General features: G+C 44.6%; 6 protein-coding genes across 7 annotated transcripts in view; 3 read left to right on the top strand and 3 right to left on the bottom strand.

Moving 5' to 3' along the window:
* Window positions 1-20960: 20960 nt before the first annotated feature.
* cfap221 (cilia and flagella associated protein 221) lies at window positions 20961-34117 on the bottom strand. The gene is given in 22 exon segments (XM_053417362.1): window positions 20961-21501; window positions 21620-21712; window positions 24693-24784; window positions 24901-24979; window positions 25056-25141; window positions 25221-25520; window positions 26043-26123; window positions 26502-26590; window positions 26842-26929; window positions 28103-28198; window positions 28504-28593; window positions 29347-29434; window positions 29664-29775; window positions 29916-30033; window positions 30377-30521; window positions 31844-32003; window positions 32523-32626; window positions 32805-32905; window positions 33049-33144; window positions 33253-33339; window positions 33772-33872; window positions 33988-34117. Coding segments are annotated over 22 exon segments (2463 nt in total). The 3' UTR covers window positions 20961-21374.
* A 1399-nt stretch (window positions 34118-35516) lies between these two features.
* On the top strand, window positions 35517-39000 carry LOC128431070 (secretin receptor). Its single transcript, XM_053417289.1, has 13 exons — window positions 35517-35653; window positions 35726-35825; window positions 36181-36291; window positions 36523-36629; window positions 36719-36828; window positions 37296-37428; window positions 37508-37661; window positions 37754-37814; window positions 37890-37959; window positions 38284-38375; window positions 38467-38605; window positions 38690-38731; window positions 38815-39000. Exons 1-13 carry the CDS (start codon window positions 35612-35614, stop codon window positions 38998-39000), a joined length of 1347 nt encoding a protein of 448 aa, XP_053273264.1. The 5' UTR covers window positions 35517-35611.
* Window positions 39001-39549: 549 nt separating this feature from the next.
* LOC128431034 (acyl-CoA-binding protein) lies at window positions 39550-41214 on the bottom strand. Its single transcript, XM_053417234.1, has 4 exons — window positions 41074-41214; window positions 40706-40823; window positions 40225-40287; window positions 39550-40122 (listed from the first exon to the last, which is right to left on the bottom strand). The coding sequence occupies exons 1-4, from the start codon at window positions 41077-41079 to the stop codon at window positions 40049-40051; spliced, it is 261 nt and encodes an 86-aa protein (XP_053273209.1). The 5' UTR covers window positions 41080-41214; the 3' UTR covers window positions 39550-40048.
* Window positions 41109-46765, bottom strand: steap3 (STEAP family member 3, metalloreductase). 2 transcript variants are annotated; one of them, XM_053417232.1, is made up of 7 exons: window positions 46715-46765; window positions 45759-45992; window positions 44921-45187; window positions 44300-44827; window positions 44045-44209; window positions 42668-42904; window positions 41109-41247 (listed from the first exon to the last, which is right to left on the bottom strand). In XM_053417232.1, exons 2-7 carry the CDS (start codon window positions 45975-45977, stop codon window positions 41182-41184), a joined length of 1482 nt encoding a protein of 493 aa, XP_053273207.1. In that variant the 5' UTR covers window positions 45978-45992; window positions 46715-46765; the 3' UTR covers window positions 41109-41181. The 2 variants fall into 2 exon arrangements, with proteins under 2 accessions (XP_053273207.1, XP_053273208.1); XM_053417233.1 differs by lacking the exon at window positions 41109-41247 and having other exon boundaries at window positions 41644-42904.
* Window positions 46766-52044: 5279 nt separating this feature from the next.
* On the top strand, window positions 52045-53389 carry c1ql2 (complement component 1, q subcomponent-like 2). Its single transcript, XM_053417284.1, has 2 exons — window positions 52045-52644; window positions 53210-53389. Exons 1-2 carry the CDS (start codon window positions 52045-52047, stop codon window positions 53387-53389), a joined length of 780 nt encoding a protein of 259 aa, XP_053273259.1.
* Window positions 53390-67795: 14406 nt separating this feature from the next.
* LOC128431191 (homeobox protein engrailed-1-B-like) overlaps window positions 67796-70684 on the top strand; it is a 3499-nt gene continuing 610 nt past the window's right edge. Inside the window, exon 1 of the mRNA XM_053417426.1 lies at window positions 67796-68330. Within this exon, the coding sequence (XP_053273401.1) occupies window positions 67796-68330 (535 nt within the window). The remainder of the gene's footprint in view (window positions 68331-70684) is intronic.

Below are 70684 nucleotides of genomic sequence, written 5' to 3'. Positions count from 1 at the left end.
AGAGTTGTGAGGGTGATGGTGGAGAGAGAAAAGCCTTAGTGGGAGATAAGGGAGGGGGCAGACAGAGGGGGGGAGGGGGGAGATGGAGAGAGGAAGAAGGACAGAGAGACAGAGATAAGGTGCAGCCTGCTGATGTGGATAGCTCGGGGGGGGGGGGGGGGGTCTCACGTCTCACCATTGCTGCTCCTCCGCTTGGGGGAATTATTCCCCGAGCCCCCCCACCCCTCCCCAAAAAAGAAGAGAAACAACTCATCTATCCTTCAAAAGGAGGTAAAAAAGAAAAGGTGCAAAACATTCCTCCAGCACCGACTCCTTCCTGTTCTGAAAAACAGCTTCTAGCTTTACGCTGCTTTTCAGCGGCAGCCCCCCCCCCCCCCCCCCCCTTCCCCCAATGAGGTTTTTCAAATGGAGTCACAAAGAGATAGAAGATGTTATCCCCTGTTAGCACTTCATCAGAGAAACAGATTAATGTGCTCGAGCCGACGTGCTCACCGTGCACGTGTGAAGCCTCGACCCCAGAAAGTCCTTTTCTATCTGAGTTCATGCTTATTGAGATTTTACATATAAAAGCTACACCACATTGAAATGACAAAAACTTGAAAAATAAACAAATCCTAATAAGATTGAAATAGAGTTTTAAAAGCTGAAATATTAAATGAATCTGAATTAGTGGAGTAAATAAATGTGAGTCTTGGATAAGGGGGAAAAGTTAGAGAAAAAACAAAAGGGTATAAATAACACTAGGCCCCTGAGTGACTCAGAGAGGAGAAGAGGTGCTTCTCCCCTAGATGTTTTATAATTGCTTTTTAAATTCAATTGGACTCGTTGCCAGTGGGACACACAGAGGTAGACCACGACTCCACTGCTTAGTGGAGAACCACTGATTGGTCGACTTCAGCTGTTTGGTACTTTTTTTTTTTAAAGTAGACGTTACAGGCAAACTAAAAAACTGACTCCATTAATATTCTGGAAACATCAACACGTACTGGAACGGAGTCAAGTCATTATGCTTCCCTGCTAACAAGGGATTTCAAATCTGATAGAATGGAGCGGGGAAGCAGAAATTAACTGTGATTACACTGACAGAGTTTTTCTGAGACGGTTGCTGCTGCTGTGGTCATGACACTAAAACTGAAATGTTGGAGGTGAGTGGAAGTTACCAGAAGAACCGGAAGATCCCTCTAGAACACTGAGAACATCTGTAGCAGCTAATTCAGTAAATGTCTTCAAAATAAAACTTTAAAAACTTTCTTAACTAACTTTCTTTCTGTTTTCATGCATTTTTTTTATTTTATTTCACTTTCTTTTTTATATTATCTTTTAATGTCATTTTCACACGTTCTTATGTTACTAAAATCTGTTCTTATATGAATTTAATTTAGTTTAGTTTAATTTAATATACTTTATTGTAGGTAAAGCACTTTGAGCATCTTTCCCTGGATTCTCTATAGAAATAATGTTTATTACTATTATTATGCTAACCTAGCTTCTGTGGTATCGATACAGAAAAGGGGACACCTAGCAGTGAGACACGTTGTGTTGACGTGAGTGTGTGTTTCTGTTTGTGGACACGTCGCAGTGGAGCAGACGGCAGTGCTCTGTCATATTGGTTTTGTTTGAGAAATGAAAATCTCTGGATCTTTATGATTCCTGTCATCTACCTGCTCGTGTGCATAGGAGATGTTAAGAGGAACAATGAGAAAAGATAGACTAGTCCCAGAAAGGACACACACACACCCCCACCCACCCACCCACCCACACACACACCCACACACACACCCACACACACACACACCCCCCACCCACACACCCACACACTCTTTATGTAGCTGCAGTCCTGTGCTCTGGACAATTGAGGCTGACAGTGGAGAAATTGGTTCCTCTGCCGGCTCTGAACACTGACCCCCCCCCCACAGACCGCCTCACGTTCTCTGCAGGTGTTTTCTGCTGCTCTGGAAAGGATTTACACAGCATGAGGACACGAGGACACAAGGACACGAGGACACGAGGACACGAGGGACCGGGCGAACAACATGCAACCCCAACAGGGATCGTCACAGGGCGTCTGCAAGGGACAGAGATCTGCAATTCAGTTTCGTCTCAGGGGACCAAAAGAGAGACGTCTTTTAGAAGAAGAGAATTGGAACAGCTGAAGCAGCGATACCCCGACTTCCAGTCCCTACAGACTGTTGATACAGATGGATGACACGTCTTCTTCCCGCTATCCAGAAAGGAAGCCAAAATATCACGAGAAAGGCGGCCATCTTGGGCAGACACGTGGAATGGAGCCTCGGTAAGAACGTTTTCGACCAATCGCAACTCAGCTATCAATCCTGACGTCAAACCCTGTTTTTTTTTTATCACAAATAACTAACTGAAATCTGTGTCCTAGGAACTACCCTACCTCTCTCTGAGAAAAAAGTATTCAACGTGTACTTTAACCTTTTAGTTTGGACCAAGTCCCATACGCTAACATGGAGGAGACAGTGTCCCCTTCACGTTTGACGACCTGTCATGTCGTCCATCTTTATATAAAGTCTATGGATCCAACAGTTCCCATAATGCAGCTCTGTAACAGCTTTTATGAGGCATTGGATTGCCTGTTAAAGATTCCCCTCTCCGCCCTGACGGCCTCTGTTTGTGATGCAGTTCCTCCGTCTGGATTTCACAGGGTGACGATTGACCTTTATGTGTGAAAGCTGACACCGGAGGAAAGTTTATGAGCAGATGGACGCAGCTCATTTGCCAAGTCTGGGTTTGGCATCTGAGGCTGAACAGAGAAGAGAAAGAAAAATCCACGTTGCAGGATTTGAGCGTTTTCACTTTCAAAGTCAAATGTCTGGATAAATTTCCCCGACAAGCTCTCGATACATGTTTGTTTCATCTTTGTTTGTCTCCCTGTTCAGCTGGCACGGTGGGTTTGAGGTGTTTCTATTCATCGTGCATGTTTTATGTATTTTCTTTTTGTTTTGTTTTCATTCATTGTCTTCCCCCTCCCTGTTTTGGGCCAGGTTGATTCAATCATGCATGACAAGTGAAACAGAACTAATCTTCTGGGGAGCAGAGTGGTGCCTCAGCCTCAGTAGCAGCAGCACAGGACAGAAACAAAATGTGGGACTGACACGGTTTTATTTTTAGCAGAGTTTTTAAGGGAGGTATCCCGACTTTTAAAGAAAGGAATAGGAATTAGACCAGAGGAAATCTGCGTGATGTTGCTCCCTCATGTAAACTGCTTTAAATAAATCATGTCTCCTCTGAAAGGCTCAGTGCTCTTATACCTGCAGCCCGGCCGAGAAAGGACAGGCTGCTCTCTTATTCTCTTCCTCCTCCCCCTCTCTCTCTGTCTTTCCATACACTGACTCCATCAACTGTATTTACATCTAATCATTACTGTCCAATGCTGAACGAGTGCAGACGAAAGTGGAACTCCTCCTCCGTCCTTATCTCTCCGTCTGTCTCCTCTCGTTTTTTTGCCCGTCTCTGTTTATTCTCCCAGAGGAGGAGAAAAGAGGGAAATCCTTCAATGGAGTCTCGGCAAACCATTAAAGAAACAAAACAAACAAAGAGGGCGCCCACTGATAGCTGGGGCCGGCTGGAGGACAGTTTGCAAGTTGCTCCCTTTGAAAGTTTCACCCTCGACTCTGAAGTCGATGTTGTTAAACCGACTGGGACGCAGCGTCTTACAGGACCTGAAAGGACTTTGTCGGATTTGTGGGAATCTGCTAAAAATATGTTTTTAAGTGGAGGTTCTCTTAAAGGTAACAGCAGGGGAATGAAAGTTTAATAAACAGTGACCTAGGGCGTCCTGGTAGCTCGTCTGGTAGGTGAGACCTGGGACCAGCTCACCTCTCTGGTGCTGGACTATTTCTGTCATAGTAAAGACCAATGTCCCACTGTCGGGTTACAGTTACACTATTTTCTTTGTACTGGGCTTTTAACACAACCCTGTTAAATATTGTATTTCTCCAAATTAAAAAAGCCTTGTCTCTGAGCTGATGGACAACAGTTGGAACACTGAGATAATTAGTGCAGGAGGAGAAGGTTGTATCAGTACATTAGAGAACGGACGGGTTGTCTGGTTGTGTTTGTTTCTGTGCACTTTATTATTCAACTGCACTTTGACTTTCCACAAAGTCTGTTCTGCAAACTCAGACACTACATCATCACCGAAGTTCTTCTCCAGACTGAGCCGGCTCGCAGCGCTCTGCCATTAAGTGTAGTGCATCAGCAAATGCACTGAGTTGCTGCTCTGTAATGGAAGGAGCAGGAATAGCTGAGAGGCCTTCACATGCTGTGTGTGTGTTTGTGTGTGTGTTTGTGTTTGTGTTTGTGTGTGTGTGTGTGTGCATGTTGACCTCTGTTGACTTTTCAAAGCATAAATAAAATACAGAACAGAACATACAGCTTTAACACATTCTGTGTTTTGGCCTGTTTCACGGTGTCACAACGCGAATAGAAGTGTGTGCTTTTGCTTATTGTGTATTTATTTGCTAAAAAGCCAGTGACTCAGAGAGACATGCACATACACACTGTTGTGTTTTGGGGGATTTAATGTGGTAGTGAGGGCTTTGCAAATAATTAGCGGGGAGCCAGGGGCGGAGGGCGGAGGTGTTAATTGCGGGTTGAGCCACAGTGTGTGCTTTTTCGCCGAGCGCTGACGTCTTCCTTGAGTGCAACACGCATTAATTGCTCATTCTTGTTGGCAGGAGGAAACATGCAAATCACAAATGCCATTTGGAAACCTTTGGAGAAGGCTGCTGTGACCGGGTGCACTCCATGTTTCTGTCGTAACGCTGCTCTGATGCTTCGGGAAAAACGTAAAAGCAATTAATTTCCACTTCCTGCTTTAAGTCGGCTGAAGCTCGTGTTTGTGCTTTTGCATAATCAACGCAGAATATTTAATAAAGAACAACACAACCTCGGATTTGCTCTATGTGCAATAATCGATCTTTGGTTTCCAATATCTTCCATTAACTTCCCAGACTCATACGAGTTCACCGTGACCTTTGACATTCAACAATTAAATCAAGTCTCTGACTTCTCACTGGTTTTACTGGGCTGAGTTGTAGCATGTTTTACTGCTCCACTAGTAACCAGCTAATCCCAAACCACTGTCGCCTGTGTCCTGGTCACTGGAACCTTCCATGATCACATTGTTTACTCTGATTTGATCCATATCAATATGTAGAACCGTGTTTACAGCTTCTCCATTTGTTCCTCTGCGTCTTTTTCTACCTTCAGATATAAAATAATAATGAAACCAGTGTCCAGGTCGTGAAAGCTTTCACAGTGAGTGTAGAACTCTGCCTCTGTCTGGACTGGTCGACCTCTTCCTGGGAAGAATCCACCGGTTTCCAGGAAGTGATGCATTTTACATCTGCAGTTTGTTCGGAATAAATAAAACATAGAAGAAGATGAACAGCAGCAGACGCTCCTGACTACAAGTAAACAGACAAAGAGGCGCAGCCATCTGTTCCAGGTTTTCACTTCACATCAGCAATTAATTCAAAAGAGGATTTCACTTCTTTTCTCCTGCTGTTTGGAAACACAACTCCACACGACAGGTTTTTAACTTTGTGCAGCGTCTGTGCAGATCACATTTGCACAGCACCCCCCCTCCTCATAGGATCGTGCACATGCGCCCACGGGCCGAGCTGCAGAGTAAATAACAACTCAATGAAAGCAACTGTGGGGCTGCCGATGAAGTGCCCTCCCTCTCTGTGCCGGGGTTGCATCATGGAAACATCAGCTGTTGCGTTCTCACTCGCCCACCAGATTCCACCGGCCGCCACGAGCTGCTGATCTGCAGCCGGCAGACAAACGCAGAGAAGACAGATTGCACGAGTCACGTGCATCGAGAGCTCAGAACTCAGTGTTGTGTGGACGGCGCTGAAATACCTGCTCGGCTCCGACTCGTGCAAACCATGACAGTGGCTGAATGTCCAAAGTAAAAATGAGGGGGGGAAAGCATGGGGTCGATTCACAGTGAGAAAACTATTATATTAGTGCAGATGCCAGGTTTCTCTAAAGGACGTGACCAGTTTATAAAATAAACCACTAAACAGTTTTCACTGGATGTGAAGCAGCTGTAAACAGAGACGCTCTCCTGAATAAATTCCACTGTAATGACAAGTTCAACAAAGTAGCTACCGTCTCTATACCCTTCACACACACAGGCTCAATGTCAAGCTACGTGCTGCAGAACCCCAAACATCATGGCACCGGTGGAAATGCAGCAACAATCAACAGCGGAGGACGGTGGTTATCGTGCCGCCGGGGGACATCTGCGGGGAAAAATAAATAAAATGTTCTGGGGAATGTGGCCTGAGAAAACACGGAGCCGAGCGTCAGGCTTGTCGGGCGACCAGGTGCCAGAGCACACAGTCTGGCCTCTCTCTCTCTCTCTCTCTCTCTCTCTCTCTCTTGCATTGTCAGCTCTCGTCAAAAAAATAGCTGGAGCCGAGGAGCGGCTTCTCAGCTCGTTACAGAGCAACAGTCTGTGGTGGTGTCACAAAACACCTCGGAGAACTTTGCCCTGCAGACATCAGCCTTCTCTCTTTCTGGGAGCGGGCACTCATCTGAACCTGATGTTTCACCAGGAAAAGGCTTTGTCAGGACTTGTGTGCTTCAGCAGCTGGTGACTGACACCTCCTATACCTCCATGCTGAATGTTCTCGGGGACATTGTTCCTAAAAGCCACGGGTCCAGAGTTCTGGATCTTTTTCAACAACCCTCTACGTCAGGTGCAATTATATATTGACGCAAACGGTTTGCACACTAAAACTGATCATGGCAAATTAACAATGGATTAAATGGGGTTGTGCAGTGTGAGGAACTCCAGGAGGATTATTTAGCTATTTCCCTTCGGCTTTGAAGATCGACACAATTAGCTGATGGAGGAAATTCAATATTATACAAGTATTTCCCTCCGGAGTTGGTGGAGATCAAAATGAAGCTAAAAGGTTAAAGGATATATTGGATTTCCTTGTTCCAATTTTGCTTCTAAAGCTGCTAAATAGTTTGCTAACGGAAATATGTGACACTCTTATGTTTACGTGATTCCGCTGCCACACAAGAGGATTAAACATCAGTTACTGTACGTTTAAGATTCTATATTCACCAGCCGATCTTCTTGTGATCAATAGAACGGCGAGAAAGTCCAAGAAATCCCATAACCCCGTTACCCCATATGGTCAAATACTCGTTTTTTTCATAGTTAATGGTTCCTAGCAGAATATAGGGGGTGGGATAAAGAACAGAGCTCCTGGATCAGTCAGACCCCCTGCTGCTTATCAATGCGATACTTCTGCACACGAATCCACAGGAGTACTTTTTCTTTACGTTTCTATAATCCCACACAAACTGGGAGCGGGTTGACGGCAATTAATGTCACAGCCGGCACGTGACATTTTCCACCACGCTGTGACAGGAAGGAGAGAGAATCAGCAGCAAGGTCCCGGTGGAGTCTCCGAGGTGTTGCTCTCTCTGACTAAAAACAAAAAGAGAAGGTCAACAGGTCAGGTGCTAAAATCTGAGAGGAGGTGTGAACCGGAGTAGTAAGAATACATCAGAATGACGGGGGGGGGGAGCTGCACATGGTTAGCAACGTGCTCCAGTTTCCATTTTGACCGTCAACACTGGATCCATTTCACTTATAGATTTCAGCAGCCGACACCGTATGAGTATGAGCTCAATACTCTGTTAGTTCAGGAATTAATCAATATCTGCTCCCTTCAAGAATCATATAGACTCGCTGGATTTATACACGACTCGATACCGGAGTCGATACAAGATGATAAATTCCGATTTTAGCGATATTGTATATTTGTATTCTTCCCAGTGTGAAGAATATATTAAGTGGAGTAAGAGTCAAAAGCACAGGAAAATAAATCTACTCAGGTAAAGTATAGATCCACGAAACAGGTCTTTCTTGAAAACAGAACTAGAACTATTTTACTTTTCTAAAAAGGTGCAGTAATGTGTGGACATGCTGGTGAGGGCACCACCTAAATAACAACCTGGAGCCCTGGAATGGTTGTGTTGTCGTACAGCAAAATAATATGATTTAATATCGTGCTCCCTCTCGGTCAAACCCCCCCGCCTGCCTGTTGAGCCCGGTTCCAGTAATTAGGAGGGTAGCAGAGCAGGCATGTGTCCGTTCCACCGCAGCTTTCTCTAACTCCACCCGGGGGGAATCCCAGGTGCCCCGAGGCCAGCTGGGAGCTCCACCAGCGTGTCCCTGCATCAGACTGTGAAAACAACCACAGAGGGAGCCGGTGATAGGGGGGGGGGGGGGGGGGGGGGGGGGGGGGGAGTCTCCTTCCCAAACACTGAGATAACCCCACCTGTCTCCACCACAGCAGAATAGATCCCTGCAGCTGAGTTTACAGTCACAGGATTCAGCAAGAAACCTCTCCCCCCCATTCTGTCTCCATTTCCACGCTTGTACTGTCGGGTCAATAAAAGCCAAACACCTCAAAACCATTTCAAATAAAAGAACATCTGTGAACCCTGCACTAAAGAGCACGTATTTCTTTTTGTCTCAACCTGTGACGAACCAGTGCAGTAAACTGGTTCCTCAATCTGAGCCTGAAGGGACCTGATGGACTGGGTCAGGTTGGGTTCTAACATTTGACTCATGAATGTTGAACCTCATCCTTTCTCTTATCTATTGATAAGATGCAAAACGATGCATTCGTCTTTTACAAGGCCTCGCCCCCCCCCCCCCCGATATGTAACCAAGATAAATGGGCAAGCTGTGACCATGGCAACAACCACTGTGTGACAGAGAAGAACAAATTTGCGCACACACACACACACACACACACACACACACACACACAAGAATACAGCAGGTTCGGATAGGAACAGAACCAGAATCCTCTCGACTGCACAGAGACTCTGAAAAATAGGCAGAGAGGTTAGATGGGGTGGGGAGGGCACAAGTGTGTGTGTGTGTGTGTGTGTGTGTGTGTGTGTGTCTGTGAGAGAGAGAGAGAGAAATCAATATTCCATCTCATCAGGTGTTTATCTGAAGGGCCATGCAGTAAATATCATGATGGATTATTAGAGGTGAGATGGGAGAAAGCATATTATACTAGATAATGCACGCACACACACACACACACACACACACACACACACACACACACACACACACACACACACACACACACACACACACACACACACACACACACACACACACACACACACACACACAGAGAGAGAGAGAGAGAAAGGAAAGAAAGTGAGCGTGAGAAAGCCAAGAAAAAGAATTAACACTCTCCATTCTGGAGAAGACCGTCAGACAGACACACACTGACACACACTGACACACACTGACACACACACACGTACTGTAACAGCAGTGAGTAACCCTGAGTAATCCCCAGCCTCCTCCATGGCTCCCAAGCAGCTGTGTCACTCATCCCTCGAGCCTCCACATGTGTGTAAGTGTGATCCCGAGGGATTCGACAGCAGCGGCGCTGACTGGTGATGATAGCCGACAGATTATGCACGTGCACTCGAGCACACGTGCACAGGGCGAGGTGACCCCACTGTGTGCATCCAGATCACCTGGGAGGGAGGGGGGGGAGGGGGGGGGGGTCATTTGTGGCAACTCACCGGCGGAGATTTACAATATTTCTGATGCTTCGATGCCTTCGAACTAAAAAAATTCATTTGATGGATTGAAATGAAAATGACTCAGACATTGCAACGAAAAGCAACCTGTGAGTGTGTGTGTGTGTGTGTGTGTGTGTGTGTGTGTGTGTGTGTGTGTGTGTGTGTGTGTGTGTGTGAGAGAGTGAAGGGATGTGGACGGAACAAAACAATAGAATATATTTACATTATTACGTTTCTAGTTTCAGTATTTTTCGGTGTTTCGAGGACGATCTACGAGTTGAGAATCTGAGGCTCGACCCAAATCACAAATACAAGCGCTCGACCAATCACGAGTCAGACTCAGCTGTCAATCCGGACTGTTTTAATAGCATTAGATAATAATTAAAACAAACTTACTGGGGATGTGAACAGTTGAGGACACATCAGTGTAATAAAAGAAACACAAAACCGTAGTTAAGACAGTTTTTGAATGTGTACGGTCACTTTTTAGTTTGGCGTCCCATCCACTAACATGGAGGAGTCTTCCAAACAAAAGAAAGAAACTCTACACAAAAAAAAACAATCTCACTGAACATATGAACACACACACAGCGGAGAGTAAGAGAGTCGGTGCACATCTTCCCGAGCTTTGGCTCAACACACACACACCATTAGTTAAGCTCCCTCCACATGCGACAGCCGCCAGTAGGTCGAGCACCCTTCCATCCAACCAGCAAATCTCTGTAAGCGGTCAGGAAATCGACCATGACTCCGGCAGCCGGGGGGGGGGGGGGGGGGGGGGGGCTTGTGACATGACAATTGCAGGTCTGAAGCCCCTGAGTGGCACTGGGAACGTGGGCAGGTGTGTGTGTGTGTGTGTTGGGGGGGGGGCTGAGAAGGACTCTCCAGGTTTAGCAGGCTGCTGTTGACAGAAGGCAAAGCACCGACTTTCAGGAGAAATTCATTTTATCTGTGTCACATGATGTATTATATATATAAAAACTGTTGATCATAAATGGGCGTCAAAGTGTGAAGTCCCCCCCCCCCCCCCTCCCTGAGGCTCACACTGCAGCAGGAACCTGTTAATTAGGGTTAAACAAGAGCTGAGGTTGATGAGGTCTCATCACGTTCCCTCTTGTCATCGTCACATCTGCTCTCAAGGGGGGGTGGGGGTGGGGGGGGTTCGTTTGGTGCAGGAAATAGAAGCATGGGGGGGGGGGGGGGGGGGGGAACTGCATCGTTGCATGTTAAAAACACGGACGACAAATTAAAGGTGAACATGTCAAATCCCGCCGGCGGCCGGGCTGCTGCTGATGGAGCCTCTCACAGCAGAGAAGCCTTTCGTAGAAACCAGAGTCATAATCTGTATCTGAGATTAAAACTGTGCGATGGGCCTTAATCCCTCCTGGAATACGCACACACACACACACACACACACACAAACAAACACACAACACACACAACACACACACACTGATGAAACCCGGCCTCATAAATCCCACTTAGGCAGCTCTAAAGCTAGCTTTAATTGAAAGCATTCCATATATTTAAAATGTGGCTGTCACGCTGCTGCCTCCGGCGTGGTGGAGACACGATGACGCATGAAGATGGTGAATCTGATCTGGAGTCAGAACAGAGACGGACGCCATGACACCTTCATCACATTCACTCCTCTCCTTTGCCCTTCAGCACGCTGAGCAATCATCTATTTTGACCTCTCTCACGACCTCTGTCTCTCGCCCGGGATCAACCCTGATGTTTGGGCGCCCGCGGGCGAAATGAGCCATCAGGTGTGCGGCGTCCCCCCCCCCCCCCCCCTCAAATCATCACCTGACTCCACAGATTAGACGATAGCGGAAGCGGAGTGCCGGGGTTAAATCCAGTTGTGGACTCGTTTGGGGCGACGTGCCGCCGGAGGCCACGGAGATGGAGCTCGTGAGCAACACCCCCCCCCTCTGTTTGTATCTTTAGGTAGATCAGGAGAGCGCTGAGAGCAGAGGGGGGTTCACAGGAAGTTGACCTGGAACATGGACGTGGAGGCAGCAGGTGTGTGGAATCACACCGGACACCAATTAGCAGCATACAAAGTGTGACAATCAAAATGGCACAACGCTGCAAACACAAGAGTAACTACAGGAGGACACACACACAGTGTCTATTAAACAACACAACCTTCCCAATGTTTGTTATTAGTGCAGAAATGCTTGAGATGATAAAACCTCTTCAGTGATGATCTGGAGAATCTGCAGGATCTGGCTCGAGGCCCCGACTCACCGTGAGAACTCGGGGCTGGCAGAAACAATCTGGCCTTCTAAATCTCCTCTAATCACCCAATAAAGATTTCAACATGGCAGCCGTTACAGATGTTTTATGGTGCTTCTCATTGTATGAGGCAGGGAGAGCAGCTCCACGGCCGTCCAGCTGTTTGCCTGGTGTGACAGCAGGCTGCAGGTGAACTGAGCACAGGAGGGCGAGCGGGTTTCAAATGAGATGAGTCCAGAGCGGACACTGGCCTGTTGATATCTCACTGTGATAATGCACAGGAGTAATTGCCCTTCATGATAGAATCAGCGGAGGGAGCATCATCCCTGGGGCTTCCTGTCATTCTGTCCTAAAAACCACCAGCACCTCCGGGGCAGGAGCAGGAAGGATGTTGATATGATCACAAACTGCACTATTAAATATTTGGAATCTCATTTTCACAACATTTTTAAAACGACATTAATTAAGAGACAATAGCTTTATCAGGTTGTCCACTTCCCAGAAGGCCGGTAGTTCGATCCCCATCTCCTCTGATGCACATGCTGAAGTGACAGCAACGTCTGTGCCGATAATCAGAAAGATTATAACGTATTATAATACGTACTACTCGTTTTCTACTCATTTTCTTTACAGTGTCCGTGCAACACACTGAACGTACGTGGTGTGTGAGCAGATCCACAACATCGGTGGATCTGTTATGTGTAAATTAAAAACGGGAGGATTGATCCTGCGCGTGGCATCATCCTGGGAAATAAGAGACAAGTCCAAAAGCCAGGGAGAGCTAGTGGTGTGTTTACTGAAGGCACTACACTGTTAAAACTCAAATTAAAGTATATCTCTCTGGAAGACAAGGGGGGGGGGGGGGGGGGGGCGGGGTCAAACTCCTTTCAATCTGTCACACACCAGTGTTTACAAAGGAGGGAAATTTCCAACTATTTGAGTTCTCATTATCTCAGATTTTTGGCAGCTTTGAAGGCCGGGACAGTTTTGCATTGTCACTGTCGAAAACTCCATTAATTAAATTGCTTTGCTTTCCTGTACAATTGATTATTAAAAATATAAAAATATGAGTCCCAACATAAAGGGAAAATCATTCTGGAGGTCGTGTTGGATATGACCGAAGAGTGAGAATCTCTAATGATGTTTTCTGACTGAAAGAGAAGCGCTTCCTTCAGAAGGTTGTTCACTGCTCTGTGATCTCTGATCGAGGCCGAAAGAGTGAACCACGGAGCGGTGGCTAAAAAAAATAACTCTCATAATTAACAAAAACCTCAGAAATCATTTCAGCACTAAGCCAAAGACACTCACACTGACGGGAGTTTATTTTTCACTTAATTTGCGATGTCACTCAGTCGGCGCTTCGACCTTGTGCATCGATGACGATCAGTGGCTGCTGCAATAAATTCATTTTGGGGCTAAAACTGTCTGTTGTGCCCGAGCTGAGGGAATACATTAGCATTATATTACTTTAATAAAAAAAAGTATGTGTGATTTTCATTAACATTCCGTGCATTTCCCCGCACCTTGCACGTGCACGGCGGAGCACACCGAGTCTCTCAAATTAGCAGCGAGAGCAGCTGATGCCTTAAATGATTAAGTGATATGAGCAGAATACACAGAGAGAGTTTTTAACCGAAGCTTTTTCTTTTCTACGCAGAGAGAAACAAAAAGGGAGAGAAGCCATGAAGTCGAAGCAGGGTGCTAATTAAATTCTTAATTAGTGTGATAGCTGCCAGCAGACTGCAGGAGTGAGCGTGGCTCTAATGGACTGTCGACCAAAACCATCTTCAACACTGAGGAACCAACCTGGCCCCTGGTCAGCCGCACAAACAAATTCAAACATGTTACCAAAGACTAATGAGCTGTGTATCCTTTTTTAATTTTTTTAATGGATGATTAATTCCTAAGTATCTTCTCTTCCCTTAATGATTTTTTTATTCTCCCAATTTTTCTTTTATTGCTCATCGAAGCCTCGTAGCCCTGGACTCGTTATTGGCATAAATGCATTTTGCAACTGTGATCTAGTCACATACAAACAGCTATTAACACTGGATTTAATAGTCTTTTTCAACGTGTGGCACTAAAGCTCTTGATTATGTTTCACACTTTTTGTGTGTTCACTTCCAACTTTTCTGGACTTGGTCATCAAACAGGCTTTCAGACATTTTCAACCTCAGAGTAAAATGTCCGACTGAGCCAATGTGAGAATCCAGCGAGTGAGAGGACGCAGATAAAAATATCAACCTGGAAAGATGAATTCAAGCATCATGTCTTTATAAGCGGGACCCCCCCCCCCCCACCCCCCTCGCCTGAATGTTCCGGACATTTTCCAGTTGGTGTGAACAAGTCTGACCCAGATCCTCTCCTGCTGCTGCTCTTATGCGAGAGGATTCAAGTCTGACCACATTTTGAGGGATGGCTATGATATGAACTCCTCTACTTTTAAAACAACAGAAAGCCTTGCTGTATTTTCTCCAATCAATAAGAGATGGAGATTCATCTGCGTGTGCTGCGAAAGGCTTAATCAATCTTGTCAACAACATCTGGAAGCAGAGACATCTGGCAAATTCTCTTCCTCTCTAGAAAATCCACATTCCCCATCTGATGATGTGACTTCCAACTCCCTGTCTGGATCGTGCAGCAGCACCAGAAACACAAAGCTGGTTAAAAAGAAGAGGGCACCAGCAGCAGGACTGAAATCCTCTGTCTGCAGCATCAGTGAAGAACAGACGCTCAGGTGAGAAAATGCTGCTCCATGATAAACTCTGACGCAGTTTCCTCAGATCCTGTTCTCTCTGCTCGGCAGTAATAAGTCTGTACACTGACTTTGTTCACTAAGACGTCCATGCAGCATAAAGACACTGACACAGATGATGGATATTCTCTAATTGGAGGGACATCACAAGTTGAGCAGAGAGATGAGCTCACTCCTTTGAGTTTCCTTCTGCTGCTCATCGAAAACAACCGACTATAAATAAGTAGAAACTGGGAAACGGTTTATGTGTTGATGTTAAATCCAGAGAAATCCTGACCTTGGAAAGCAAGCCCCATCTCAGAGGACCTAACATGCATACAACAGAATCAAACGAGAATAAAGAGGGATTATTCTTTAGATAGAGATGTGTTAGTGTTGTAGTACTGCGAACACTCACAGGGAACGCAGTCGGCTACAAAGGGCTTTTCTGGCTCAGTGATTGGACGGATGGCTCGGAGCCTGTGAAGCTCACATCAGTGTTTGTGCTGTGGCTACTAAGCTAATTAGTGGTAAACAACGAGCAGCTAGTAAATCACATTTCTGATTCTCTGCTGCCGTTTTGCATCTTAAATTTCAAAATAAAAGCCTTTTCTTTGTGTTTTTCTACAGCCTTCACGCATTGCTGAAAGCAGCACTGGCTCTGGTGTTATCAGGAGCGTTCCAGTCATACGTGGAGTCGACTGCTGTGGCTCTAACTGAAAGAACTCCACCAATGTAAGGAGCAATTAGGCCTTTTCCTAATTATCTTACATTATAATGGCGCTGAGAGTGGTGCTTTCCCACCGAGCGTGATGGAGGAGCGGCGTTCCTCTCTCCGATCCTCTCGGCCTTCAGAAGGGATTAACACCCCGGTGCTGCGGCTCTGTGCACAGATGAGCAGGTTCAAGGCTCTAATGACCCTCATTAAAAAGAATATCAGAGGAACGAGACAATGATACTGAGAGAGAATCCCCGTGACTCTAACAAGTGTGGTCGCCCTCAGCAAAGTGAACTGTTAAACTCTTATTGTTATTATTATAACGGTGCCGGACATTTCAACTGCTCCGATCTCTTTCCTGCAACTGCTTTTATTTAATATATTTAAAAACATAAATACGCTACTACAGTTTATCCTCCTCCACAGACTCAACCAATCACAAGTGAGTATTTATAGCTTCAGATAACCAATCAATCAAACAAGTGGCTAACATTGGGCTGCAGGTACAGAAACTACACTTGGTACAGTTACACATTTTAAAGTCAACTTCATTGTCTGTGAAAGTAATTTGTCAGATTTGCTGGAAAGTTGCAGGAAAGTTAAGTTATTAAAGTATTTTATGGTTGAATTGTGTTTTGCTGGAGTGAATGTGAGCTGCTGTGTTCCAGCCTCGCCTCTATCTTCCTCCTTCTGTCCCTGTTGCCCTCTTCACAGGCTTGATAATAAAAAAGGAAACCAAAAGGACGACACAAGCCTCTGAATCACAATCTCTTCATTTGCCACAACGGTAAACATCAATATCTCAAATTGGCGGCTAGGTGTGGATGTTTTGACAAACCTGCCATTTGACATGAGGCCGACAGACGAGATGTGGGGGGAGCAGGTATAATAAGGAAATTGTAACAGCCACTCACGCCCCCCTCCAGCAGCAGTGAATTGAGTCTTGACCCTGACATCTTGTAAAGCTCCACCTTAAATAGAAAAATACATTCACAGAAAAACTGCTTAAAATGGCTGCGATTTCCTTCTCTGGGAAATGTCCTTTTCTGGACAGAGATGCACGGCAGAGATCAAGAGGTGCAGGACAGTCTGACCACCAGGAACAGACCAGTGGAGGCTCAGACGGGTTGAATGAGCTGAATAAGCTCCTGAGGAATATTTTTTAACAATGAAATCCACCGCCACAGTGAGAAAGCCAAGATTAGAAAAACCCAATCTGAAGCACGGCCGGCCCAATCTCCTTTTTCTGCTTTGTTTTTTCCCCCCGATCAAAAATAAACATTTGTATTTCCGTCCACAGAAATGTCAGGGGGATTTATGTGGTCCCTGTTTTGTCTCGGTGGCCTATTTAACGCTACAGTGCACACCCGTCACAATGCGAAATGAAAACAGGGTTTCTTTTTTATGTGTTGCCAGCCTTATTCATTGCCAGTCAAACTGACAAGTCCACCAAACTCAGATTCTTGCATAGTTCCTCTTCAAAAATACATTTCCAGATATTGATGGGAAATCTTTTTTCCCAGTCTGTCGTGTCCTGTATTAGAGCCTGGAAAGAAGAAGCATGGGAAGACTAGAAATATCACCTCCACCAACCGACTCATATGAGGTCACCGTGACCTTTGACAGCTGAAATCTGGACAAGTTAAGACATCATGTTCAAGAGGCATAGAACATGTTTCATGAAACTACCGTGCCTTTGACCTTTAACCTACCGACTATAATCAGTTCATCTGTGAGTCTCAGTGAACATTTGCCCCAAATTTGAAAGGATTCTCTCAGGGAGTTCTAAAGAAAACGTGTTCACAAGGCGACCAACCTCCAAAACTGAATCAGTTCATCCTCCAGTCCAACTGAGCATTCGCACCAAATTTGAAGACATTTCCTCAAAGACTTTTTCAAGAAATCATGGACAGATGGAAAACCCAGAAAACACAAAGCCTAAAAAGATTCAGGTTTCCTAACCAGTTGATCAGAGGTGAAGCTACGTGTTTGCAAGAAGCTACAACAGCTTTTAAAAAGAGCTTCTGCAGTAGATTGCACTTTAGACTATTCACTTAGAGACAAACACACAAACAAACACTTGTCGTCATCTTTTTCAAGAGTTGCCAGATCCGGTTTGGTGTCTGTGACATCTGCCTGTTGGTTCTAGACGTGGCGTAATCTCCCGGATTTGAGTTTCGGGTGCTGTGATTAAATCCTCCCTCGTTCTGGAGTCGACAGTAGTTGGGTGAAGGTGGGATTTAGCAGAAACCCTTTGAATTCCAGTGCTGCAGGTAAACTCCCAGTGAACCCACACGTGTGACAACAGGCTGCCGTTCACCTCCCAGTGACTCCGTCCCCCCGTGGCCCTGCTCCGTCCTTCACCACTTATTTTTAGGCTAATCTGAGTTAAATTTAAACTTTTGATGTTGTCTTTTTCATCAGTTTCCCCCCAAAGAGATTTATCTGGGAGCCTGCCTGAGCAAAGAATCTGTTCCATCATCTCTCTGCCTCGCAGGCCAAGAAAACAAGACAACAACTTTAATGCACTGGCAAGAGGGGGAGACATATTCCTTCAATACGAGATGGAGATTTGTAAATGTGCCCGAGCCACTGTGAATACAGGAAGTGGTTAAAGATCAGTCCAATCATCCATTCATACTTAGAAGTCATAATCAGACTTCAAACATCCATTTTCAATCTACTCCCAGTGATTTGTAGCTTTTACGTGTCTGACAGTCAGGCCTGCAGAAAGAGGGAATTATTATATAAAGCTAACAGAGACTGATGGCATTACAAGTGACTGCACTACCCACAGATGGCAATTTAGAATCGCTCGAGGCTGCGTCAGGGGTCGCACAACACTGACATCTCCGAACACAATGGATTAACACAGAGTGTCAGTAATAAAGGTTATTAAAATCAGCGGCTGCAAGATCAAGACGCAGAAGAGCCACAGAAGAAGAAAGGAGGCGTTTACTCCAAAGAAGAAGTCCACTGAAGGTTCGGGTTTGATCTAGAACAAAACCTTTGAAGGGTAAATATGCCCACTTACTGACATTGTCCTTTTCCCCCCCACTCCAAACACAATTACTTGAGCTTAAATGCGTCGCACAAGAAAGCGGCAGCGCCCTCATGAAGCTCTCACTCAATTTTCACGATAATGAGAAGCTGCAGGCAAAGATGACAACTCTGACATTTTCACACCACAATAAGTGTGCAAGGTAAAACTCCCTCAGCATCGCAGGTCCACGTTAGGATGCTGAGATACTCTCGCTTTAGAGAGATTGAGAGACCTTGGCGTGGACGAGTGACTCCGGTAAATGAAAATATAAAAAAATAGATGTTTGAACACAGTAAGAAAAGAGGCCGACCGAGGCTGAGGGCTCAAAAAGAAATGAGGTTTAGCTTATTTATCCTGGATTTTACGAACTTGAAAACACAACAACTTATCAAAGTATGTCAAATTCAAACCGGACTATAATCCCATATTTAAGTTATTGTTTCATAAGTGTGTTAACTTGTTGCTGCTTGTCTAAAGTTGCTTGAACGATCGGCCATCTTGAGAGGCCGAGTCACAGTCCGTGTTGTTGCCATCATGGGTTCGTTTAGATACAACCTTTCATTGGCTAATGGGTCAGGGCCCCTTGCTACCACCATCCTCAGAGACGTGGACATGTCAGGGGCTGTTATTCACAGCTCAGTTGTTTGTACTGGATCAACAGTGGAAGGTTTCCGATCTGTCTTTGGTTTTAAAAACACAGATTCAATCATTTCAATTAAAGACTTTCAGCTCTCGACACAAGTTGATGGTGCTGGCGGTCGGAGGAGTTGCAGGGGAGAGTGTAGCGTAGCATCTCTGAAGGGCCGTTTCCCCCCCCACCACCCACGACACAGTTTCTCACCCGGGAAGCGTTAGAGGCAGTAATTCAGCCAAATGTGTGAAGTTAAAAGCGAGGAGGCAGCGGTAACTGTGAGGATGGATAGAAAGAGAGAGAGAGAGAGAGAGAGAGAGGTTTGCTTTAAGAGCTGTAACCTTATCGGCTGCTGCTGGTGACTGTCGGTTTGTCAGAGTCTGTCTTACATACGACCTCTGTCCTCACGCAAATTGCTCCTGCAGCCACTTAATAATCCTTCTTTGTTCAATCAGGCTGGAGAAAAGAATTAGAGATATATAACAGTATTTGCAGGTACAAGAAATTATATCCGAGGCTGTATTTTCTACTGGATCTGTATGAAACCGAAGCCGACTGCTATAGGTGAATGAATAATACAAACTGAGTTACACCGTCTCTCTCCGACACATGCTTCTGTTTCTATTATTACACTGTCTATAACTTATTAAATGTGTATCACTGCCGGGGCTTCAATTAAACATGTGGCTATAGTATTACTTCCAGTGAAATATACAGTATATACCGTGTGTGTATCGAGTCTCAAGCTGTACGGAGTAAAAAATATATACAATTAAAGTTAATAATTCAGGATGTGATATAGAAAACAAGTGCACCGTCCTTTAAAATCCTCCCTCTGCTGTCACCGGTGGATTGTGACTGGGGGGGGGGGGGGGGGGGGGCTACAGGCTTCCTGTTGAAACCCCCTTTTCTGTGACTGTATAGTAATGTACTGTATTTTTCTAGAGTGCACTGCCACTTAGCCTACACACACACACACACACAGAGTAAAGGGCACATACATGTGGAAAAGCTGCTCTAATTGGAGAGAGACCCATAGAGTCGGAGCGCCCTCTAGGGGCGGGGAGCAGACTTCAGCCTGTCAGCTCCACTGAGGAGTGAAGTCGAGGATGAGCAGGTTTTTGTTTTTTCCCTCCTAGCGACACAACCTCAGTAAATACTAACTAACACTATAGTGCAATGGAAACATGTACCAAGGCCAATGTATTCCACCAGAGGTTAAGTGCTTGCAACACAAGGTTCAATGGTTCTGAGTGTAACAACACTTTGCTTCTATACAACGACTGTATGAAAATGCAGATTTATCATTTTTAATTGATGCACTCTTCAGTGATGTGATGTCGCCCGTTAGAAAACACTGTAGCTGTGCTTTGTGCGTGGATGTGAGTGGGTGGAGGGATAACAAACATCCAGGCTTTGAAAGAGAACAGGAGGGTTGGGTGGGTGGTGGGGGGGTTACTGGTAATTTAGAGTGGGTGGGCGTGAGCGTATCCAGGTTTCATTTGACAGAAGTGAAGGTTTGCGTGTGTCTCTCTCGTGTTGAGTGCTGGTGTTGTGTCTATTTACAGTCGTCTCCCGGTGATGGAGCAGCTCCGCCGGTGACCCGGGGTCGCTGCGGCCGGCTCATCACTCTCTCTCTCCCGTCCGGTGGAACTCACACCTGCGGGTCGCCCGGTCTCCAGCTCCTCCAGTGCTTCGACAGAGCAGCTCAACATCACCGGGGGGAGAGGTGCACACACTCAGCAGTGGAAAGAAAGATCCTAGTTCTACTAAAAACCTTTAAATGTTATAAAGTCCCACAAGAAACATGATTAAAACGAGTCAGTTTAATCTCATCATTTATTAAAATATGATAAAATGTTATTTTAAAAGGTTGAAAAGCACAAACTGCCATTTAGTGAAACAAAGTAAAAAATAATTATTGCATCCATTTACTACAACTTCTCAACAATACAATATCTGGGGATTTTATTATTCTGGAACTGTGCAGCGCTGGAAACAATCTCCATTAATATTTAAAGACAATGAAAATACTTTCACATTTTGTTATTTATTATATCTAATCTATCTATCTATTTGACAGCAGATGATGTTACTGTTCCTGAACAAGGAACTCACTAAGAACATTAATTAATTTCATGTTTGGTTTATCCTGAGTGATTCCCCTCTGAAAACTAAAAGTACAACATGTTTATTGCCCACTCCAACTTTCCACTATCAGCAGTGTGTTGTGTGTGTCTGTGTGTGTGTGTGTGTTGAACAGTATTCATCCTTTTTATTGCACAGTAAGAGCTTCCTTCAGGTAAACAAACGTTCTAGCTAAAAGCTCGATGTATCTTCGGTCTCTTCCCTGCGAGCGTATGAATCATCTTTGTCTTAGTCACGTAGACGTCATGCCAGTGGACTCACTGTACCTGGCTGCTGCTCCCCCCCCCTTGGGGGCCTCTCCGGGTAAGAACTGCGCTCTGATCATCTCTGGTGTCAGCTGGACTCCCGAGTCTTCACACCTAAACGCAAACAAAACAAAACACAGACCATGTGAGCATCACGGCTCTTAACCGAAACCTGAGAGCAGGAGCTCGTCATGTGAACATCAACAGTGTCAGCGGTGTGACGTGTGCTTACGGTTTGTCCATTAGCGATGTCAGATTGTCAGGAAGCGCTGTGAGCAGAGGAGGCGCTTGGAGTGGAAGTATGTCTGTGTTGTAATCCACGAGCCTATAAGAGACACACAAACAGACACACACACTGCTTTATCCCCCTGAAGACCCAGACCACACATCACCAAATGGAGATAATGGTCAGATACGTGCTCCGTCTTACTCAGATGAAAGCTCGGCTTAGGGTTGTTTGAAATCGCAGTTTGAAGAGGAATGATAAAAATACTCCAGAGCATAAGCCGATACCACTTACAGGCAAAAAAGTCTTAAAAACACTTGACGGGCCACAGGTTGGATTTGGAGGCAGCGCCGCTCTGAGCTGTGGCGTCATTAGAGGAGGCTTTAATATCGGCAGAAGCATAGCAGCGCAGACCTGCTTGCAGACAGTTGCTTATCGACACGTCCAGTAATCTAGGAGCAACATTAACATTCATTCAGAGTCATGTTTCTGATCATTTGGCAATTAAAGAGCCAACGTTCAATCTCTTTTTGCTCCTTTTTTGGTCTCCACCGACTCCTAAGAGAAACGTCTGGCTCTTTAGCAGCTAAATGACTCATTTTGTTCTCTATCCAGTTGCTCCCCACGTCTGTGTGTGGGTGTCTGTGCGCGTGTGTGTGTGTGTGTTTTTGGTGCTGAGCAGCTAGAAGGAGCAACAATAACCTGTAACACACTGCAGAGCTCTGTGTAGTCGAGGGAAGCAGCAGATTCAGGAACAGATTCCCAGTGAGAGCATCACTATGAGCCGGGACCTGTCACAACATGGTGGTCACATACATATCTAATATTGAGACCTCAACTCTGCAGAGTTTGAGCTTATGGGATCCAGCTCCCGGGGGGTTGGAGCTACTCGGCTGTAAAAACAGTGCAGTGAGCGTTTTAACCCAACTCAGTTTTTTTCATTTGCAGTTTCACGAGTTTGTGCAGTTCACAGCGGTGCAGCTGTAAAACAACCAGACTCTGCACCTACAGAGTTGCTGTTTGTTGCCGATTGAGACACAGCCGTGCTTTTAAATCATTCACACGCTGTCCAAGGAAATCATCTCTGTTAATCCTGCTGTCCGGTTTGTTCTCATCTGCTATCGTGGTTACCAGACATAAATCATGTTGCTCGGATAAGCAGAGACACTGTGGATGTAACCGGTGAGGAAATGATAGAAAATTAATGAGAGCGAGCAGGGAGGCTGGAGGAGAGTCATCTCTCGCTTGAACAAACAACAGTTACGCTGCAGATCAGTGCTGACAGGCTTAAAGAGAATATGTTGCCACGCCAGGCACCTGATTATGTAAGATAGGGAAGGTGAGGGGAGATGGGGAGTAGACAGGAGGGCGGGGGGGGGGAGACAGGAGGGCGGGGGGAGAAGGTTGGTTGAAAAATCGCGGTCAAATAACTAGGGCCTCATGTCAAAAGAAGACTCATCTTTCTATCTTTAAAGCAGAAATTCTATCGTAGAAAATACAATATACATGAGATCATGTTCTGGAAAAGGGTCACGACCACCTGACTTTGATTTATTGTGACAGGGTGCAGAGGGGAGCATAAAGTGGCCCACAAATGGACCAAGTCAGCTCCATGCTGCGCTCACTAATACACTACAACCAAATATCATAACTTATTCACTGTCCATTTAGGATAAAGGCTGAATAAGTCAGTGTGAGTGTGAGGCTCGTTGCCTTCCTTTGGCCGAGACTCTCAGAGGTGTGAGTAGTACAGGAGAGAAGGAAGAATAACTTTTAAACCAAATAATATACACAACTACTGATCCAGTTGTATTACTGTACAGTTGGGTTAATTGGTTAATTGGTTAGTAAAGTGGTTAATTGGTTGTATTGCACAAAGACTCGTTTGCCATGCAACTTGAAAGAATGGGAAACAGGCCAAGAAAGAACTATTAAGTTCCTCAGTGTTCTCAAACTTTGAAATGATTGTGTGTTCAAGATTACATCCTGGTTTCCCAGAACTTAGTAAAACAAAGTAGAACCAAGTCTGATTTCTGCAGAAACATAAACTCATCACTTCAATCCACAACTGCTGAAATATCATGTGTATCGTGATCAAGAAAGAAACTATAAGAGGAAATATGCTGAATACAGGAAGCACTGTTTGTACAGTATCCTATCTTTACTGTGGTATTTAGGATAAAATAAGTTTATTTCAAACTAAATGGAATCAGAACCATTTAGTGAAATCTAAAAGGAAGACTGATTTAAGCAAAAAATGCACAACTCCATGAATTGTAAATGAGTTCAACTTGATGTTGTACAAGGAGACACTTTGACATCACGCAACATGGCAGGTGCAAGAAGCTGAGCAGGCGTGTGAGACTCGTACCTAGTATGTTTAATTCGAGGAGTCATGTTTCTGTAAAACTGTATCTGAGATGATGAGTGGAGTCCCAAGCTATTAAATACTCATGCTGCCCAGCAGCTGAGTGGTTCCAATCCCAGCAGGTTGGCTCATTCCCTCTGTACCAGTCCCCCTCCACAAACTGTGCACGGGGCTTTAGGGCCAAAGCCAGAGGCCATGATGGCAATTGCATTTTGGCAAATTCCTTCTGTGAAGGATTGAAGTTTGGGGACAGAACTCTCAGGAGGATTTTAACCGTGAATTAGATTCATAATCACGTTTGATATATTTTAACGGTGGAGAAGCAGTTTTTTGCAACTAGAAGGTCGTTAGTTCAAATTCCTCAGAGAGCTGGAAACTATGAGAAGCAAACTGAAGTGAACAACAGACACTTTCCCGTCTGTAAACATGGCTGAGTGTTGTTTGCTCACTCAATGCTCCAGTTGGAGTTTCCCAGGGTCTTAATGCAGGGGGGGGGGGGGGGGGGGGGGGGAATATGGGAACCACTCTGTGCATTAAGTCAGTCTTGTTCAGCAAAACGAAAGGTGTCACAGGTGGTAGGTGGTAGTAAAGTCTGTTTCAGCACTAAAGAGGCAGGCCGGTGAAAGGTGCATTCACATTATCATAAAACCTTTTATAATCTGTCACTTTATGATTCAGGTAAAGCACAAATCTATTTTCGCTCTGACCTACCTGCGGCTGCTGGAGGGGGCGGGGTAATCGGACAGAAACTTCAAGGCCATTGGATCAAAATTCTTCCAGGTCATTATCCCTTTAATCACTTCCTGTGGTTGGTGAAGGAGACAAATTAATGTGAGATCTTCGAGAAATCTTTCCGATAAAAAAAACAGGTTCGAGTAAGTAAAAGCTTTCAGAAGACATTCACAGTCTGTAGATTTACCTTGTGGTTCAGTAAGTCCTTCTGATCCTGCAGAGATTGAGCTCTGGTGCCACTCGTGTTGCTCTCAGGGACGGTGAGCCTGCGTGGGAGAAACACTCTTATCTTCTGAAGCTCAGCAGAAAGATGGACGATGGCCTGGGGATGACTGTTCTTACCTGGGCAGAGGGCAGAGGTGGAACTCCAGATCGCTCTCCAGGTATTTGGGGGTGGGTTTGTAAGCCTGCAGGCCCGGAGCCGGGTTCTAGAACAACATTATAATCACTGTGAGAATGGGTTAGGGGCATGTGGGGGAAAACACGGGAATTAATGAGAAACCTTACGAAGATCCTGAGAGGGTTTGCAGGAAGAGGTCGCAGGAGATGGTCGGGAGCAGTGAAGCTGAGGAAGGCGGCTTCACTTACTTCAATAACCTCAACCTCCTTCTCCTCCTGGGACGACACAACCAGACACATTAACAGTGTGTGGTAAATTAAATGAATTTATATTTGTCTATAATAAAAAGGCACAGTTACCGGAGGTGCGGTGCGAAGTGGTCTAGCCAAAGTCGGGGGTGTATACGAGCTGAAAGCCTCCCAGGATGAGACAGGCCGGTAGCCCATGAGCTTATAGTGCTGAGGAACCTGGCAAATAAATAAAGGATTTAATATGAACATCAGAACAAATGAGACGATGTGATCTTAGTGAATGTGAAACTCCATTAGCACAATATTGCTTTCAAACTTTTTGCGAATACATTACTTGCTTTAACGTTTTAAAGATATTTAAAGTGTTAGTTTAACTGTTTACTCTTTGAATTCATGTATTAATTATGGGATTTTCTACACCAATACCAACAGATTCGTCATAAAATAAATCTGAGGGATCATAGGATGATTGAGAAGAATAAAAGAAATAATGTCTGCTGCACAAATGTTTATTGAAGCAGTATTTTCTAGGCCTTCAAGGCCAAAACAGGTTGAAAACAATCCCATAATTCCATTTGAGATGTACGTGAGTAGAAGTAGAAAGTGCCTCGACTCAGGTAATGTACAAGTGGCGCAGCAATATGTCTTTATGTCCCCCCCCCCCCCGCTGCTGCAGGGAAGATACATGTTGATTGGTAAATGATGCCGAGACGAGCAGGTGCTGCAGCGGATACCCACTTGAAGCTTGAAGAAAGGAATACGTGTTGTCACCGGCACATCAACAGCAGCCGCCGGCAGCGTGACCAAATTACCGTGAGCCTGCGGATATGGAGGAGACAAATGGTGTCATTTGTTGGGTTGAACGCAGAGGCGGCCTCTCCGCAGGGCATCGGGGGAATGGAGAGATCTAATCTAAGCGCAGGAACCGGAGCTTCCTCTTTGATTCCACAGTTAGATCACAAGGACGTCTTTCAGGGGAAATAATGAGGAAAGATTGTTTGTGCGAGCAGGACAACAGACGACACAGATGACAGAAGATGTGGTTGTTGCTCATCTTCTCCACATCAGGATTTATCAAACTGAGTTTTACTTCTAAGTTATTGAGCAGATTTACTTCAAACATAAATAACAAGGTCTGCCTAAGCCTGTATTCTCACAGTTTCCTATAAGAGCACATTAAATATGCAACATCCTCACCAGGGGGTCATCTTCATCACAGAAAGTGGGAAAGGCAAAGGGGAAGACTCGGTCTGGTGAGATCTTCACCTCGCTCGTCTTCTCCTCACCTGAAGCAAACAGATAAAAAAAATTATTTATTCGTTGAGGTCAGTGAAACTTTGTTTAAAGTGAAATTAAATTCCTCCGTAAATAGCCCAGCTCCCGAGGTCATATGCATATATGTTCCCAGAGCCTCATAACAACCGGAGGGGATTTCATTTCAATTTTTACCTCTGGGAATAAATTCAATGAAGCGCGCTTTGCTCATGTGGCATAATGAGATTATTTCTGAATGTGCAGATCATTGGATAATCAAAACCTTTCCGTGCCGCGGGCAGGAGCCTCGTGGCGCTCGCCAGCTTCCTGAAACACGCCAGTCTCCTGTTCATGCGGCAGCGGAACCCGACCTGTGAGAAAGAGAGATTCTATCATTCATGTCCACCTCTCATCCTGGAAGAGAAACATGAGCCCACACTAGATATATAGACAAAAAAGAAGAAACTGAAAGGAAGTGGACAGCAGGAGTTATTAAAAACAAATAATAATAGTTTTGAAAGGCAGTAGAAGAATGTGGAGAGTAATACTAGTTTTCCCTGCATGTGACTGAGGCTGTCAGGAGATATTATAAAGCCATAAAAGCTAAACATGGGATTGTTGTGTCTCTTCAGTCATTCTTAACTATTCTACCTACTCTATCTATTCCAATTCTATAATAAACGTAGGATAAATATGAAATATCTCTGTCTCTGTGTCTGCCGGGCGGTTTATTGTGTCGGTGTTTACTTGAAGCAAACTCTCCACATTTTATCAAATGAATAATTCTGATGAGGTCAAGATTACACTTCATTTCCGTGGGGCAGGATTAATATCATCCGCTGGTCAAACAACTCCCACAGCTCCTGTGGTTATTACTGCAAACACAGCTTCTCCTCAATGACGTGTGTAATAATTGTTTTATCAAATCAAGGCATTAGAATCAGGATTAATGCCCAAATATTTACAGTCAAGAGATGAGCTCCAGTTAAAATGAAATTGTAGTTTTCTAACTTTTAAACATGAAAATAAGCTTAGTTTTATATATGCTCAAGCTCCAGAGGGTTATCTGCTTCAAACTTCATAAGATTTTCTATAAGATAAAAACTCATAACAATTGAGACGTACATTTTCATTTGTACGTGTAAATAAGAAGTGTAAAACGAGTTCTGTCCTTCCTGCTCCCAAACATGAGTCACCTCCCATCAGGTCATCTCACTGGTTTTTATAACACGTTGTTTCCAGTAGGAAAACAGACGCATGCTCTTCCTGTGGCTTTAAGAGGCCTCGTGAGAAAACTCTGCTTTTACTGAAAGGCACTGCCCCCCCGGAAAAAAAAATCGACTGTACTGTAAAAGACTATGATACATCGAGTGTGAGGAGTTTACACATGGCTGGACTAAAGGGACAGGGCCGGGGGGACACTGGTCCCTCTCCGGAGGGAGGACAGGAAGTGTGTCAGGCATCTCACAAGCAAAGCAAATGCTAACGCATGAGTGCAGCAGTACATGCACCTCAGAGGCCTCACAGGACTTGGCCGTGTGTACCTTGCGTGCAGCCTCCTGGAATGGTCGGAGGGCTCTTTGTCTCAGCTCCCACTGGAAACCAGAGGACACCTGGAAGGATGGGGCTCCCACTGGGACCTGGAGGACATTACAGAGACAGTTACTCAGGAGTGTCCAGGGTTCACTCGACAGCGTTACACGAAACGCATGAGAAAAGAGCCAAAGAGTGAAATGTCATATTTAAATACAGGTATCTTTAGGAGGAATTGAACACTGTGCTCAGTCTTTGCAGCAGCAAAGAGGTTTTACACTAAGATTGTGATGTGTAAAAAAATAAAAAACACACAAAGTCCTCTCACAAAATGTATAATTACTGTGGTGATGATGGGAACCTCAGTGAATTGTGCGTGTGTTAAAGTAAACGTACAGACGGAGAGATTTACCTGTCCAGCTTCTTGCAGAATATGAGCCGTGGAAAGTTCAGTTTGTCGAGCTCGGAACTTCTCCTCTCGGCGTCCATCTTTCCATTTCACCTACAACACACACACACACCCATTACACACTGTATTGCATTTCCAGCTGTTACACACCAGCTAAATGCTAATAATCAAAATTCTCTTTGTAACGGGAGTAAATGGGATGGGACGCCCTAAAAATATTTTCAATTCTGATGCAAAAGCCGAGGAAGGAGGTTTATCAGGCGGCTTGTTTAACTTCTGCTCTGCACTCAAGACCCGTATAGAAGAGGACAGTAGCTCTTGCCGTCATAAAAACAACAGAGTTCCCATAAAACACCACAAGTGTGGTGATATGAGGTTGTAAACTGTGTGCGTGTCTGTGTACACAACTTATAAACAAGGCCGGGGGAGAGGAGGTGGGGGAGGAAGTGCTGTAGAGTGTCTGTGAGAGTCCTGTCGACTAGTCAAATAACTTTTCTGAGGACACTCAGGCTCATATTTCAAGGCTGACTATACTTTGGCTGTGTCTGCATCTCAGTCACAGATGCTCAGTGAGTTATTTCACCTGGTGGAGCTCAGCGCGGCGCCAGAGGAGGCAGGTGATGACACTGGAATGCACATTGTACACAAATGTAGGCTTTAAAAAAAAAAACGAGGTTCGGAAAAATAGGCCACAGCTTGGTAACCTCTTCCCCTATGAATCATGAAGTTTCTCCATATCCACCTTACAGCTGCTTTTAGACACGCACGCACGTGTAGAAGACGATGACAAAGGTGGAAACACAACAAGAAGAACAATATCCTGCCTCCTGCTGCGTTCGGTCTTACTGTGTATTCCTGCAGCGCCGCCTCTCTCTCCTCCAGCCTCTGTCTCCTGCTGTGCCCTGACACGGGGTCCCTGCCCAGGTGAACCTGCCTGAGGACAAGAAGAGGACGTATTAAAACACACAACTAAAGAAAGGCAGCTGTCTGTGGCCTCTACATGTCAAACTGCTCCCTCTGTCTCACCTGCAGCAAAGCAGCTGAACTTGATTCCCAATCACAATCACACATTGATTCCCTTGTTTGTTTTGAGCAGTGTGTACAACATGGATCTTTGTCTATCCAAACATCCACGAGCAGTAAAGGTCAAAGGTTATTTCTACCATCTGAAGTGGTTGGCCTGCTCCTCCTTCACGTTTTGCTGAAACCTTTTCACGAAGAGCGCCTCCTTCATCTGCCGGCTCTGCAGAGCGTCCAGGCTGCCACACGACATGGCTGCAGAGAAGAATTGATGTATGAGGCAATCTGAAATGCAGTTTACTTCACTGCAGCTTATGAAAACAAGAGGATATAGCAGGATGGAGGAGGTGACAGGTGTGTGACACACAGATAAGAGAGCGGGGGGCTGCCTCTACCTTCCTTCAGGGCCTTGGAGCTGAGTTTATTGGTGTTTTTGATCAACATCTTAGCGACGCCTGCCGGGGTTGAGGCGTCTACCACCGCTGGTTTCAGTGCAGACAGATCTCTCAGGGACTGGAGGGCAGGAGAGGACGCACCAGTAAGAAATGAAAGATAATGGGAAATGACAGGTAGTGGAAGTACAGGGATTTTCAAAATAAAGCGTTTTATTCAGTTTACAAAGCAAAATGAAGTTTATTATTCTCGTTTCCTTTGTGGAAAAGAAAGTGTAAATCAATAAAATTCACCTTTGTGTTGTTCTTCGGTCAAATCTAACCTAAGGGCTTTTAATATCAGAAATAAGGTTTATTTTATTGCAATTCAAAGAGTAAACAAGAACAGTCCCCTTAACATATTTTACGTTGCACTTATTAAAACCCTGAAACACACCCGCCTCCACTTTGACCGACACACTGACCTTTGACTTGTCGCCCTCCTTGGTCGACCTGCTCTTGGTTTTACTCCGAGGAGGCAGCTGGGCAGGAGGCAGCTGGGCAGGAGGCGACGGGCTTTTGAGTTCTGGAGGCGCTTCGACTCCGTGAGTCAACTTCCTCTCCAGCCGACTGCCATGCAGAGGAATTCATAATTAACGGTTAACAAGATGGAGTAACACAAGATGGGACACGATATGAAAACCCTTGTTTCACCGAACAATCAATAAAAACCGAACTTCCTAGAGATCAGATTAAAATGATTTGTACATATGACAGCCTGTTATTTAACTGGTTAGCTAAAGGTACTGGAAACACAGTGGAAGTAATTATCTATATACTGTGGTTGGAATATTATTTCAACCAGCTTCTATAAGTCAGGGGAGACTCAGCAACAAGTGGCCACTGGTTTGAGCTGGAGAAACATGGCCTGTAGCTTATATTTCATAATCTCTCTCTTCCACCGAGCTCATCTTTTATTTGGTTTCACTGCGGGGAACAACAAACAGAGGGAGAATGTTTTATATGCTAAACATCCATCGGGTGGCTTATCCATCTTGATATCGCTGCAGCAGCTACCCAGCTATTTTCATGAATTATTAACTTCTGGTCGAGATAACGCTGAAGACAGTGGAGTGGCTGGAGCTGCTGCCATGTGATGGATAGCCCCCTGTTTCTCATGGGAACAGGATTAAGCATCGGGTTTTATACCAGCTGGAAAAAAACAAAAACAAATGGGAGCTTCTAATCGGAACACGGGGCAATTTGCTCTGACTCCAGTCGTGTTTTTTTTTAGCTTAAATACGTTCGGTTGTTTGCTCACACAACCTGAGAGGAGGAATTAAGTGAGAGCTGCGGAGGAGGAGAAGGTTTTAACTTCATTACTCCACTTTACTCTCAAGAAAACTCAGAGAAGCAACACAGTACAGAGCTATATTTTATACACACACATACACACACACACACATACACACACACGTATATATATGTATATATATATATATAGGATCTGGTTGGTTACACAACCTAGAATTTTATGATTTAGTCGAGTCAAATACTGGAAAAATTATGTAAAACTCATATAACAGAAAATGAGGATAAGGACAATTATAAAAAAAAGATATGTTTCTGTTCGGTGTATATTTTTAATATATTTGTGAAATATTATGGAAGCTAAAAATAAAGCTGAACCTGAATCGGAATGAGGAACTAAAAACTTGGTGATACAAAACTGAGATGTACTTATCTTTATTATGTTTGTTTTTAGTCAGACCTTATAGATAAGCCGATTAAATGGTAGATATGATTTTAGACAGTACCGTAATAATCCCGGTCAGTTCTCATTATTATAGACGTGATAATGGTTTCTGCTATTTGTTCACCTTCAACCCGCCACAGTGAGGAAATGGAGAAGAGAGTGATTTCCCATCTGAACAGTGAAGTGCTGTGATTACCTGAGGCCTGAGAGGGGGACTGCGCTCCCAGTGATGGTGCAGAGGAACGGCTTGCTGTTGAACTGGGAGACCACCAGCTGGACGGTGACCTGCGAGGTCTCGTAACGGAGCGGACTGAAGGTCACCGTGAGCTTCAGCTCGCCGCTGGCTGGTATCACGCCTGCAGGAACACAGAACCACAGGGATGAACGGGTTGTGGGGATTTGTCTTGTGGATCCTGACTGTGTGCTTCAGTGTTTTTTTGTGCGTATATAAAAAAGGACAAGAGCTAAAAGAAACATAATAATAATCTAAAAGCAGAAACTGGTTTGTGTCTCTTCTGGTCACTGCAGGTTTGTGCTGCAGCAGTAAGTCAGGTCCTGAGAGCCTGTTCCGCTTTGTGTTATGATGCTTCCCAGACCTTGATGTCAGCGGGTGGAAGCTGGACGCATCCTTCAAGCTCCGCGCCGACTTATTTCATACACAACTCATTGCTGTGCGAGGTTTTGAGAAAACACAGCTCCCCCCCACCGCCCCGACTGGGACGTGCTCTTAATCTGCCGGCTTAAAATAGAATTATCCCTGGAAAAATAACTTTGTTTATCCATTTAAAACCCTGAAGCAGAATATCAGTGTGTTAATCTTTAAAGGGAAAAACAAATGTATAATGTTAAAAAGAAGGGTGTCACTCGTCCCTCACCTGCGAGGGGATGGACGGAGAAGGCCTCATGGGGCTGGAGGACAAACGCCTGGAACTCGAAGTCAATGGGACAGCCGCTCCTCAGGGGAATCACACTGGTTACACTGGACATGATGGGAGATGGAGAAAAAAAGTAGATATTAGTTATTTTTATGGTTTGACACCAACGGGCATATGGATGCATGGTTGGTTGTTGGGAAGAATACAAAGAGACAGGAAATCCCTCAGGCAGATGGGAGGTCAGACGCGCACACACACACACACACACATACACACACACACCTTTGACCAAGTGGTACGGCTGGCAGGTCGATATGCGGAGGGATGTGCAGGTCGTCGATGACGGGGTAAGCATGAACTGGAATTAAGAGGTTCTCTTCCCCCTTGGTGAGCGTGCAGGCGGGTTGGATGAACACGATGGAGATGACAAGAAGAGATGGAAGAAGCACAGGAGTTAATAAGTGAATGATACGTGATATAGCTTCAGTTGGTGTTGACGTCCTTTGTGATACAGCCGGCTCCTCACCTCGCAGTGAACCCGGACGCAGTCGTAGAAGTACCGCCACTCGTCGGGACGGAACCCGACCTTCACCGTGTAGGAGAGACCCGGGACGAGCCGACACTTCAGAGGAAAGACACCAGGGACACGGTTGAGTCGTCACAAACAAACATCTCATGACTTAGTCTTATTTTCAGGTCAGTGACTTGGAATGAAAGGAGGGGGAAATACCTTTTTGGTGTAAGTGCTCTGGAAGTGCCTGGTTTGAGTGGAGATGATGTGAATATTCAGAACTTCAGAGGAGACGTTGATTAGTTTCTGAGGAAGAGGAGGAGACGAGAAGGTTTGATTCTCAATCCAAAAATGTTTCCATATTCCTGATGTTTACATCTTTGCATCTTGTACAGGACACAGTGACACAGTGACACCCTGATAAACCCTGACCATGATGCTGATGAAGCTCCAGCACTGAGACTCATCACAGGTTCGGTACAAGGAAAACTTCCCCTCCAACCAGATACTCTACACATTAAAACTATCTTACTGTAACACACTGTGTTTTTGGTATTAATTGTTTGTGTTTATTTGTATTCCACACTTAAGACGAACCCTTAATAAAGTAATGACAAATAAAGCCCACAGGCAGTAAATCAGCGTTCTACTTTACTCTGTGAATTGGAAATTAAAATGACTAATTGGTTAAACAACACAGGAAATGAAAACCTCAGCAGTATTTCCCCCCCCCCTCACCAGAATCTTCACGTAATCTTGCCCGAGCTCGAAGCCACTGAAGTGAAGCTCCGGAGGCTCAGCTTGGACCAGGCTGTTGCTTTTCAGTTTGGCATAGATTTCTATTTGGGAAACAACAAAGAAGAATTACTGACGTTAAATAACTTTTTGTTATAATATAATATTCACAGCTGGAGGTGAAGACACCGGTATCGATGCCCCTCTGTTAGTACGTACTTGATTCCAGGAGAGGATTGGGGACGTGGGCTCTGCTCCGGCTCGACTCCACCAGCTGGCTCAGGGGCAGCGGGGTCCCCCTCCTCAGGGGCTCCGAGAGCGCCTGAGGGCCGGGGAGGGCCACGTCCATCTGGGCAGAAGAAGAAGAGGTCAGCTCCTCGGGAGGGAGACGACCAGGGAGAAGGAGATATACAACCAGGCTCACTTCTTTTGGCAGTAGGTGGCGCTGTCACTATCACTACAGACACACTAATACCTCTGTTCTGGTCACAAACACTTTCTCTTCAGATCGTATAAATCGTTCACTTTTGACATCATGAACCAATGACACTGGGATATCAAAGCAAACTGACAACGAGGAAGTCTTCTCCTTAATGACACTTTGAGCTGTTCTTGTATATAAAGCCTGGGTGGAGTTAAGTAGTAAGTGTTATTCTTTCAGAGTAAAACAACTAAACTCAGCAGTGCAGTAAATCTAATAAAAACCACAATGTCACAGGAGATGAAGGAGCAGCAGCTGTAGTCTCTCTCGTCTTCCTCATTCTGATCTGCCTGCAGCTGTAACACCTGAATTCCCCCCCGCAGTGTGTGGATCAATAAAGTTTTATCCTGTCTTATTTCCACAATCTGTTCACTATCTTAATAAATAATAACAGTGAAAAGAATTAATATTTGAATGGCACTTTTCTTATCAGTTTTACATTCACAAGTTAAGTTCAGTTAAATGGTTTAAATGATAAATGTAATATATATTACGTATATATATATGCTGTTGACATAAAGATGGATAAAGCTAGTGTTTTTAATACACACACACACACATACACACACACACACAGACAAACACCTGAAAGCATTATGTAAACAAACAAGCTAAGCTAACACAAGTAAATATTAGCTACCTTGTGTTAGCTTCATTAAACTGGCGTAATTTTAACCAGAAGAAACATAAACACAATTTAATCATCTTCTAAATAAAATGAAATATGATTCTGAGCGTCTCAACAACTTACTGGTGTTTCCGGTTTGTTTTAGTTTGTTGTTTTAATCTTTTTATTTCGCATCATCAGATTCTTCTTCAGCCACTTCCGCTCCAAACACTGTCGCTGCCATGGTGATGCCTGTGCTCTGAGAACGTGGGGGGGCGGGACTAACTGTCCTGTGAATGAATGCGATTGGTCGGCGGCAAGTTCCGTCAAACTCAATCAGCTTCACCAAAATAATACTTCACGTTTCCTGTTTGACCTTCAAATTAAAACTTGTATGACGCGTGGATTGTGGTTTTTACAGCGTGTTATTATATATTTTTAACAGAAATATATAAATTAACATTTATTTAATATATAGCAGTTATTTCAATGAATGGGTTTTTTGTTCTCACAACAATGCACATTCCCCTGCCACCCCTGAGCACATGTATTATTTTGAAAGGGATGACAGGATGCTCCTCTTTTATCTACCCTGATAAAAGCTTCTCCATCAGATTGTGAAGCAGAAACCAGTGCAGGTGACACCTGTCTGGTCTCCGTGTGTCTGCTCCACGGGAGGATGACTGTTCTCCAGCTCTGCAGCCGGACGTCTGGATGAGGATCTTCATGGACCAGAGAGGAACCTGCTCCACACGATGAACAGAGTGGGACTTATTGGAGTGTTGCTGCTGCCACACGTGAGAAAACACACACACGTTAATGAAATATAATATAATAATAGCAGGTGGATTGAACTTGGTGTTTCACAGGTGAAGTCCTCGTCAGGTTGTCATCCTCACGTGAACCTCGTGAAAGAGGAGGAGAAGTGCCTGAGAGATGCTCTTCTCCACGACTCACACCGAGCAGCAGGTGAGGGTTGAAAATGTGCAACTTAGAATTTAGTATATAAATAAATGGATTTCCTGCTGAGTGGAAAGTTACATTGAGAAAATGGGAAAATCTATGAATGAGCTGTAGAACTGTGATGCAGTGTTTCAGTGGCGCCTAGTGGCCGTGTGATGTAATGCACCTAGACGTACACCTTGTAGAAATAGTTATTTAGAAGTTATTTCATATTAAAGCATCAGGTTTTGGTTTTCCCTGCAAATTAAAAACATGAAATTAAAGCCAAAATGTGCTTTTTATTTTATTTATAATTTGTTTTAATCTATTTATAACTGCAAATAAGACTAACACGAGTGTAATTTCTGTTCCGTCTATGGAGAAAACCACAGCGTGCACTGTGAAGGAATGTGGGATCATCTGAACTGCTGGCCTCCTGCTTCTCTCGGGGAAACCGTCTCTCAACCATGTCCAGAGTTTTTCAATTCAGAAGGTGACACACACACACACACACAGACACACACAGAGACACACACACACACCCATTATGTATACAACATCACACTGGTTAATTATTTCCCAGGGAGCTCATCTGTTTTTCGAGACACCTTCTCACACTCTGGGTGTTTATCCAAACACTGACCCATAAAGTGCAGCTGCTGTGTTTACATTGGGACGAGCACAGTGATTGATTCATGCTTTTTGGTTTATTGCCGCTTCTCAGGGACGGTGCATCGCAACTGCTCTGCCGGCGGCTGGACGGACCCGCTGGTCCCCCACGAGGACGCATGTGGCTACCCCTTCAACGAGACGCTCCCCTTCCTGGGAGAGGTCGGGTTCACTCGTGTGTTTCTACCCAATGTGCCCCTCTGACCTCGGGCCGAACCTCTAAGAGCATCCTTCTGTTTCTGTTTGTTCAGTCCTCAGATTCTCATCTGTACTTCTCCTACGTGAAGACCATGTACACAGCAGGATACACACTGTCCCTCATCTCCCTCACCATCGCCATCACCATATTCTGTCTGTTCAGGTAGCAGACTTTATCGCTGTGTGTCTTCAGGGCTGTTTGTGTGTATATCAGCAGGGCTACGCAAAAACTACTGAACCGATTGTCTTAAAACTGGGGGGGGGGGGAGGGTGGGACACTTTTAGAGCGGATTCAAACAAGGAGGCTATTTCTTTAACACTGTGAGCTCGGGCATTGTTTGATATTTTTGTGAATTTATCATCAAGAAATGAGAGACAAGATCTTCATGAAAAAAAAATTTCAAGATGATTTGGCTTCACTTTTAGGAAGCTGACACGTCGTCCATCTTTAAATAGAATCTACTCTAGGTAGAATTTAATGTGGATTTGTCAATGAAAACGAAATATCTTAGGGAGATGATCTTTATTCAGTTAAACATACATTTTAACTATACCAAAGGATATTTTGCCTGTGATGTAATATACACAAATGCATATTGTGTGTTTATAATAATCTTGTTCACTGTTTAGGAAGCTCCACTGCACCAGGAACTACATCCACATCCAGCTCTTCCTCTCCTTCATCCTGAGGGCCATCTTCATCTTCATCAGAGACTCTCTGCTGTTTACTGACGAAGAGCTCTACCACTGTGACCACTACCCGGTATGAGGAGATGACCAGTGTAGAATAAGATGGTGCTGATGAATGTCCAGGACGCTCGCTCACCTTCTGTCCCCAACAGGTGGCGTGCAAGCTCGTCCTGATGTTCTCCAACTACTCCATCCTGGCCAACTACAGCTGGCTGCTGGTGGAGGGCCACTTCCTGTTCACGCTGGTGAGCCGCTCCTTCTTCTCGCTGAAGAAACACCTGGTCTGGTACATCGTCCTGAGCTGGGGTACGGACACGAGAGAGGAAACACTTTGTCAATCTAGCAAATACAGACTTTATAGGTGTTTGGATTCAACCCAGATGTTTGTGTTCACACAGGTTTACCGGTGATTGTCATCGTCTCCTGGGGATGTGCCAAGTACTTCTATGAAGACGAAGGGTAAAGGGAAAATCTGTCATTCATTTATTTTATTATATGAATATATGTGTTTACAATGGTTTTATTACTTTACAGCTGTTGGGAAACCAGGAGTCATGAGTGGATTTGGTGGATACTTCGAGTTCCTGTGCTTCTGGCCATATCTGTAAAGAGTTCCATCAATATCTCATTTAAAAACCTCACATTTTATAAAACACACTTATTCACCTTCTCATCCATGTCAGCAGGGACATCACAATGATATTAGGACACCAGGGAGTGAATACAAAAATAGTGCAACACATGACACCAGAGCAAGGCTAGCTGTTTCCCTCTGTTTCCAGTCTTTATGCTAAGCTAAGCTAACCATTCAAACTCCTCATCTGACACTTTGCAAGAAAGTGAATAAGTGTATTTAACAGCTGAAGTATTGTGTGGAGGAAACAACCAGCAACAACCATGGTGTTCTCACAGGTTTTCATGGTTTCAGATGAACCTGGTCTTCTTTCTGGGGATCCTGAGGATCCTGGTGAGCAAGCTGAGGATGCCCGACGCTCAGAGGAACGAGTTCAGTCAGTACAAGTCAGTGTGGTGCTCACACTCAAAGGGTTAAAAGGTACAGGAGCAGAAGACATCATCACTGATGAGGAAGTGTTTCCTTGTCTTCCCCCAGGAGACTGATCAAGTCCACCTTCTTCCTGGTGGCTCTGTTCGGTCTGCACTACATCCTGTTTGTCTTCCTGCCCGTGGAGGTCAGCAGCCTGGTGTTTAAGATCTGGACCTTTGCAGAGCTGGCTCTGTCCTCCACACAGGTACACCAGCTCAAACAGTTCACTGAGAATAATGACAGACACAAAAACACTGACTCCACCTGTCTGTGCCTCCACGTCTCTCAGGGGTTTGCGGTCGCTGTGCTTTACTGCTTCATGAACGGAGAGGTAGGAAACTGTGAACAGCTCCTGAGTGAAATGTGGGGTTTGAATAACCTGCAGCGACTTGGGGATGTTGTTTGAATTTCCAGGTGCAGCACGAGATCCAGAGGAGGTGGAGGAGGTGGAGGCTCACTCAGCTCCTGCCCGCCCGGCCCAGGCAGCATCACGGCTCCATCAGCCACAGCGCGTCCCCCCACACCCAGGTCACCCTGCTGCCCTGCTCTCCAGGCAGCCCGGGCCCCGCTGGGCTCCCGGTGGACACGCTGGAGATGTGACAGGAGGCGGGACGAGGACGACTGAACTGTTTAAACCTCGTTATTTATCTATGACAAGAACGAGAATATATATTTTCATTCTCGATGACATGTTTGAAATGACAGCAGATGAAGTTTGAGAGTTATTGGGGTTTTCAACTCTGTTATAATCTGATGTAAGCAACTGCACGCATTAAAGGAAGAACTGGTCAAAGTTACTGCAGTAGAAAACAACATATCCTGTCTGTTGTTCTTATTACGACTGGGATTTCTGCGGCCTTGTGTGGGACAATGTGTTTCTAACGGGTTTAACCAGTGGCAGGAATGGAAATAGTTGAATATTTGGTCTTAGAGATATTTATAAGCCAATTCCAGCATTTTTAGACCTTTCACCAATGCATCAGTAAATTAATTAATTGAAACCGGCAAGATTCAGATTGTCTTTGTGATCGAATCGCCCAGAAATACAATCAGTCCTCGAAATAGGATTCTTTGTTTTTTATGAATTATTTCCAAGGAAAATGTAAACAAAGATAAACCAGCCTATATAGACATTCATCAAGTCTCAGGTAAATTCGAGTGAGGCCCAGAGATCAAGTCTTTATTTTTCAAAGGCTGCATCTCTGTGAACAGCTGCTCGTGAAACGTTTATACATGAAAATCTACAGAAACACTGCATTAGCATTTCAAGGACTCGATTAAACTTTAAGGAAACACAACAGAGAGTGGAGGCTGATGGAAAACAACTAACCCGACCGGATTGTTTGACCTGCTGACTCTTCACTGCTTATTTAAACCCTCACTGCTGCCTGTTGGCTGTATAACTAGCAAACTGACTCACAAATAAACCTGCAGCGAGGAAAGAGGGTTCCTTAAATGTTCAACTATTCCTCAAAAAAAACATGCATCTTCAGTTGTTGTTCTCTTGGTTTTTAAACAAATTAAGTCTCACACATGAATAAACTGCAGCAGTTTGTAAAATCAGTCTTTAAGGGCGGCCTCCAGTTTACTGAGAAAACACAGGAGATATCACAGCAAACATAAAACACGACGAGAGCAGAGAAAAGGGCTAAATTCCATATTTCTCCTTTAGCTTCTCCACGGCAGCAACATAGGCGGCCATGGCTTCTTCTTTGGTCAGCCCTGTTGGTTCAGAAACACACAAACTGTTGGTTGGACTGTTTTAAATGCAAATACTCTTTATTTAATAGTGGATTTTGTAAAACACTTTGTTTTGAATCTGACCTTTATGAATAATCCATGCATCCCACTTTAATTTTCCTACGAAGTCGAGAATCCCGGGACGCTCTGTGAACGTAGAATCAATCATCTGTTATTTGTTTTACATTTTTTAATACCACAACACACACACACCCCACAGATGAGCTATTAGCCTGTAGCAATAACATGATAAATAAATACTGCAATACAAGTACTGCATAAAAAATGATACTGGACTAAAAGTACTATGTATTATTAGCTCAATGTATGTCTGTGGATCACTTATACACAGACAGAAGACAGATTTTGTATCACTCAGAAAAGGACACCAAACTCGTCCGACCTCATTTTTGTCTCGCCCCACCCCGGATCTGCTGCACCTCTCTCTCTCTCTCTCCCTCTCTGTCTCAACCGGCACTGGAACAATCTGTTTTCTAGAGTTTCTCCGTGAATCCTCCGACATTAGAAGCCTTTTTTAAAAACCAGTAAAGCCCCAGTAACTCACCGTGGTCGACGTCACCGACAGTGGCCTGCTTGTATAAACCGTAGAGTTCAGTGAGCTCATCTTTTCCAGGCTTCGTCTTCAGGACCTTCGACTCCTCCACTGCTTTGAGGAATGATTCCTGGTGCGAAGAGAAAAAAGATCCTGAAAAGACCCCGAGGAGATTTCAAAACACATTTCTAAAGTAGAGCGATTGTTCAACAGTCAAAAAAACAAGCCTAGACTCAACACGTGAAGAGGATCAGACACATTCCTGCTCAACAACTCTCCCAGTAACGTCCCTGGGAGTTCACCTCCCTTTAGAGGTCACTCAATAACACCACAGCAGCAGTTTCATTGTGTTAAACTGAAAAGAGAGCACGGGCACTTACAGTCATTCCAGGTGTCGGTTCACACTCGTCCTACTAGTCCTGTGGAGAGCTGGGTTTGTCTGTTGGGAGTCGCAGGGAGGCACAAAGCCGGAGAGGAGGATTCTCCAATCAACGAAAGTGGTGACTCAGCTTAGGGATCTGAGGACTCCACCTCTTTCTCCTGCCCTGCTTCACCTGGGAAGTCGAAATACCTGATAATCACGTGTGACCTGAAGTTAACGCTGCAGGTTACAAGTCACATTCACACAAAATGCAAAACAGAAACTTGTAGAACTTAGTTTTTTACTTCAAAACTTTAGAAGAAACCAGAACTGTTAAAAAGCTCATATTTACTCATGTGCAATATATCCATGTTAAGGAAAACGTTTGGATGAAGAGGGAAATATTATCCTTAGCCACAAGATGGCAGCATCCACATATTTTAAAAAACCGCTTCACTTGTTCAAACACAGACGATCAGATGAGTCAGATCTGGAAATAATAAAACACAGATACGTTTAATCCTCACACAAAACTGACGAAGCCTCAAATGACAAATTACTGTTAAACAAAATATGATGGTGAAAGAAATGTGGGAAAAAACATTTTTATTCTACATTCTAGAAATGTATATTAGTATACATTCATCTCTTTATGTTAATACAGCGACTTCTCTGGCAACATTTTAATTTAGAATCAGGTAACACTGTTGTCTTTGGCAAGAACACTGGACAGATCAGTACAACACAGGAAAATAATCTTAGACACGTTAAATAAAGGAGTTGATGGAGTTTTCTCGTATCAGTGAGAAACTGTAAAAAGTTATTTAAGGGCACTTGTGGTCGGAAAATGTCCAACGATGTCGCTCACAATACAAAAGACATGTAAATATTAATGGAGTTTAAACGGAGATATTACAGATGACTATTTGAAAATCTTTCTTGTACCACTTCAATATCATGGTACAAATATTGTAAGTGACGATTGTGCTTTTTTAAACCAAGTAAATACAATAGTTTGAATGATTGTTACATACTTTTGACATTGTAGATCATAAAGCTCGACAGTGACATCACGCGACACGACTGGTTTCACTTTGGATTTGGACCAAACGGGAGAAAAGGCTGTTTGGTAAATAATCTGAACATCAGATTGAAGTACGAGTCGAACAGAAACTGCATCAAAACCTTTGAATCAGAAGATGAAACACGAACAGAACTAAAACTCAGCTGTTCTGCCTCAGTGATAAATTATCCAGCAGGTTCACTTCAAGTGGAACAGAGAGTGATTTGAATAAATTAGGACAGAAACTAAAACTCTTCTTCAGTCATCGGCTGAAACTCCAGAGGAGTGAAAGAAAACAAGAAACATATCATTTGAAAGCATAGTGCAATGAAGCCGACCGCTCTGGTCCAATGTCTCTACAGCTCTACAGGAGAATTAGTTAGAGAGTAAACTAGAAGCGAGCCTGTGATGATAAATCATTTATCGTCCGTCTCAGAGTGGAGTTGATATTCATGAGTGTGAACAGGGAGCTCCACTCCTCCACCTTCTCGTCTGGAGCCCCTCACACATCACTGACGTCCTCCAGCCCGTTGCAGTCGCCGTCCCTCACCGTGAAGTGGAGGGGCTGGCTCCGCCCCCCGCCGCGGCGGATCTGCCGCAGCCGAAGGGCCACGCAGGGCAGGAAGAGCGCCAGGCGGCCCAGCAGCGCCACGAGAGGGAGGATCAGCACCAGTACGAAGGTGGGGGGCAGGTGGAAGCGGTACTGGTCCGGAGAGAAGGCACGATCCCAGCCGAAGAGCAGCACGTGGAGGGTGGCCGTGAACAAGGCGCAGTAACCTAGACTGGACTGCAGGGGGACAGAAGGGCTTGTATTTGATACAGAAATATAACAAGACAAACCTCCTCAGATTAGTTGTGTTGTTTAAAAGGATCTGATTATATACTATAGTGCTTATCTGTATTTATTATATATATATTTACAGGGACACAACACATCCATTCAATTATTAATTTTCGCAATTTCTAAAGCAGATAAATTGATGATTGTATTAACTTATTTTATTCTGAACTGACCACAAAGCTAAGTTTTTATAAAAAACCTAAACATCCAAGTAAAACTGTATCATCTTTCTAGTAGTTTGACACGACACCTTATTCAAAATACACCTGCAGCCACTTCTCAGGTCAAGTTGACAGTGAGCGCCCTCTGCTGGATCCCGAGGCAAACTACTTCAGAGGGTCTGATGAGCTCATAGACTGTTTATTATGAAATTCACTTTAGTTCAAATCTGAACTTTTCCCCCCACGTTCAAATGAATGTTCAAACTTTGGATAAAAAGTGACAGTATTTATGTGAGGTCAGTTTCCAATATGCATCGTTTTTACGTTTGGGTTTATTCTCATCCCCGTCGGTGGACGTGGTTCCACCTTCAGGGACGTAAGGTTGAGTTCTATGTGTAGTTGGTAAATACTGAATGAGACTTATGCCCAAACACACAAGCACGCACACGCTACACGCACGCACGGCTGGGCAGAAAGCTGCCTTTCATCACGTATGGTCTCGGCACATGACTAATCTGACTGTCAGCGGATTACAGAGAGATGAAAGAAGAAAAAAACCCTCCTCAGATGGACCTCGAGACCGGGAAATATGGAGGGCGAGATGAAGGAAGTCAGGGAGGGGGTGGGTGGGGGGGAGATAGGGGAGGAAGTGAATGAGTCACAGCACTCCTGATGGTTTTGTCACAGCCCAAGTTTAATGTCAATTCTGGGGCAGCTGCAGGAAGACGAGGAGTCATGATGTCTGAATGTGTGTGTGACTGAGGGAGCGTGTGGGAAAACAACTGTCGACACATCAGCCTGACACCTGCCTGTCTACATGTCAAGCTTCATGAGTGTGTCTTACCCTGCGATCCATTTGGCAGCATGTATTAACCTGACATGTCCTTGTGTGTGTGTGTGTGTGTGGGTCTGTGTGTGTGTGTACCTGTATGAAGGTGAACTCCCTCCAGTTGACAGCGTTGGCCACCGAGGGCAGCGAGGTGACGGCGAGCAAAGAGAGCAGCCCGAGAGCCATGATGCCCACGGAGAGGTACAGCTCCATCCTCCACACCTCCTCGTCCACCCACGAGTCCTCCACCCCCGCCTTCACCTGCACGAGGGAACAACCAAGTCAAGAGAGGTTGGTTCACGTGACTCATGACCATGCAAACAACACAAAGATGCAGTTTCTCCCTCTCACCTGTTTGAAAGCGGCGTTGAGCAGTTTGTAGCGAGCCGACTTCCTCATGGGGAGACACAGGCTGTAGACGGCGTGCAGAGCCGCACACAGGAAGCTACACAGTCCAAACTGCTTCCTCCTGGTCAGCCAGCGGTCCAGCCAGGAGGGGAAGCGCTTGTACTTGGTGCACCGCCACAGCTGGAGGTAGGCGGCGCACAGACCCGGCAGGTAGACCAGCGCCAGCATCACCAGGGCCACGGAGGGAAGGGTGACGTTGACGGTGTCGATGGGCATCTTGTAGAAAACACTCTTCCCTTCCTTGATGAAGGGATGCAGGACGTCACGGAGGAAGTTGTACAAGTAGAAAAAGATGAACAGCGACAGAGTGCAGACGACAGGAACGTGCCAGGAAGGAAAAAGGTGGAAGGGGAGGTTCTCGATCTCCAGAGAAGAGGAGAGTTGGCCCATGTCCACGGGGACGAAGCCCAATCTGCGACACAGCTCCATCACTGAGTTCTTGGCAATGGGGTTGTCACTGCAGAGGAAAACCTGAGGAGGAGAGTTGACCAGAGGTTCAGAGGTCCTCACTAGAATTCTTCCTCATTGAATCTGACCCACAAGGAGCTGCTGCTGTGTCCTTACCTGCCTGCTTCCATCCCGAGGGCCCACCTGGAGATTCCAGGCCGATATGGTGTTGAACCCTTTCACCACGAAGCTTTCTGGAAACAGATCGGCCAGCTGGTGGGCATTCGAGGGTCCGTCTCGGTTGATCTGCAAACCGTTGCTCACGTCCACCAGCGTCTTCCCCGCTAACGCCGGCTTCAACTGCAGCAGCGTGGAGTGGTGCTCGGGAAACACGGCTACAAAGACCAGGTCCGCCTGAGTGGCCGCCTCCATCTGAGACGTCAGCTGGAAGACACAGAGGGAAAGGGTCAGGAGAGGAGAACATGCATGTGAGAGGCACATTGTAATAAAGAGTTAATTATCAGTGAAGTATCAATAAATAATCATCCCAAAAATTATTAAACCCATATTTTTGGGCATTTGAGTCTGTCAAACATTTGTTATTCTTATTTGTTTCTTATTTTATGCTGATGTGTCCATTCCCATTGTAGACAACAGCCAGATCTTATTGGGTTCCCGCATTAATCACCTAAAAAAAAAAATATTTTGCAAGACCATGAATTTATCATCACAAACTGCCTCAGGAAACATTGCACAATGACTTATATAGAAAGTGAAACCTTAAAAATGAGGGACTGACTGTTTTTATACTGTTCCCATACAGCAACTGTCTATTAGCTGTTTATACAAGATAAAGACAACAGCTATTATCTCTAGTGGGAAAAGTCTGAGTAAAGACATAATTATCACCCTGAGCAGAGACACAAAAACAGTAATTAAATGGTGAGTGTGTCAATGTCACCGTGTGTGTGTGTGTGTGTGTGTGTGTGTGTGTGTGTGTGTGTGTGTGTGTAACCTCGGCGTCCTCCGGGAACAGAGCCAGAGAGTGTTTGGGGTTTCGACTCCCCACCAGCACGTGGTAGCCGGAGGCCACCAGCCTCCTGGCCAGCGAGCGGGAGAAGTCGCCCGTGCCCAAGATGCCGATCACCGGAGCGCCGGGTTCAGACATGAGGGCTTCGTGATGTCTGGAGGCGCCGCTGCCTCGCACCAAGGGCCTCGCCATGTCATCAGGCATGATGCACTGACAGGGCTGCAGAGAGAGAGGGGGGGGGGTCACGTTATTCACGTTGGTTCCTACAGTTCACAAGCAAGACACAGAACAGAGGAATAAAAGCTCTTAGGTGTTACTGATGTTTATTTGTCATTTACTGAAAGAACTATAACATTTAACGTTAAGTTGTGTATTTTATTATAATTGGCTTGTGTCTGAATCATATTATAAACCAGAACTAAGATTCTCATTATGACTAAAATGGCCTAGATCCATTTCTCTGCATTAATAATGAAATAATTCAACATATTTAACGTGTTCATTTAATTCTGAAGTCATGATCCTCTATAACCTTTAATCCCCTCAATAGCGGTTCTAACGTCAGCACTGGAAATAGTCTACTGGGATTTTTATGAATATGCTGGTTTACTTATCGTTCACTTTCTATGCCGAATTTACCTCAACACCCCCCGGATCCGGAAACAATTTCAGGTCAAGATTTAAAGTTGATTAAAACAGAACGACAAGCGATCAAATGTTAAAAAGTATGAAATCCAGATTGAGTCTGGGCTTCGCGTGGTACGGTTCAAGTGGCGTGTTGTCCTTGTCCTTAACCCGGGTAAAGTTCCCCCGTCACATGCGGCGCGACACCAGCGAACCCACGGCAGCTTTAACACGAAATAAAAACCCTTGGAAGTTATAGTTTAGCTCGAGTTACAATTTAAAGAGTCGAGCCAACTTGTTTACGCTCGTTTACTCACCGCGGGTTTCTCCCTCTGCGCTGCTTCCTGATAAGATGACGCAACGGCCACAGCCCCGCCCCGGAAAACGCCTCCACGTGTGGGTGAAAGATAAAAGAGAGGAGACGCTTTATCTTCTCTTCAGGGAAATGATCTCTAATAGATCATTTCCTAACCCTAACCCTAACCCTAACCAATTAAAGAAATAGATTCTGAATTAACAAAACATGTCCCGTCTGTTTAGTTTAATCTGGTTTGGTGAACTGGTTCCACTCTGCACTGGTTAAACTGGGTTTACATCCATTTGGACAAAAGTGGACCAAGAACTGAGCCCTGAGGCACACCACTAATTATTTTCAGCAAACGTTCATATTCCACAGAAGTATTTGCTGAAAAGAAATTAGGTGATCGCATAACTTTTATTCTCTCGGGTATAAATTTCCCATTTGTATTTAATGCTAATTCGTGTTTGTTCCCATGCTAACACACCTAAGCTAAGATGGCGTTTTAATCGTTGATTCAATTTATTTTGTAACATATTACTGTAGAAGCGATTTATCTGATGAACCGGCCCCGGGATCAGGATAAAAACACAAACATGAAATTGTGTTCAAAAGATCACTGACTGCAGGTTACACGCTGTCAACATGACTTCATCATGTCTGCCTTTGCCACTTGCTAAAGGTTGAACCTCCCCCGGCTCGCGGCGCTGCATCAGTGTCACCACATGCAAACACGTATACACACAATCTCACACACACACAAACACACACACCAAACACATGCACTCTGCTTCACCCTCTCTCTGCAACATTTGTCCTTCACAGCCATATTTGATTTTGCATTTTTGCATTTATACGTATGGATTTCTGATGAGTCCCATTCATCTTACGAGTCAAACCAGAGGATCCACTGGGGACAGATTTCAGCTTATTACTGTTGTTTTTTGTACAGCTGCTTTAAGATCAGCCCCCCCCCACCCCCTAAATCACAGTAAATGACCATATCACTCATCCAACATGCAACAAGTCCAGTTAATGAGGGCAGCGCGTCCTTAATCACGATCCACAGCGTGCAAGAGGGTCCGATGTGAAATATCATGGCAGATGAGAAAAGGCAAGGTCATCAGGAGTTAGCCGGGGGAGGACAGGTGCAGCCATACTCACATGTGACAGGGCTTCACTGTCAGACCGCCGCACGGAGGAAGACGTGGATGTGGACATGGACGAAGACTTCCAAGGGCAGAGGTGTCTCCGGTGCCCTTCATCACGGGATTAGGGTCACATGGTGAGACAGGAGCTGAGGTTGCAGGTTCTCCTTCACGTCTGGTTGTGGTTCAGCGAAGGTCCCGGCACAGATTTACCCTGACATTTTAAATCATTTGATATGGTTTTGATTCCTGCTGGTTTCCAATCAGACTGGTTCTGGTCCTTTCTCTGGCGACCTTGGGCAGATGTTTGTTTGGTCGGAACTCACCACCGGGGGTCCATCCCCCCCCCCCCGATCGCCACTGTGCAGACTTGAAATGGAAATATCGTGTTTTTTACGGCGAGCTACAAAGTCCCTCTTCAACAACAATGATGCATTGTCACAGGTTAATCTTCTCGACAGCTTCAACATTAAAATGCTGCTCAGACATTTTTACATCAATATCATCAACACCAATATTGAGTGGTATGACACTCGATACAGCACATTAGCCCACCAAGGCCAAACAATCCTACAGGGGGTGGGGGTCTTATAACGTATATTAATCATTTCTCATAGTTAAAGAAAGTGAATTTCATCTGAAACCAGTGAACAAACAGCAAACTGTGCAACTGGGAATGGAAAAGTATAAAACTAAATAAAAACTTGCCTTTATCTCCTCTTCTGCAGCATCGGTGTTAATTATTATTTTGTACTTCTGCTGTTTACGATGTAAGGTGACCTTGAGGCACCATTAAATCAAATGCACCATTAGTATTAGTATTATTATCATATATTATTATTTCAAGGTACCAAAGACCGCCTTACAGAGTCAGGAAAAATATTAAATACACATTGAATGACTAAAGCTGATATTTAATAATATATATATTCAGAATTATAGCTGTTAAACTTCTGTTGTGTTCTATCTATTTAATTTAAATGTGTTTTTATGAGGTGTCAGTCCTCTGATCTCTCAGTGCCACTCAGGGCCGGGTCTAGACAGGCATGTATGAGGGGGCAGCCACAAATCTTGAGGGGGCATTGTGCCTAACCCTAACCCTAACCCTATTTAGTTTGAGGGGGCACAACATTTATTTGAGGGGGCCAGGCCCCCTCTTGCCCCTGCCTAGACCCGGCCCTGGTGCCACTTCAGGTTTCATCTGATTACACTCGGAGAAAAGTCGGATATCAGCTAATGATGCTCTCATTTATTTCTCTCACCATTCGGTCGTGAGTCACACGGCGTCTCGCTAACATTACTAGAAACAGAGCAGCGCCTCGGGGCCGCTCCAGTGCCTAATGTGCACAGTGTGTCGTGCATGGCTCATCACAGCCTGGAGAAGCAGTTCACTGTACTAATCCTGAGTAAAGGTCGCCGCTGCAGTCATGAGAGTCGGGAGTGTAATGTGCTCTCCGTGCCTTTCTGCATACTTATTTCTGGGTGTTTTGTTTTGCAGAGGATTGTTGCATTGTTCATCTCACGAGAGCCGTGGATAAATAAAGACGTCCTCTCCATCTCTACGTCCCCCTGTCCTCCATTTCACTCCTGACCCGGCTCTCCTGCCTCCTGGTCTCACCTCCAGACACAAGCTGCAGCCCGGCCGCAGTCGTGTTCTGGGGCGTTAAAGCTGAGCTGAGCACAAGTTGAAATTGCTTGGAGAGGAGGGGGTGTAGGGGGGGGGGAGGGGGGGGGGGGGGTAGGTGGCAGTGGTGGGGGGGCTTCTACCCGCGGGGCTTCGGCTAAGCCTGGTCTCCGGCCTCTGAAGATTTCTCCACGGCGCCTTGAGCCCTAAAGCCGCTGTTGTAGATGTGTTTGCCTCTGCTCCAATTCCAGGTGCTTAGCTCCAGAAGCATAGTTTTGAAGTATTTTAGGCCCTTTGGGGAATTTTTTGGAGCTTGAGGACAAAATCAATTGCTGCTTTTATTTTTCAATGAGCAGAGGCCGTGTTTATTGAGTGTCTCAACAGCTTTGGCAATAACCAACGAAAGGCATTAATATGAGTCGTATTCAGCTGATGTGCTGATATACACTGCACGGCTACAAGTGCACAGGGGCCTCACTGGGGAGAAACAGAGGCTAAAGAGGCATTTAAGACAAATCTGTATGCAATAGAGTAATGATTGCTTGAATGCAGCGAGAATTTTAATTGGCTGGAATCTAAATTCAAGGCCGGCGGCTCCCCCACCTCGTGGAACAAGACATCAAATATGTCCCTGCAGCCAAGGGCTGGAAGTGTCGACAGCCCTGTGACATCTCTGGTCATTTTCCGGTATATATTATCTGCTCCCCCCCCCCCCCCCCCCCCTTACTCTGTGTATGTTTGTGTGCAGTGACCAGAGCAATTGGTCATTTGATGTCAGGGAAAGTGATCCTGCCCTCAGCCGTTTGGGCTCTGACTTTGAAAAGACCCTGCATGGTGCTGTAGTCAAATGCTTTCCTGTAGCTGCTGCTACCACAAGTTCAAACCAGGCTAAATCTGACTTTAAAAGAAAATAAAGGAAGTCGACGTCTCTAACGTCTTTTTTCAGTGATTTAAAATCGGAAGCCCATTGGACGCAGTTCCAGAGATTTATCAGGACATTCGTCTTTGACAAGCTCCTAAATCAAAATCCAGCGTTTATGCAAATCCATGCATGTGGGACGCCCCCAACAGATAAGTGAAGAAAAACCGTCTTTAACACTGATTTATAAAACGTGAAATGGGTGAGAGCTGGACATAAATCCAAAAGTGAGGAATTTATGGATCTGTGTCGGAAACCGTTAACGTCCTAAAGGGGAATGGATGAATAAAATGTGAGGTGGTTCTGACCCTTAATGTATTCAGCCCCTAAGAACATACACACGTCTCTATACCGCTGAGATTCATGGAAATAAATATGCAATCATGTGGGATTATATCTCTATGTATATATGCATGGATTTATATTCCAGCTGTGGGACTGAGGTGTTCAAGTTTATACCGGGAGCTTGTTTTTGTCATTTGCTGAATCATATTAAATCATTTGGTGCCATGTTGAATAAACATTATTGTGCAGAGACGGGCAGGCACATGTGACATCCGCAGACTCGCAACTTTACGCACAGGCTTTCGCAAGGTTTTACTTGTCAAGGTAATGAAAACCAACATGCACACTTCCTGCTAGGTATTTCAAAATAAAGACCCGGCTCCTAAAGATGCTGCAAGTCTGAGTTGTTAGTCTGAGGCAGTGATTTTAAATAAACTCAGATAATAGCAAGCCTGAGTACTACAGTGGGCTCTGGATCAGGAGTGAAGAAACCAACTGGGCCCCAAGAAGTTAGGTGTTACCTTAGAAGAGGGTGTTGAAATCCCCGTTGACATTTAGTTATACAACTGAAAATACGTCCCTAACATCCACTGGTGGTCTAACATATGAGGAAGACTTAGAAGCATACAAGGGATATTCACCATCTTCTTCCACGTTCTAAAACATCTTCCTAAACTACGTCTTATATATCCAGAACTTAAGCTGTGTTCAAATTTATATTTTGATTATTTAATCATCACCTGAGGATCAATGCAACTTTCATGTTGTAGCAGCAGGAGTATTGTGTAGAGTCATATGACAAAGCCTCATAATTTCTAGGTGTAATCGTGTTTTCCTTTGTTCAACCTTACTCTGAAAGAGCTGAACCATCTTAACATAGTCACGTGAATGTGCTGGAGGAAGACACACAACCTATCCCTCTGAAACACACTGGATTAGTATAAAGGTGGACAGCAGTGGAAGGACATCTTCAACTTTAAGTAGCAGTGACACCACAGTGCAGAAACATTCTCCATGTGAGCCCACTCCTCTAATGCTTTTGTTTTAGTTTGGAGGCCAGACCCCGTATCTTCCGGTCTCATCACTTGTAGCTTTCACAGCTGGACGCAGCTGTCCGTGCGCTCGGATCCATCCAGCCCAGACGCGCCCCCGCTCCCCGGTCACAGCCGCTGCCCAGGGGCTTGGAGCAGCCACAGCTGGACGGAGGGATGCGCACTTAATTAACCTCGTACTCTGTTTTTTCTCTCCTGAAAGACCCCCCGTCCTCTGCCACCATTCCCCCCCAGAACGGCTCCACGGATCTCCTGTCATCCATCTGTCCCCGACCCGCGCGGAGGAAGTGGTCGGTGATATTCCTGGTGACAGTCGTAGCGATGGTTCTGCTGGCTCTGGCTGTCGCCGTCCCGCTGCTGCTCCTCCGCACCCCCGAGACCTCCGCCCATTACTACGAGATGATGGGCACCTGTCGGATGGTCTGCGACCCGTACAGCCCAAAACCGGGAGGCGCCACCGCCATGGAGGTGATCCAGAACCTGAACGATGTTGCGCCACAGCCGCCCATGGCGCAGGGGGGTCGCGGGGAGCCAGGGCGAGCGGGGAGACCGGGACCCAGGGGCCCGCCGGGAGAACCGGGACCACCGGGTCCGAGGGGGCCACCGGGACAGCGCGGGGACAGTAAACTCGGCTTCCCTGCGGTAGCCGGATCCGCGGGGGCTGAAAACGGAGTATCAGAGAATGTGAACTCCACCATCAGCAGCTTCAGGATCGCGTTTTACGTGGGACTGAAGAATCCGCACGAGGGATATGAGGTGTTAAAGTTTGACGACGTGATTACAAACTTGGGGAACAACTACGATTCGAGCACCGGGAAGTTCACCTGCCATGTGTCCGGGATCTATTTCTTCACCTACCATGTGCTGATGCGCGGGGGAGACGGGACCAGCATGTGGGCCGACCTGTGCAAAAACGGACAGGTAATAAACACGAATAATATCCGCACTCAACTCCAGAGCAGCTTCACTTGTCTCATCCACACCACGTCAGTCACGAATGTCAAAATGCGCATTTTACGCACAAAAGGCGCACGAACTCACTCCAGGTTTTTATCTATTTTCCGCCTGATCATGACTTATATAAATGCATATTCTCATTATACACAACTATAATGAATTCACAATAGCATCAGGGATATTTCTGGTTCAATCCAACAATGCCTGAAAGCTCCGTTTGACAGTGGCGCTCATGCGTAAATTCCATTTGGAATCGTGTTTTCAGGAGACATGAGGCTCATCAGTCCTCATCACTGGTTATTATAGGTGACACGCAGGGGATAACATTCAAATGCAGGTAATGACAAAGGTCATATATTGTGTTATTCTATTCAAGGGTCCTGTTGTATAATTTCCCTAAGAACCAATATCCTCCTTCCTACTCTTGCACCACTGCTGCTTCCCCTTGCCCCTGAGGCATCCGTGAACTTTCCAGCTCAGCTTCTATTTCTGTAAAACTCATCCCGTGTCCCCTCTCTTTTCCCTCCAGGTCCGGGCCAGTGCCATCGCTCAGGACGCAGACCAGAACTACGACTACGCCAGCAACAGTGCCGTGCTGCACCTGGACTCTGGAGACGAGATCTACGTCAAACTGGACGGAGGCAAAGCCCACGGGGGCAACAACAACAAGTACAGCACCTTCTCCGGCTTTATCCTGTACCCCGACTAAACACACACCACAGTGGCTCTATGGACTGAACATTGTTTCCAGTGAAGTATGTGGTTGAATATGTTTCTCTTCTTTTGAATATAGGTGCCACATATGTTCTGTTTACTGCAGTGGTTCTCCAACTGGCTTCTGAAGTGAGCTGCATGCCAGAAAAAAAATAAACCAGGTTGAGAACCACTGATACAGTGAGATATCTTTTTATTTGTAACTAAAATACCTTGAGTTCAACTGGAGGCTGCTGTCGATGGAGAACACGTGATATCAGTGAAATTGTTACTTAGGTTCCTTTGAATTAAAGAGAAGAGCTACCGGCTGTTTCCGGGCTCAGAGGGCAGTGCCGTCGTCCACGTGATGTTTGGAAATCGAGGCTCTGAATCAAAGTCACACACAGAAGCTTTGATCGCACAAATTCTGCACAAACACTGGATTCACGCACAGATGTGAAGCTAAACCGCGCAAATTCTACACCAAGCTCGATTCTGACCACAGCGCTGAGTTAGCAGGAAATAGACGGAGCCCAAAATGTCTTTTGAATAAACTTAATGTGTCATAAGGACCTAGGCTAACTCTTTAGTCGCTCTGTATTAAACTAAGTGATGTACAAACAAAGTGCTCATGATGAGGGCTCACTGATTAGCATGATAGTGGTTAGCTCGCCATTTATAAACTAGACCATTGCATCACTTCATCTACATCAATACAAAACCATGTTGCTCAGTGTGAGAGGAATGGAACAGTTGAAAAGTAAGACGAGGAGTTTTCTCCTTCATCGCTGGGACGGCCTCATCTTTTCCAAACTCCTCAGTTTTAGACGAGTGGCGTCTCCACAGGGGTTCTGGCAGAAGTAAACAAGCCTGGGTGGAAACAGGGATGTGTTCTAAAGGTAAAACGTGGTCGTGTGGATTTACCCCGAACCTTCAGAAAGACTGGATCTCTTCCATTGTGCCACTTTCTGATGAGATCCGGCCTCAACTGTCGTTACTAAAGTACTGATATGCTCCAGCCCCCTTTGTTTTAGAAGCCTAGTCAATGTAGAAATGAATGGTAAATGGACTGTACTTATATATGGTGTATATCTACTCTTATCAACCACTCACAGCACTTTAAACTACAGCTCACATCCAGACGCAGTTTAGGGTTCAGCTTCTGGGCCAAGGACACTTTCACACTCGGACTGGAGGAGCCAGAGATCAAACCGCCGACTTTCCAATTAGTGCGGAATCCGTTTTACCTCCTGACCCACACAGTCTGCAATTGTATTTTAGATTTTTTTCCCATAAAAGTAAGCACATCCTCAGTATTGGTGTTTTCAATATAAGATGGACTGAGATGTTCTGATGAGATTGTGCCCATGCCGACAGGTGTCACATTAACGGAAGGTTCTGACCTCGTCCTTTGATCCACGGAGCTGTGGTGCCTTCAGTGGTAGTCAGTGTTTCACCAAATAACCCTGATAACAGCAATGGAAACTTACAAATGGATGTGACTGAATGGTTTTTATTTTGCTCTCATATATGCCAATAAATATCGTTTGACAAGAAGTTTGCACTGTGTCGATATCTCTTACGTCTGAGCCTTCATCGGGGCAAAAGGGGGGGAGGGGGGGGATTTATAGATACAGACATGATGTGTGTCTGAGTGTGTAGCAGTGTGTTGTAGCTGCCTCTCCACAGCCAGTTGTTCCGGGTGCCTCCCTGAATGTCCTTTGTGCGACTGTAGCTCGCAGTAATTTTTAGTCAGTGAGCCGTGGACGCCATTCTGCTCCCCGGCTCTAAGTCGGATGGGGCTGGGTTATTTTGGACTGAAAACCACTATGGCTGTTTTTAAATCTACACTGAGGAAGACAATAGTGAATATATGGAACTACTGTATAAGACTAGTTTGTTATAAAAGGAACATTAAGGTGGTTTCAGATGGGAAAAAGATCTAAACAGGAAAATGTCTAAATATTCAGACGAGGGGCGGCACGTGGGTAAAGCGTGCCGAGGGCAGGACATGATTCTGTTGTGGAAATCACGTGTTTTTGTTTACAGGACATCAACACTAGTGTCTGAACTTATCGTCAAAAGCTTTTTAAACATCCACACGCCCACTCTATCGCTGTGAATTCTCCGGACTTTCTCCCGCTGTTTTCACACATCGGCCCAGTCTGACAATTTCCAGGCATTTTCCCGGGAGGAAAAGTTCAAGAACTTGTCCCGAGCAGCACAAACACAGCCCCTCTGGAATATTTAAGGGGAAGTTCAGGTCAGTGCATGTCTTATAAAAACAGCTTCTCCAAACAACAGGCATTTCTGAAATCAGGGTTTTTTCTTTTGAGGAACAGCGACGTCTCTGAGCAGCTGCAGCGCCCCGGGTGAGTCTCCACATGGCTCCTTGTAAACTAAGTGCGGTGACAGTAAACATCAAGCTTCCAGGCTCCGACACGTCATCTCAGATATTCTCAGAGACGAGCGGGTGCAGGCCGGTGGCTGCCGGCTCTTCTGTTTCACTTCTGATTAACTTGTCCTGAGATTCAGAGGCTGCAGCAGACTCAAATATTGCTGTAAGCCTTCATTAAGATGATGGCTGTTTCGTGTGTGTTTGATTTCTCTCTCTCTCTCTCTCTCTCTCTCTCTCTCTCTCTCTCTCTCTCTCTCTCCTGCCCATCCCTGCAGGAACACACAAAAACAGCTGTTTACACACCCCTGCTGTCAATTTAAATGGAAATCATGTAAAACAAATATTAGCATGTCTGGTTAGATAAACCTCTATTAGGGGGCTGGATGATTTGTCCTGCAGCCGACCAGCGGACTCTGTCCTCCCCGGGAGGGACTGTGTTATTCTGCTGCTGCTCAAGGGGACAAATTCACAAAATGGGGGACAGTTGTCGCCAGATTTTTATGACAAAAAAGGTTCATCTTGTGAGCATATATAGAAACTGGACTAGGAGGGGTGTTAGTGAGTGAGTGGGAGATTTCAACTGGTCACAATGTGAAGACATTCCCCCGAGGCAGAGTTGAGACATCGCCCACGAGGATTAATCGGTCTCACGACGTACAGATTATTTAACGACACGACAGCCGAGCTGGATTCACGTGTGTCGCTCGAGGTGATCATCGTTCAGGAGGGACATGTTGGAGCGGAGTGATGATGTCACCAGAGCTACTGTTTAAAGAGCAGAGCAATGAGGAGCTGGTAGAAAGGCTCTCAGCTGCAGACGCATTTAGGATGAAAAGTGGAGCCGCTGACACCGACTGAGACATCAGCAATGGGATGTGTCACTGGCTTCCAGACAGATACACACACACAGAGCGACACACACACACACACACACACACACACACAGTCACATACAAATAACAACACAATAGATGATCAGGCTGCTCCATCCCCCTGGTCTAGGTGACAGTGAGGGATCGCTGACTGACAGACGGGGTAGCACATTTTTCTGATGGATGAGATAAGTCGGACAAGGCCTCAGACAAACACACACACACACTCAACACACAGACACACACACACTCAACACACAGACACACACATACTCAACACAGACACACACTCTTTGTGTTCAGGGGAATTTAACTTGACAGGCAGCTGAGCAACAGGCATCATGTTGGAGTTATGATAGTTTTTCACCAGGCAGTGTGCTGCTGAGCTCTGCCAAGTTGTGTGTGTGTGTGTGTGTGTGTGTGTGTGTGTGTGTGTGTGTGTGTGTTTTGCCAGTTGCAGCTGCCACCTTCATTAACTTAGACTTTTTTTAATTAAATCCTGAGAGTCTGATCTTATAATAGAGTTTGAGACGGCTGGAGCGACCGTCCCTCTGCCTGGACGTGTGTCCCCGGCAGCGGGACGGCCCTGTGTGATCACCGTATCACCATGAAACATGGCTGATGACAAAGCTCCTGCGCACAGGCAGCCAATCATCAGGACATTTTGAATACCTCTCCTCATTCTCTCCCTTCACCGACCTCCTCCCCACGATGATTGATCCACGTTCATGCCTGAGATGCAAATGTCGCCATGGCATGAGGGAAATTTAAAGCGGGAGAAGTGGGGGTGGGGGAGGGGGGGGGGGGTATTGTATTGTAATTTGTAATCTGACTTTTCAGGGGAAAGAGTCTGGTCTTATGATTCTCACTTACTTGGCTCATAAAGGTGCACTTTGCCGCCTGCTGAGAACACAGATGGAGTGTGTCTGTCACGGCGAGGACGTCAGGGACACTCCAGGAAGTGGCTGCACCCGGCAGAGACGCAGCTCCGGCACATTAATCCCTGTGGAACCGCAACATTGTGTTTTAACAGAGCGACATTTGTACCAATCACACAACTAGAATGTCCCCACATTAACAGAGAGTAACAATGAGCGGCCACGTCTAGAACCAGGCCGACCAGCTACAAGATGAATCGTGACCATAAAACAATGGAAAATGGAAAAAAAGGCAAAGGTACCAGATTGTGTTCAGAACTATTTTAAGAGTGAAGGAACTACATGTCCCATAAATCCTTGTGAATGATCCCTTCACTTCGACTTCCAGCGCTTCTTCTTGAAAATAAACTTGTTGTTTCTATCTTGTATTTGTGTATATACTGTTTCATGAAGTGTACACTAACTTGTTTACTATAAGACTCACACCGTTTCACAATCTCATCGCATGTGGCAAGTCTACCTTGGATGGTTAAAACATTATGGCTGATAATCAAAATGGAAGGAACCACAGTCACTGGTTTAAAGAAATAATAAATGTGAAATCTTGTCCTCCTTGTTTTTACAGGTGAAGACAGAAAAGAGGAAAGAGAGTCAAGACACTCAAACGGATTTTGCGTCATTATTATGATTTATGTGTTGAGTAATGATTCAGCCAAATGCTGACTCACTTCATGTGTCAGTCTCTGCTCTCCTCTGTGGTTTGAATCGGACAAACGAGGAACAACAGAGAAAAGAGGGTGAAAGAGAAAGACAGAACTGGTTTATCCCCACGGAGGTGAAGGATGGGAAGAGGAAAATGCACATTTAAAGGGTTTCAACTCATTTGTTAAGCTCATTTAGCAAAGACAGTGATCTTTCCCTGTTCATGAACACATCTTCTGTCGACACACTAATCACTGGTTCCTACAGGGGTCAGGACGCCCTGATGGGGGGGGGGGGGGGGGGTCACATAACACAGAGAACGAGTGGAGAGATGACAAATACATTTTAAAAACAATTATTTTGCCATAATTGTTTCTAAAGATAAAAAAATGTTGACCTTGTGGACGTAATCCCAGATATCACCTGGTCTAATGGGGGTCTCAAGTCACTGGCTCAGGTTATGTTGGGGGTCAGGGGCTGAAAAGTTTGGACTGTAAATAATTCAATGGCAGTTTATTCATTCTTAAGACTGGCTTATTGTGCCGTGGTGTCAGTGGCCTATTGTCCTCGTGACTCTCACCTGCACCGTTCATTTCCATGGAGGAGTGTGAGCGATCATATCAATGTCCCCAGAGTCATTAAAACCTAAAACCCACTGAATTCATGCAGATTCGAGAGAAACAGAAAATCCTGCAGTGGCAGCGAGTAGCCGCAGCTTCTCACTGATTTAAAACCACCAGTCGAATTATTGTAACATCACCGTGAGAGCTAATATAGGAAGGCAATGGTTTTAATAATCAATTGTGTCATTCAAGTCATTTCTATAAAGGGAAATATCTAAATGGTTTCTGCTTTGAAAATGTGAATATTTTCACTTCTCTGTTTTTTGGGGCTTTTGGGAAAGTGATTGAATTTTCCTCTGCTCTCTGACATTTTATAACTCAAACAATTACGCAGCTAATTGAAGAAACAGACAGCTGATTAATTTATAATTAAAACAATAATTAGCAGCAGCCCTAATATGCTTGTCTCGGCCAAAATAACACAAAGAGGAGCATCCTTTCAACAAAGTGGAAATGATTCTGTTGAATCCCGATGCAAGGCAGGACATTTATGAATGCTTGTATTTTATGGAGATAGCAGGATGTCCCAGGTGGCTGAAGTGGGAAGATATCCTAATTAGTTTCATTTCTAAGGAAACTGAAAAGGGAGGAAACATACACACACACACACACACACACACACACACACACACACACACACACACACGCACACAAATGAACAGGGGTGAAAACAGAACTTCCTCCACAACGACTGAACCTTCTGGTCGAACCAGGCTGCAGAAACTCAAAGACGTAAAGAAAATGAATCAATACAACTTAGAATGTGTCAATAAACTAAATTCTAAACCAAAAAGACATAGGGGAGTTTGTGATATCATTAAACCTTTATTGAATCTGTAAATTTGAGCTTTCATTTCAAACGTGTGACTGTGGATATGAACATCACACTATGCATTAAAATATGCTTTGGAAAAGAAGCTTTGGGTCTAATCCGTCATTTCCATTTCAAACCGTAAATCCCAGCTTTACAAATCAAAGGCAATTATGTTTGTATCCTTGTGAGGCCCCTCTTTATGTAAAACCTCGATTCGCTGGAACACAGGAAACTCACACATCATCCGTTCAGATGATTTGTGGACGAGCGGGAAAATGACACAACTGTCAGAAACGCATCCCTCTCTTGTTCCCGGGGATAATGAGAGGCTGAAGGAGACTGTGCGGGGATCAATCTCACCCACACACACACTCACACTCACACACACATACACACACTCACACACACTCACACACTTGATCCTTTATCCCATCAACCATCAGCCACCTCGCCCGCCCGGCTTCCTCCTCCACGTTCCCTCGCCCACTCATATTGTCATTATTCATGTCCTGCCTCCTCCCTCCGCTTGTCATGACAGACACGAGTTTCAGAGCCAATGAAATACTTCCAGCAGTTCCCCCCCCCCCCCCCTCTAGTTTGAAGCCCTCACAGCCTCGTTCAGTCCACTACATGTGCTTGACCATCATTTCACTTGGATATCTCAAACTGTCATCTGTCAGCTTTCAAATCTGATAACGACTTATCCGATGTATCATTAATTTATCGCCGTGTCTCTTCGGAGGGTTTTTGGAATCCCGTGTCATGAAATCTGTCAATTGTGAATATGGGGGGGGAGTAAAGGTTAAAGAAATAAGTCATTGGAGCAGGTGGCTCTTATTGTAACAAGGCCAATGAGGACTATATCTTTCATCTCTCCTCCGGCTGATGACAGTGACGGGCCGAGGATGCCAGATGAGAGAGACGATCCTCAGAGAGTCGACTGAAAGGTTAGAGTGGCCCCAGGCAGCATGCCTGATTAGGAAACACACACACACACACACACACACACACACACACACACACACACACACACACACACACACACAGACACACACACATATGAGACCCCGTCAGTCACACACGTGTGGTGCTGCAGACACAGCAGGATGTGGTTGATGTGTCACTGCCGTTTAAAGACTGAAACAAAAACACTTGTGATGCCTGTTATAGAAGATGGGAATTATGAAGAAGAAAGAGAAGGAGAAGAAAGAGAGGATGGGGACAAGAAGGACGAAGAAGAGGAGGATGAGGAGGACAAAGAAAAGTCTAAGAATCAGAAATAGACGTAGAAGAAGAAAAAGAGTAGGAGGAGGAAAAGACGAAGAATCAGAAATAGAAGTAGAAGAAAAAGAAAAGGAGAAGGAGGAGGAGGAAGTAGAAGGAGCAAATCAGATTAAGTGATATTTGGACCCAAGGAAGAAGTGGATATTGAAATAGTAAATATTATGTAGTTATGGGCGACTGCTCATAAACTAATACATGAAAATACCTGAAATACAATAATAAAAACTAGAATTGGGTAAAATCTGACAATACTTTATGATTTTGATTTAAATGAAGCTACTGAATGGTTCTGTACTGTGTAGCGCCGCTCTACGGATTCACTGTTCATAAGTAAAAAGACTGGTGCAGTATCTGATGAGATAAAAGTATGTGAAACAGTTTCTGTATCTTTAAAATTAAATTAAAGATTTCTGGCAACAGGCTCCATGTAAGTAGCACTGACACTTTGCTGTGAAACGCCATCGTGTGTTACAGACGCTGCCGAGTTGCGTTGCTCGGAGCTAAATTGTTCACAATGACAATGTTCTCTCCTTAACATTTGCTGATTAAACCAACATGGCGACCCTGAGCCAAAGCCCTCTGCAGACATTCCCTTGGAGATGGCTAATTCTGTCAACGTGCCGAACAGTGTCGGCCTGGATTTAATTTGCCCGTCACTAAAGATGGGGCCCATTCATCATCACCTTAAGCTTTCGCAAACTTCTCAGCAAGACGTAATAAGGCTGAGGAGCAATTTGTCCCCCACTTCTCATTAGGACTCTTTGGAGATCCTCCAAAGATTAATTATTTATCTGCATTAATATCCCTTCAATTATTGATGATAGGTGAGTGTGTGTGCATGTGTGTGAAGGCCAAAGATCAGCCCTCCTTTACCTCAGCTTCCCTCCTGATTAATGGATGAGGGAGAGGAGCCCTTCATGTATTATTACTGGGGAGAACCTGGACCTCGGAAAGAGAGACCGACAGAGAGCAATAAGGGGAAGGGGATAGAGAGGGGGAGAGAGAGAGAGAGAGAGAGAGAGAGAGAGAGAGAGAGAGCTCAGTGAATGATAATCACCGTTTAGTATGCAAACATGTCCTCTGTACATCGCTGGCGTTTTAATATTTGAAGGAGAGAGCGTGGAGACAGTGACGGCACTGAAATCGTAAATTTGTGACAACTCTTTAAGATTGGTGTCGCATCCCCGCAGAGCTACTTAAATCTGACACTCGTGGCAACAAGTTATTGAAACGTCAAACAATGAAAAACTAGAAAACGGTAAATCCATTACAGAGTCTTCTGTCTTTGTGTTTCGTTCTTTTTGCGGCTGTTTATCCCAAATATCTATTCAAATTGTTTTAAGGAGGATGAATTAAAGATGAATGTTCACATGTATACTTCTTTAAGGTTAGAGGCTTTTTGTTGTAATGGTTACAATAAGAAAAGGGTGGTCCTTTACTATATGGCCACTAGAGGTCACCGAGCACTAAAGGTAAGTATCGGTGACAGAGATTGAAAGTAAAGATGGACGACGCCTCTACACTTTCTTTCATCATCGAGAAATGGAGCGGCGGATGCGTCAAGGTCATTTTGATCCTTGTGTTCGACCAATCGTGAGTCAGTCTCAGCTGTCATCCCACCTTGCTTTAATATCGTCTCAATCAATTAAAACCAAACTTATCAAAAAAAATGAACTCTTTAAATGACAGAAACCATCTTTGAGAACAAAGTATTTCATGTACTTTTGGTTTTCTCATTATCCCATCTGCTAACATGGAGGAGGTGGGATTTATGACCACTACTGCAACGAGCCACCAGGTCCTGATCGAGACGTTTTGCCTTCAGATAAGTATTTAAAGTATTTGCATTAAGTTTTATTGTATTTGATGTATTTGAAGAAAGAAAACACGTTTTTCAAAACAACTCTCATTAGTTACAAGCCTCTGATCTTTGATTACGAGTCAGTTTTATTTGTAACCCTCGTTTTATTCTCCTCTGATGACGTGAAGTGATCAGAGCAGCACTTTGATTTTACTGCTGTTGTACTCTGACATCTAGTGGACATGCAGGGTAGTGCAAGGCTGCGTGTGCAGACTGGTTGAAAACAGCTGATACCATTGAAACTGTACACAGTAAAACATATTTGCATTAATTTGTAAACATGTTTTACTGTACACAACATGATATTAAATACTGTGATATATATTTTGTATGATATACTGTTGTCTAGTTTATCTTAAGCTGTCAAATAATTGCAGTAAATAGTAAAATATTTACCTTTGAATTACAAAAGGCATAATTAAGAAATATTTAATAGAGTACAAATACCATAGATTCTATTTTAATGTTTTGTTTGATAAAATGCATTCAGCTGTTTTACCAGTTGTATAGAAAAGTATTTATTTCATACGCAGGGAATCATTTCTGTATGTTCCAAGGACCTGCTGCAGACGCCACTTACACATTTCAGTCACTAGATGTCGCCAGAGCCATACAGTTGCTTTAAACTAGGCACTTTCCAGATGTGGAGACTTGAGCCCAAGGGCCGTGGCAGGGTTTCACGCCAACAACCCCCTCTGATACAAATACATGATCTGATTTAATTAAAGTTTTGCGAGGTGAACGTTCAACCTCTGCTCATGTAGCTCTTCAACCTGAATGAGCATGAAGGAAAGAATGCAGAAGCCTTCAGGGTGAAATCCCAGTACCGCCTTCCTCCACTAGGGGGAAAGCACAAGCACGCAGCTGCAGCACGTTGAGACACAGTCAGAGCTCCACAATCCTCCTGAACATTATGTGTGGCAATGTAAGGAATATTTTTATCTTCATTCAAAAAAATAAAAACATAAGCATGGTTTAAAAAATAGTTATGAAAACCAGAGATAATATTGTAGTTTCAAGAGTAGAAATGAGCAAACAACTGAATTAGATTTAGTCGTTATGAAAGAAGTGTTGGAGCTTTATTGTAATTTCTGTGTAAACTGATGCATTCTGATTAAAAAAGCGTAATTTTTCGTGTGGAAAAATCCACATTTCGTGCACTTTTATTTGAGGTTCACTTATTTTTCATTGTTCTCTTTTACAGTGGAGACAATAGTGTTTGTATTTTAACGTATAAAACATTTTTTTCTTACAGTGAACCTGTAGTAAATCTAATGCAGATGTTAAAATCATAGTTATTTCGTAGTTTTGGTCAAAACCTGAACTGTTTTGATTGACGTCAATCAGCAGTTTAATCTTTTTTTCTCTGTGAAGCTGCAGGCAACGTTTTACACCAACATCTCATCGTCTCATTTCCACTGATGGTCCTGGCTTCTGTGGAATTTTAGAATTTTTTTTTATTTTCAATTGAAAAAACTTACCTGGCCTTTCAACATAGGCTATTTCAAATAAAAATCATTTCAACACACTACAGGAGGTGATGAGATTCATTCCCTGGGATAATTGGAGGGAACCAGTTTGGATTGTGTGACAGCTGCTTTTAACTGGGCCTCTGATACACTTCAGTCTGGTTTTGTAGGTCTGTAATTTAGACTGGAAACGAGATAACAAGCCAGAATGACGCCAGAGCGCTAGAACAACACGTGAGACGGACATATGAAGAATAATGAAGAATAACCTGCAGGCTGTGTGTTTGTGTGTGTGTGTGTGTGTGTGTGTGTGTGTGTGTGTGTGTGTAGGTCTATTCTCCTTTTATTGGCTTTAGGCTACATGTGCTTCATTTAACCCCTCACACAGGAAGAAGAGCATTCTGTGACTGCATGGGCCTAATAACACACACACACACACACACACACACACACACACACACACACACACTCACACACACACACACACACACACACACACACACACACACACACACACTGAACTATTGGTTGGTGTGTGTGAGTACTAATTTGAATTGGCTTCAAGACCTTGTCCAGGACAAATGGACCTCATGGGGACCAAAGCCTGGTCCTGGTCAAGGTTAAAGGGATGAGAGGTGAAATGTGGGTATAGGTTGGGTTATGAGGTTAGGCATGAATTGGTCATGGTTTAGGTTAGTAATGTGGTTATGGTCAATATAAGGGTGAAGATTTGGATTGTGGTTAGGTGGAGGTTATAGGGTTAGACATAAATTAGTCATGGTTAATGGGTAAGATGTGAATTGTGTGTTGGTTAATGGGTTGGTCATGGTTGAGGGCAGGGTTAACATGTGATTTGTCGGTAGGTTACGGTTATGGTTACAGGTATGGGTTGGTCATTGGTTGGTCATGGTTAAAGTTGTAAACATGGGTTGGTCATGGTCAAGGCTGTAAACATGGGTTGGTCATGGTTAAGGTTGCTAACATGGATTGGTCATGGTTAGGGTTGTAAACATGGGTTGGTCATGGTTAAGGTTGTAAACATGGGTTGGTCATGGTTAAGGTTATAAACATGGGTTGAATCATGGTTAAGGTTATAAACATGGGTTGGTCATGGTTAAGGCTGTAAACATGGGTTGGTCATGGTTAAGGTTGCTAACATGGGTTGGTCATGGTTAAGGTTATAAACATGGGTTGGTTAAGGTTGCTAACATGGGTTGGTCATGGTTAAGGTTTTAAACATGGATTGGTCATGGTTAGGGTTGTAAACATGGGTTGGTCATGGTTAAGGTTGTAAACATGGGTTGGTCATGGTTAAGGTTGTAAACATGGGTCGGTCATGGTTAAGGTTGTAAACATGGGTTGAATCATGGTTAAGGTTATAAACATGGGTTGAATCATGGTTAAGGTTATAAACATGGGTTGAATCATGGTTAAGGTTATAAACATGGGTTGGTCATGGCTACTAGGGATAATCCTTTTGGTCACAGGCTGCACACAATGAATTGAAGTCAATGCAAAGTCCTAATAAGGATAGCTTCACCCCCCTGCATGTGTGTGTGTGTGTGTGTGTGTGTGTGTGTGTGTGTGTGTGTGTGTCAGAGCGCGTGCACGCTCCACCTGACGCACCTCCACTATATGGGCTACTCAATAAAAGCGGGGCTGTGATCCGTCAGTGCATTCATCATCCTATTACGGCGACAAATCCGGCTCCCGGTACATGAGAGGTGAAATGAATCACCGACGTTAAGCCGTCAATAAAGTCATTTCTGTAAATGGTGTCTCCGAGGGCCCGCGCTATTATTCAACGAGCTTTATCAGCACCTTGGAAATTAGGAGGCTTGTAGCGCGGCCCCTGGCTCCCCGTGATTAAGGGCCCTGCCAGGAGCCGGTGACAGCAGCTTTTCACCGGGCCGCTTTTATTCGGGCCGCTCCCGGTGATGAACGCCGGGCTGATCGGGCGGAATGAAGACTAATTTGAAGACTAATTAAAAGCTATAAATTATCTTCCGCGGGCCCGGCCTCTCCAGCAGCTCGCAGATAAGAGGCGCGCTCATTTAGTCACAATGGCGCCGCGGCTACAACAGCGCATTGATACTGTCCTAATTGGAATTTAATTAAGTAGCCACGCTCCTCCTGCACCGGCCTGCGCGTGGGATAAAGATTTCACTTTCACAAACACGTCCACACTTCCTGCTGCTATTAGGATTATTAATATTATTATTATTACTTCTAATCACCAATTAGAGCCTGCTGGCATTTCTTTAATTGTTTTAGTGAGATTTTTTTAAACAGGATTTTTTTTTATATTCCTGCAGGGCTACACACAATTGTATTTATTTCATATTGTTTTATATTTTTTGTCGTGCTGCCAAAAGCTGCCACAATATGAATGGTTAAATTATGAATGTGCATCACACCAGACAGGAACTAGTCCCGTTTACTCCTGTAGCACATTTCGACAGCGAGGCAATTTAAAGTGCTTTACATTAATTATATAAAATACCTCCTGACAGATTTTAAAAGCAAAGCGACACAAACAAAGGCGCTTTTAAAGGTGAATTCAAAGAGTTGGAGGGAGAATAGAAATAAATGAGGTCAACGTGTGACGGTGCTGGGGAAGAAATGAAATGAAAATTATGAAAAAGAGCAGGAAATCTTTGAATTTACTAAGAAACACGAAGTGGTTCAATTAAAGTAAGAAGAGCTGGGTTTTTATTTCCCTGGTTTTACTTTGGCGTCTTTTCCAAAGCACGTTTCAGGCTCATTTTCACGATGGTGTCCAAACGCATACGAAATCCTGTTGAAGATTTTTTTTACATTTTGCACTGATGGAAAAACACACATTACAAATAATGATTGTGTGAGCGAACTTAATATATAATATAAATTCCTTAAAAATAGGTATTAGTCAATTTTATAAATAAATAAATAAATTCCCTAAACAATAAAAGCTTAAATTGAGTATTTGTAGCTGTGTATTATTTCTGTTTGTGTTTTACTACTTACACATATTTCCCGTGTGTGTTTTATTCCTATCGTTCGTGTTGTTGTTTTTTAACTGACTACATGCACGTGCCCAAACCCCGAAAAAACAAAAATATCGGGCTACGAGCCGCGCGTGCTCGAGGGCGACCGCTGATTGGCCACCACAAGATCTGACAGGGACGATCTGCGCCCTTGATTGGCCCGATGCGCTTCATGCACGCGCACACGTGCTTTCCGGCTGGGTGTAGTAAAGGGGACGAACACACACACGCACACTCCCGGGAGCAGATAACGGGGATTCGGGGCGTTCGGAGGAGACAGACCATTCTGCAGCACCGGGAAGTCACCGGGAGCTGTCCGGTATGTCCGCGTACGGAAGCCTGTGAGGAGGACACGACATGCGGCCGCTGCGGGTGATTTGAGGCGCTCAGCAGAAGATTCGCGTGCGTGCGTGTGTCGGTGAAACTCTGGATACTGACGCGGGCAACAAGTGGAGTCCGCCGCGGAGACGCCGACGCTTCTCGCCGCCAGCAGCCATGGAAGAGTCGAAGGAGCCGGGCAGCGGCCGGGACTCCACCGAGGAGGAGAGCCTGTCCCTGTCGCCGAACCTTCCGTCCCCGCCTCTGATGCTCCCGCACCAGGCGGCCCAGCAGAACCACCACACCACCAACTTTTTCATCGACAACATCCTGCGGCCGGACTTCGGCAGCAGGAAGGAGCCGGCCTACCGCAGCCCCACGCCGGGCCGCGAGAACGTGAACCCGCTGGCCGGGCCGAGGCCGCCGGCGCACACCGGCTCTCTGTGCCTGGACTCGAACTGCAGCAGCGACAGCACCGCGTCGTCGCCGTGCTCCTCGTCCTCCACGTCCTCGTCGCCCTCGTCCAAGCAGAACTCGTCGAAGCAGGGCGAGGCGGCGGGCACCGGCACCGGGAGATACGCGGACAGCCCCTCGTCTATTGTGGTCGTGAGCAGCGGCAACGGGGCGGCCGCGGCCCCCAGTAAGGAGAGCCAGCCGCTGCTGTGGCCCGCCTGGGTCTACTGCACACGGTACTCGGACCGGCCCTCATCTGGTAAGGCGCTAGTAGTCCCCGCATCACCCCGCCTGAGGGGCTCCACCGCCGGGCAGCTTGCTCTGCGTGGGTCCCTCAAAGATTTGTTGTGACAGGGAACTTAATTTAAACTGAGGTCAAAATTATCCTGAAGCCAAAATAACATTTCACTTAAATATATATAAATTAGAATGAATACGAAAATATATTCATTCATTTCCAATTCTTCTTTTCTCTCACACACGCGTTATTAATGTGTTATAGTCCCATAATAACTATTTGTGTGTAAATGCTTTTTTTAACACAACAAGCTGACATATTACTCTTACAAATGCTGATAATTAAATCATAATTCTATTATAATAGCTTCGTGTCGTTTGTCTTCGTTGGCGAGAACACAAAAAGCTATTTTTAAAATTTTCTCTGCAAACGACAAACGCACCAAAATATATAATTGGACAGTAGAAATAAAATATGTGTAAAACAATGTAATGTTTATAATAATGCAGCTGAAGCAGTATTTGTGTTTTAAAATTTTAAATGTTATAATACAAATAAACACACAGCTCCATAATATTTAAATAGCTTTAGATTGAGTCCTTTATCAAATATTAGAGTCTAGTTCAATTACAGAAGCGTATATTAATATAGGATTTAAATGATAAGTACAATAACAACATCGATATTATTATTATATTTGTTTTGGCACCTTATTTGATTTTTTAAAATAAATTATTCAAAATAATACTTGCCTTCAAACACATTGAGGATTTATCCGAGTGTTTTTAAAGAAAATATAAATAAAGGAAGTGTAGTGATGGAAAAGGATTTGAATCGCCGCCATTGTTGTGTATTGTTGGGTTCTACTATTTGGCTGATATTAGGTTTTGTTTGTGCATAATTTACAGCTACAGGTCACAAAGCGTTTTCATAATAATTATAATAATATTGCAAAACACAGGGAAAAGTCCTCATCTGAGGTTGTTCCATATATATAAATATGTGCTCCTTTTTTATTTTGAGAATCTGTTTATGTAGCATTAAATATGTTTTTATTGTGTTAATAGGAGCTGAGCATGTTCCTTTTTATAGGATTTGTTTTGGTGAACTTCGTGTTCTATTATTATAATTTTCTTTGCATTGCTTGACCTACAGCACTTAAAATAAAAGTTAAATAAACAATATAAATTTTATTTTAGCACAACATTCCTTCCAGTTCCTCTTTAACTCCGCGGGGTCAAATGAACAGTCACTTACTGTCATGGTGTGTTCACTGCAACATGCTTGCTACTCGCTTCAATGCAAACCCACACATTTCCCTGTGTGAGCGCCACGTCTCTGCTACCTGAGCTGAATCATACGTGCACATGCATTCAGGCCCAGTGTGCAGCCCTGATTATTAACAAGTCCCAGTGCTGGATGGAGTCCCCTCACTGTATCACAGGGGCTTGTTGTTTTTGAGCACAGTAGCCTGGTGATGTGGACCTGAACATTGGGTCTTCACTGGGATTCCAGTCAAAAGCAACTTATTCCATTTGAACCGTGGCAGCAGGTTGATGCTTGTTTTGGCGCCATAACCAGTCAGATGTCACAGGCCTGTGTTAGAGTCCACACAAAGGCCTGCCTGCATCTAATGAGGCCAGAACGTCCAAACCTGTTCATGTCAACTGAGCTGAGACACTGAGACCACCTAACTATGGTCCACGATCATCTGCTGATATCGATTATTATTTCAGAAATGTTTTTCCAACCATTTGGCTCTAAAACAACCATTTTTTATTATGTTTTAATCACGACAAACACAACAAACGTTCAGCGCTTATTTGTGGATTTCTGTTTTTAGGGCTGGGCGATATAACATCAATAATTAGCGCAATATAATTAGTAATAAGTGTAATAAATATCTATATATTGCTGATTGTGCACAGTGAGGAGGTGTAAAATATAATTCATCTGCCTCAGATTCATGTTTGTTGTTCTCTGTCCTTAAAGATGAGTTTTTAAACCACAACCTTCACTCAGGAGCAAAAATCTGTCTTAAAACTTAAAATAAATAACAAAGAGACATTTATGGTGATAATTATCAATATAGACTGAAATATAGACTCTTTCCTCGAGCGCACACTTGTAAAAAATACGTAAAATATTGAGTAATAACAGTGTCACAGTATGTAGCATCGCAACCCCTTTGTATTGTATTGTACATAAATATGTAAAAGCCTCAGTCAATACTTGAATATTCTATAATATTTCTCTAAATCTGTTGTTGCTATTCACACACCAGCAGAGCTGTGTGGTATTTTGTGTTGTGAAGGACATTGAATAGTGTCCTGTGTATGCTGGTTACACACCTGGTTCAGGACAGAGGACGGTAG

This window comes from Pleuronectes platessa, chromosome 24 (genome assembly GCF_947347685.1).
Source record: "Pleuronectes platessa chromosome 24, fPlePla1.1, whole genome shotgun sequence".
NCBI classification, from domain to species: Eukaryota; Metazoa; Chordata; class Actinopteri; order Pleuronectiformes; family Pleuronectidae; genus Pleuronectes; species Pleuronectes platessa.
The sequence above is the reverse complement of the archived record's forward strand: the minus strand, read 5'-3'. Positions and strand labels throughout refer to the sequence as shown.

What these genes read in the sequence shown, in the direction of transcription:
- LOC128431070 (XM_053417289.1), top strand. Translation starts at nt 35,612, where the DNA reads ATGAACAGAGTGGGACTTATTGGAGTGTTGCTGCTGCCACAC. An exon ending in CGCTCCCCTTCCTGGGAGAG is followed by an intron (nt 36,630 to 36,718) that starts GTCGGGTTCACT and finishes CTGTTTGTTCAG; the next exon opens with TCCTCAGATTCTCATCTGTA. An exon ending in ACCACTGTGACCACTACCCG is followed by an intron (nt 37,429 to 37,507) that starts GTATGAGGAGAT and finishes TGTCCCCAACAG; the next exon opens with GTGGCGTGCAAGCTCGTCCT.
- LOC128431034 (XM_053417234.1), bottom strand. An exon ending in TGTCGGTGACGTCGACCACG is followed by an intron (nt 40,288 to 40,705) that starts GTGAGTTACTGG and finishes CTACGTTCACAG; the next exon opens with AGCGTCCCGGGATTCTCGAC. An exon ending in TGCATGGATTATTCATAAAG is followed by an intron (nt 40,123 to 40,224) that starts GTCAGATTCAAA and finishes CTGAACCAACAG; the next exon opens with GGCTGACCAAAGAAGAAGCC.
- steap3 (XM_053417232.1), bottom strand. Translation starts at nt 45,977, where the DNA reads ATGCCTGATGACATGGCGAGGCCCTTGGTGCGAGGCAGCGGCGCCTCC. An exon ending in TGTTCCCGGAGGACGCCGAG is followed by an intron (nt 45,188 to 45,758) that starts GTTACACACACA and finishes TGTGTCTTCCAG; the next exon opens with CTGACGTCTCAGATGGAGGC. An exon ending in GCCAGCCCCTCCACTTCACG is followed by an intron (nt 41,248 to 42,667) that starts GTGAGGGACGGC and finishes TCGACTTCCCAG; the next exon opens with GTGAAGCAGGGCAGGAGAAA.
- c1ql2 (XM_053417284.1), top strand. Translation starts at nt 52,045, where the DNA reads ATGGTTCTGCTGGCTCTGGCTGTCGCCGTCCCGCTGCTGCTCCTCCGC. An exon ending in ACCTGTGCAAAAACGGACAG is followed by an intron (nt 52,645 to 53,209) that starts GTAATAAACACG and finishes TTTTCCCTCCAG; the next exon opens with GTCCGGGCCAGTGCCATCGC.